Source organism: Manis pentadactyla, chromosome 16 (assembly GCF_030020395.1).
Source record: "Manis pentadactyla isolate mManPen7 chromosome 16, mManPen7.hap1, whole genome shotgun sequence".
Lineage (NCBI taxonomy): Eukaryota > Metazoa > Chordata > Mammalia > Pholidota > Manidae > Manis > Manis pentadactyla.
Genome location: NC_080034.1, coordinates 60,689,661 through 60,761,749, shown reverse-complemented (window position 1 = coordinate 60,761,749; position 72,089 = coordinate 60,689,661). Strand labels below are relative to the sequence as shown.

The 72,089-nt window shown below is 41.0% G+C and overlaps 1 protein-coding gene across 1 annotated transcript; it reads left to right on the top strand.

Moving 5' to 3' along the window:
• Nucleotides 1–41,617: 41,617 nt before the first annotated feature.
• LOC118930993 (testis expressed protein 56) lies at nucleotides 41,618–60,312 on the top strand (the record flags this gene model as incomplete). The annotated part of the gene is given in 3 exon segments (XM_057493897.1): nucleotides 41,618–41,744; nucleotides 47,250–47,445; nucleotides 60,051–60,312. Coding segments are annotated over 3 exon segments (585 nt in total), but the record flags the coding sequence as incomplete, so codon positions are not given.
• Between the last annotated feature and the right edge of the window lie 11,777 nt (nucleotides 60,313–72,089).

Sequence of the window (72,089 nt, the reverse complement as noted above, 5' to 3'; positions counted from 1 at the left end):
AGAGGATGCCCGAAAGCTGAGGGAGATGGTGCACTGCATCACTGTGTGTGCTCTGCATTTAGGGCCCGACTGCTTAACTTCAGACTTCAGTGCTACCACGTGGCGAGATTCTGAACATCAGTTTCTTCATCTGTCAAATGGGAATAGAGTCCTTATTTAAGAGTGTGTGACGATTAAATGAATTATTAGATGTATTGTGCTTAGAGGCCTGGGACAGAGTCAATACTCTCCATGTGTCCCTTATTATAATTGGGGTTAAATCATAATCACTGTAGGACATGATTCCTGAGTCAAGTTCTTGTCTGAGTTAGGCTTGGGGTGGGAGGCTTACACAATTTTGCCTGTACTTTCTACCTTCTGAGTTTTAAGAAGAGCACCTTGGGGCATTCCCACTGACGATCAACTCCTACACGTAGGCATAGCGCCTAGAACGTTGTGGCCAGTCTTCCACATGGGCTGCCACTCAGAGGTGCACCTTGCACATTTCAAAAAAGTAACTTCCTTAATGCACATATGTTGGGTTTTCCTTCCTCTCTCTCCTCTTTATTTCCTTTTTTTCATTTTACTTTAAACCTCTTGAGAATATTAACAAGATTGAGGAAATTTCCCCAGTCCTTTTTTTAACTGCACCATGATTCAGCATGCTTCTGATCATTCTCTTATTCTGGAAATATGGATTTTCTTGACCTTTTAGGGACCTAGTTCTATGTGCTTGCCTTATATGACTTACTGTGACACCAGAAATAGACTGTGATTAATTTATAGTGTTTCTGAAAGCACGGTCACATTAAGAGGCATTTGTCATTTGCTTGATATCTTTCACATACATTTTTTTGTGGTTTATTAATCTCATGCAAGGATTCAGAGAAAGTATAATTCTTCTAAGAAGATTAGTTGGATGAGGAGAATATGGGTTCAGGACCATGAAGCAATTCAGAGACAAAATTGGAATTTGATTTATAAAATTTTAATGCATTGAATTTCATGTAGGAACAAAATATCACCAAACAGAAGATGACCCAATGATTTTGTTATGGTGGAATTAAAATGCATGTATTGTCAGAGTTGCATTCTCCTGTACTTTGTAGGGCAGGTGCTTAGCAGAGGGTTTTATAGTGCAGCAGCATGTGGGATGGAGTGATAGGAAAGAGGTGTGGTGGGTGATGGCAGGTGACCAGTTGTATTATTTTCTTCTAGAAGGGTGGCAAGGATCTAAATGGGAGAGAGGAACAAGAATTAAAAGGTATTTCTTCCTAGAGCAACCGAAGTGTCCATCAATAGAAGAATGGATAAAGAAAAGGTGATACATATACACAATGGAATAAATGGAATATTATTTAGCCATAGAAAGAAACGCTGCCATTTGTGACAACATGGATGGATCTACAGGGAATTATGCTAAGTGAAATAAGCCAGGCAGAGAAAGACAAATACCATATGATTTCACTTATATGTGGAATCTAAAAACAAAACAAAACAGCACTAGACACATAGACATTGAGAAGTGACTGGTTACCATGGGGAGGGGTTGGGGTGGGTGGCTGAAATAAGTGAAGGGGATAGAGTGGCACAAAATCTCAGTCATAATATAAATTAGCCACAGGGATGGAAGTACAGCATAGAGAACATATTAAATCATTCTGTAACATCTTTCTATGTTGACAGATAGTAACTACACTAATGGGGTGATGATTTAATAATGTATATAACTGTTGAATCACTTTGCTGTATTCTTAAAACCAATATAATATTGTATATCAACTATACTTCAATAAAAAAATTTTTAAGGTAATTGTGTCCTAGAAATATCAAAGGAGCAAAGAATTAGAGGACAATAAGGAATTACTATTAATTTTATTAAGAATTATGGTGGCTTGTGATATCACTGCATAGTGAACTATAAAGAGAAAATGTCATAATGTTTGTAGATACCTAATATCTGAAATATTGTAGCAAAACTAAGTAGATGGGAAGAATAAAGATGGATGACTCACACCATTTGATTTCAAGAATTACTATAAAGCCACAGTAATTAAGCCAGTGTGGTATTTGCTAAAGATAGATAAATATAGATCAATAGATTAGAACAGAGAGTCCAAAAAAGATCTGCACTGATATGGCAAATAAAGTATTGACAAAAGTGCAGAAACAAGTTGATGGGGAAAGGAGTCTTTTCAGGAAAGTGTTGGGATAATTATCCATATGTGGAAAGATGAGCTTAACCCATGCCTCATACCCGACACCAGGTAAAACATCAGCTATGAAACTGTTAACATTTTGGTAGATGTCTTTGTAGTATTCCATTCATATGAAGTTGTATCAGACTGTATATTCTGTATTTGTAATCAGCTTTTTGTCACTTAATATTGAATAATTACATTGCTTCCTTTCACTAAAAGACTCCTCCTGGCTTTTCACTGAAAACATCCTCTGGCTCTAGAGTTATAAGGCAGGGGACTCTTGGGCCCCTTGAGAGGGAACCCAGAAACCCTTGGTGGCCCAGCTTATCTGTCCCATAGGGGTGGCTCAGAATGAAAAACATGACCACTCTCCAATGATAAACCTCAGAACTGTGCTGGAAATCAGGTACCTCCTGAAGAATCCTGAAATGAAGATACCTGCAAAGAGGGCTGTGCTTCATGGGTCACCTGACATGGCTGTGGGGGCCAGAACTCCTCTGACACTGACAGTATTTAGCCTTTTTTCCTTTGGCCCCACTGCTCGTGTTTTCCAGAACCACAATATCCTGTGAAGTCTGTGTCTGTGCCTGTCACCATCTTATTTAAGAAAACCTCAAACCACACAAACTGTAATAATCAAAGATATTTTGAATTCCACCCTTTAGTTTTATTATCACATGTAAAGGTTGTAGGTGGTTGACACTGGTGAATTCATTATAGGAAATGGTCATATGACTTCCTTCTGGAGGAGATTCCTGTGGAGGAGGGAGAGCTATGACCCATGTTCAGGGGACACTGAGATATATTTAGCTTCTCATAGCATGAGCTGTTGGGTTGAGTCACACCAGTTCTATTCCTCTGTGAGATTTTCAGGCATCAATTGATCTATTAAGTAGGTTCTATTATCTGTCTTAGTTTCATCTACTTAAATGTAAGATTCACTTCATGAGAACAAAAGCTGGACCACATCTGTTTTGTTCTCCTCTTTATTGCAAGTGTAAAGCAGAGTGCCTGACATCTGATAGGTATGAATTTTAAAACTATGTTGATGGACGGTTGGATGGATGCATGGACAGACTGAATGCATGATGGATCGGATGGATGGGATGAATTGGTGATGGATGAATGGATGGATGTTTGGTTGGATGGATGGATGGATGGATGGGATGAATGGATGATGGATTCATTGGATGGATGGAGTGGGGGATGAGTTGTTACTGACTTGGTGGTCCTGTAGTTTATTTGGGTACTCCATTGAAGTGATGAACCCAGGTTTCACTCCCACACATCCCAAACATCAGGCTTCTGTACTGACAGTGGTTTTTTTTTCAGTCATAAGAGGAACCAGATAATGAGCTGACTTTGGTTTCTCTCTATTCCTTATAAAACCCCTTCAGTTGCCAACCAAACATCACCACATCAACAAAGACATACACCCCAGTCCCTGTGGCCCCTTCCCTGCCAGGGTCTCCCAGCATGGTGGGCTCAGTCTTCCAAGCTGTCTGCATCTTCATTAGGACATGAGAGGTGTGCGTGTGCCTCAGGTTTCTGGCATGGAGAGACTACATTTCAGTGAGTCCGGCCACTGTGAAACTGCTGGCACCTGGTCCCCTCAGATGCCCAGCAGGCAGCCCTCCTCCTTTGAGTCCATAGGCCTGCGCCCTTTGGAGCTGCCAGTTTGCTTTTTCCCTTAGAATGAGGAAAGTTTATAAGGGATCCTAGCAAAAGCAAAGACAGTAAGCTTTGGGGTCATTTTATTACAGGCATAATCACATTAGGCAAGGCTCCTATGGGGCTTTTTAAAAAGTGGACATCTACATAGGACTCCCATCCCCATATTGGCACATTCCTAGGAGTCTGGACACATACCCGTTGAGGGAGCCCACATTATCAGGCCCTGTAAGGCCATACCCAAGACACACTTGATTTTAGTTCTTATCAGCAGGAGTTTATTGAGAGTTTATTTACCTAGAGTGTGCCAGGTACCATGAATTCCTGCATAACAGGAACGTACAATCAGTTGAAGAGAAAAGATGATGCATTAGAGAAGAACACGAGGCAAAATATACTCAGAAGGTGAACTCCATACCCTCTAGTCCAAAAGGGTAGGAGTGTCTTTCTCTGCCTTTAGGTAGTCATCCCGCAAATTTCCCAAAGTTAATCTGCTATAAAAAGGGAAAGTTAAAAAATATAAAATAAAATGATGTCATATAGAGAATCATGACAAATATGTGTTAGAAACTGTTAATAAAATGAACCAGAACCACCTACAAAAAATAGACACTCCAGAAACTTAGTCTCCAATTTCAACTATCTGATAATTTGGGAGTAAACAATGGAAGATCTCTAAACAGAAAAACAGATGCAGCAAAGTTTGTGCACCAGACATAAGTGAGCCCCGTCTTCATTAAAGATGTATTATTTACTCTCTGTGCCCAGTTCTCACAAGTATAATATTCCTGATTACTAGCCAAAAATCAGACAACAGAAAATATTTAAAGCAGAAAGAATGCTGCCATAAGTGGAAACTGAATTTAGAAAAAAAAAAAAGAGGCAGCTGAAAGCAAACAACTACATAAAAAGATGTTAGAATGTTAGGTGCAGGAATGCAAAGGCAGAAGAATTTGTGACAACTTCAAAGTCGACATAAATTCAAGCAACCAGTTTTACATTTTCAGGACAATACACTTCAAACATTGCCTGATTCTAAAGTGGTATTCTAAATATAACTATATGCTAGCTTGGAACCCGGAGTAATTGCTCTTAGATATAATGTGTAAATAATGGTTTTGTTTTTAGGTCAGCCCCTAAAAGTTAATGTCCCCTAAGAGTTAACCCCTAACAGTTAATGTCCTTCATAGTGCACCTGCAATATTTATCAACTGTAGTAAACATACCAGAAAAAGAATTCTAGACCCACTGTTTTCTTTCCCACTTAAGAGAGCCATATGGCAATACTAACAAAATAGGTCCACAGCCTGCAACGCTCCCTAAACCACTGATCTGGTCCAGAGCCCAGACCTACCTGGTGGAGGCTGAGGCTCCCTTTGCCAGATTTCCCACCCAGACCCCTGGAATCCAGAACAGGGAGAAGTCGGGACTGGAGCAAACGCTTGTGTGAAAGGGTGGAGGAGGCTTGCACTGGCCTCTGAAGAACAGTTTGCCACCAAGAAGGATTTAGAGCATTCTCCTTAAGTTGCCATATCCAGTCACAGGGCATCTGTTCTTTACTAGAACCCCGAGGGCAGGGCCACACCCCTGCATCCCCAGCACCTGCCAACTGGGACAGGGTAAACAACAAATGTACTGTGGGCAAATGAAGCTGTGAATGGACGATGGTATCCTTTCCTAGAAGAGGGCAGCCAAGAGAGTGGGGTGCTGGCCCTGGTTTACCGCTGGTCTCCGGCTCCCCGCAGCCTGCCCCCAGGTTGTCCCAGCTATGGGGCTGCAGGCAAGAGCCAGACACAGATCAGCAGCTGACAGCCAGCAGGGCCCCAGCAGCAGCCATGCAGCAGTAATTTCTTGGGAAGCAACAGCTGATAAAGAAGGGAAAGCAGGAGTGGGACCTCCTGCCATGAGGAGAAGTGTCCAGGATACTCGGTGTCAACTTGTGGTGGCAGAAGGCAGATGTTAACTGGCAGCCAGAGGTGAACTCATTTAGGTCAGGAAACTGCTAAGACAAACCCTCCAACTAGAAAGTCTCTCAATCCATAGAGAAAAGATTGGTCCGTGTTTCAAATGCTGTATCACTGAAGGCCATCCACAGGGGGCTCTAACTCACCCTCACACCACCTTCTCCAACTCCCAGATGGGCACCAATCCCCTGAAACAGCTCCTGTAGCTCTTCCTCTCCACGTGAACATGCCTTAATTTTTATTAAGACTCTCCCAAAGGCGCACTTTCACCAAGGCCTTTGCTGGAAGCTCCTGAGTAGCTTTGACCCAGACAAAACAACAGACTCGAGCAGTCTGAGCCCTCCACTCAGCAGCGGGGTGGTCATAAGGTAGCCGACTCCACACAGTGGGATTAAAATGACGTGATAGGTAATGATGGGGGATGATGGGAATAAACTGACCTGGGGAACAGAAAGATGGGTATTTGCATTTCAGCTCTGCTATTGCTGGCTACACAGCCATAGTCAGAGTCTCAGGACTGTGACTTGATTTTCTCATCTGCAAAAATGGGAACCATAAATAATATCTCTTTTGGAGGACTTTTGTGAGGATGCAAATGAACAAATGTGAAGTGCCTACTACGTGACCCTCAACAATGGCATTTACTATTGTGTATTTTACAGTGCTTCCCACCTTACAAAGTGTCAGACACATTTACTGTAATCCTCTCCTTCAGCCTTTTGAACCTCTCATAAAATGTTTACCTTTTTTGCCACGTTTTCTACTTACTTTAAGACTGTCCTATCCCTTGACAAAACTTCAAGCTTCCTGGCCCAGGAAGCTTTCTTATTAGCCTTTGTAGCTATTGTAGAAGCTAGCATGGTGCCTGGCACACAGACATAGCTCAGAAAATGTTGGATCAAGTTAAATTTGAGGAGAAAACAGAAGCCCCAGGCAAGCTTGGAGGGCATAGTGCAGTAGGGACCCCCAAGACACTTAATGGTTGGCCTGAGAACAGCTCACACCTGGGGGCACAGAGCAATCCAGGATAAGGGTTTTCCAAATTCAGCAACATGACAGCTTGCCTGGCTGGAGACGTGGCAGTGCAGGTGGTATGTGGGGAGCAGGACCTGCAGACACTCAGGCGGGGTTCCGATTTGGGCTCTGCCCCTAACTCCCTGAACCTCAGTTCACTCATCCATCCATAAGGCCAAATACAAATAATAGTACCAAGCCCAGAGTGTTCTTGAGATTAAATCTGTGCCAAGCGCCTGGCATAAAGACTTTCATCTTTGACAATGATGACTAAGTGACTTAAGAGAAGATGGCCAAAGGGTGGAGTCAGCCTCATCTCTAATCCCATGGAAACCCCAGCACATTACACCATCTTTTTGGTTAAAGGAACCACCATCACAGTCCCTGCCCTCCCAGGGGCTCTTAATGCAGATGCCAACTACTGAAAGTGAGGCTCTAACCATGTAAGCACCTGGGTGCTTACAGGTACCCTAGGAGGGAAGTGTCCTGGGTGCAGGGGATACGGACTGCTGTCCATGCTATTTACACCCTCCAGTGAACTGAGAAGCCCAGCAGTGGTCATTTTATCCCTGAGGTAACACTGTCAGGAGCGTCCAGTCCAGGCTGGCTGATTCCAAGCCTCAGCTCTCTCCTCGAGGTCACATCTCAAAGAGGAAAAGGACATAGTCCTTGTTTTTTGGAAGCTTGCGGTCTAATCCCAGCTTTCAGGGAAGAAATGATTTCATTTGATTGATGTGATCAGAAGAAAGGCACATCATGTATCCCTAATGACCAAATATTAAACCAAATCCCTCAGGTTCCCTACCAAGTCCTATGAGCTGGAGAAACGTGCCCCCTGCCCTTTGAATTGCCCTTCTCAGCAGAGGAACAGAGCAAAGGTCTGACTCAACTCTCTCCCTACAGCTGTTTTCCAGGTATCTGCACTTTGGAGAAAGAGGAGAAACAGGTAGAAAAGGACACAGCTCTCTCAAGGCCTGAGGTGATGTTATAAAAAGCAGAGCAACTCCAGCCAAGGAGCAGCAGGGAGACACAGAAATCTGTCCTGCCAATGGGGAGGTGATGCTTCCTGGCACGGGAAGCTGGTTTCTTGAAAGGGAAAGGCCCCTTCCAGCCTGTGTGCATACTGGGGGGTGCTGCAGCACCTCACTGCTCTGAGGGGCCTGGCAGAGCCAGAGAGGCCACGGACTTCTCAGGGGGACAGGAAGGCTGTGCCTTGGTGCTGCACTGTGGACATGAGGGAGGGCTAATGGGCTGTCAGCATTTCCATGTATGGCTTCCGAGACACGGGCTTTCAGCATCGAAAGTGCTTAGATCCCCACTGTGGTGCCCAGTTACTTCCTTATAGGGGGTAACCTGGAAGAGCACATCAGGCTAAAAGAAACAGGGACCCCTAATGCACATACAAGACTATTAGCCAAGAAGCAACCTTGAAGATTTAGTCAAGTCAGCCCAGCCCCCTCCTTTTACTGCAAAGAGACAGGCCCAGAGAATTGAAGGAACATGCCCAGGATCACACAGCCAGCGGATGGCAGAAAACACATTTTCTTAGCAGGATTTCCACACTCTCTCCACTACATCAAATTACAGAAAAATACATGACAGCACTGGGGGGAAATGAGGAGATTCATTCATGAACTCCCAAAGCAGCCATGCACATATGGCTGATCTAAGGCTACAGGAGCTCCCAGCTCTCCCCGAAATTCTGAGCCCATCCTTTCCCAGCCTGGGGAGAGATTAATGTGTTGACATCCTTGAGGAGAAGAACCATGGGTTATTCATTAAAAAACTTTTTTTTATTAAGATATTATTTATATACACTCTTATGAAGGTTTCACAGGAAAAAACAGTGTGGTTACTACATTTACCCATACTATCAAGTCCCCACCCATACCCCAATGCAGGCACTGTCCATCAGTGTAGTAAGATGTCACGGATCCACAATGTGCCTTCTCTGTGCTACACTGTTTTCCCTGTGATCCTCCGCACCATGTGTACTAAACATAATACCCCTCAATCTGCTTCTCCCTCCCTCCCCACCCGCCCTCCCACACCCCTCCATTTTGGTAACCACTAGATCCATCTTGGAGTCTCTGAGTCTGCTGCTATTTTGTTCCTTCAGTTTTGCTTCGTTGTTATACTCCACATATGAGGGAAATCATTTGGCATTTGTCTTTCTCTGCCTGGCTTATTTCACTGAGCATAATGTCCTCCAGCTCCATCCATGTTGTTGCAAATGGTAGAATTTGTTTCTTTCTTATGGCTGAATAGTACTCCATTGTGTATATGTACCACCTCTTCTTTTTTTTTTACTTTAATTTTAATTTTAATTTTATTTTGGTAACATTAATCTACAATTACATGAAGAACATTATGTTTACTAGGCTCCCCCCTTCACCAAGTCCCCCCCACATACCCCTTCACAGTCACTGTCCATCTGCATAGTAAGATGCTGTAAAATCACTATTTATCTTCTCTGTGTTGCACAGCCCTCCCTGTGCCCCCCATGTACTATACATGCTAATCATAATGCCCTCTTTCTTTTTCCCCGCACTTATCCCTCCCTTCCCACCCATCCTCTCCAGGACCTTTCCCTTTGGTAACTGTTAGTCCATTCTTGGGTTCTGTGATTCTGCTGCTGTTTTGTTCCTTCAGTTTTCCTTTGTTCTTATACTCCACAGATGAGTTAAATCATTTGGTACTTGTCTTTCTCCGCCTGGCTTTTTTCACTGAGCATAATACCCTCTAGCTCCATCCATGTTGTTGTGAATGGTAGGATCTGTTTTTTTCTTATGGCTGAGTAATATTCCATTGTGTATATGTACCACCTCTTCTTTATCCATTCATCTACTGATGGACACTTAGGTTGCTTCCATTTCTTGGCTGTTGCAAACAGTGCAGTGATAAACATAGGGGTGCATCTGTCTTTTTCAAACTGGAGTGCTGCATTCTTAGGGTAAATTCCTAGAAGTGGAATTCCTGGGTCAAATGGTATTTCTATTTTGAGCATTCTGAGGAACCTCCATACTGTTTTCCACAATGGTTGAACTAATTTACATTCCCACCAGCAGTGTAGGAGGGTTCCCCTTTCTCCACAACCTCGCCAACATTTGTTGTTCTTTGTCTTTTTGATGATGGCGATCCTTACTGGTGTGAGGTGATATCTCATTGTGGTTTTAATTTGCATTTCTCTGATGATCAGCAATGTGGAGCATCTTTTCATGCGCTTGTTGGCCATCTGAATTTCTTCTTTGGAGAAGTGTCTGTTCAGATGCTCTGCCCATTTTTTAATTGGATTATTTGCTTTTTGTTTGTTGAGGTGTGTGAGCTCTTTATACATTCTGGATGTCAATCCTTTATCAGATCTGTCATTTATGAATATATTCTCCCATACTGTAAGGTACCTTTTTGTTCTATTGATGGTGTCCTTTGCTGTACAGAGGCTTTTTAGCTTGATATAGTCCCACTTGTTCATTTTTGCCTTTGTTTCCCTTGCCCGGGGAGATATATTCATGAAGAAGTCACTCATATTTATGTCCATGAGATTTTTGCCTATGTTTTTTTCTAAGAGTTTTATGATTTCAAGACTTACATTCAGGTCTTTGATCCATTTCAAATTTACTTTTGTGTATGGGGTTCCAGTTTCATTCTCTTACATGTAGCTGTCCAGTTTTGCCAGCATCATCTGTTGAAGAGACTAGACTGTCCTTTCCCCATTGTATGTCCATGGCTCCTTTATCATATATTAATTGGCCATATATGTTTGGGTTAATGTTTGGAGGCTCTATTCTGTTCCACTGGTCTGTGGCTCTGTTCTTGTGCCAGTATCAATTTGTCTTGATTACTGTGGCTTTGTAGGAGAGCTTGAAGTTGGGGAGTGAGATCACCCCCCACTTTATTCTTCCTTCTCAGGATTGCTTTGGCTATTCGGGGTCTTTGGTGTTTCCATATGAATTTTTGAACTATTTGTTCCAGTTCATTGAAGAATGCTGTTGGTAATTTGACAGGGATTGCATCGAATCTGTATATTGCTTTGGGCAGGATGGCCATTTTGACGATATTAATTCTTCCTAGCCAGGAGCATGGAATGTGTTTCCATTTGTTAGTGACCTCTTTAAGTTCTCTTAAGAGTGTCTTGTAGTTTTCAGGATATAGATCTTTCACTCCTTTGGTTAAGTTTATTCCTAGGTATTTTATTCTTTTTTATGCTATTGTGAATGGAATTGTTTTCCTGATTTATCTTTCTATTAGTTCATTGTTACTGTATAGGAAAGCTACAGATTTCCGTGTGTTAATTTTGTATCCTGCAACTTTGCTGAATTCTGACATTAGTTCTAGTTATGCAGTGGAGTCTTTAGGGTTTTTATGTACAATATCATGTCATCTGCAAATAGTGACAGTTTGACTTCTTCTTTACCAATCTGGATTCCTTGTATTTCTTTGTTTTGTCTGATTGCTGTGGCTAGGACCTCCAGTACTATGTTGAATAACAGTGGGGACAGTGGACATCCCTGCTTTGTTCCCGATCTCAGAGGAAAAGCTTTCAGCCTCTCACTGTTCAGTATGATGTTAGGTGTGGGTTTATCATATAAGGCCTTTATTATGTTGAGGTACTTGCCTTCTATGCCCATTTTGTTGAGAGTTTTCATCATGAATGGATGTTGAATTTTGTTGAATGTTTTTTCAGCATTTATGGAGATGATCATATGGTTTTTGTCCTTCTTTTTGTTGATGTGGTGGATGATGTTGATGGATTTTCAAATGTTGTACCATCCTTGCATCCCTGGGATGAATCCCACCTGTTCATGGTGTATGATTCTCTTAATGTATGTTTGAATTCTTTTTGTTAATATTTTGTTGAGTATTTTTGCATCTACGTTCATCAGGGATATTGGCCTGTAGTTTTCTTTTTTGGTGGGGTCTTTGCCTGGTTTTGGTATTAGGGTGATGCTGGCTTCATAGAATGAGTTTGGTAGTATTCTCTCGTCTTCTATTTTTTGGAAAACTTTAAGGAGAATGGGTATTATGTCCTCCCTGTATGTCTGATAAAATCCCAAGGTTAATTCATCTGGCCCGGGGGTTTTGTTCTTGTGTAGTTTTTTGATTAGTGATTCAATTTCGTTGCTGGTAATTGGTCTGTTTAGATTTTCTGTTTCTTTCTGGTTCAGTCTTGGAAGGTTGTATTTTTGTAGGAAGTTGTCCATTTCTCCTAGGTTGTCTATCTTGTTAGCATATAGGTTTTCATAGTATTCTCTAATAATTCTTTATATTTCTGTGGGGTCCATCATGAGTTTTCCTCTCTCGTTTCTGATTCTGTTGATGTGTGTTGACTCTCTTTTTCTCTTAAGAAGTCTGGCTAGAGGCTTATCTATTTTGTTCATTCTCCCAAAGAACCAGCTCTTGGTTTCATTGATTTTTTCTATTGTTTTATTCTTCTCAATTTTATTTATTTCTTCTCTGATCTTTATTATGTCCCTCCGTCTGCTGACCTTAGGCCTCATTTGTTCTTCTTTTTCCAATTTTGATAATTGTGACATTAGACTATTCATTTGGGATTGTTCTTCCTTCTTTAAATATGCCTGGATTGCTGTGTACTTTCCTCTTAAGACTGCTTTCGCTGCATCCCACAGAAGTTGGGGCTTTGTGTTGTTGTTGTCATTTGTTTCCATATATTGCTGGATCTCCATTTTAATTTGGTCATTTATCCATTGATTATTTAGGAGCATGTGGTTAAGCCTCCATATTTTTGTGAGCCTTTTTGCTTTCTTTGTACAATTTCTTTCTAGTTTTACACCTTTGTGGTCTGAAAAGTTGGTTGGTAGGATTTCAATCTTTTGGAATTTACTGAGGCTATTTTTTTTTTTAGAGGGCATCTCTTATATTTGTTAATAAAATGGTTGTTAACAACAATAAAATTCTGTGTAGGGGACTCAATGCACAATCATTAATCAAACTGAGGCTCATTTTGTGGCCTAGTATGTGGTCTATTCTGGAGAATGTTCCATGTGCACTTGAGAAGAATGTGTATCCTGTTGCTTTTGGATATAGAGTTGTATAGATATCTATTAGGTACATCTGTTCTAGTGTGTTGTTCACTGCCCCTGTGTCCTTATTTTTTTTCTGGTGAATCTATCCTTCGGAGTGAGTGGTGTGTTGAAGTCTCCCAAAATGAATGCATTGCATTCTATTTCCTCCTTTAATTCTGTTAGTATTTGTTTCACATATATTGGTGCTCCTGTATTGGATGCATATATATTTATAATGGTTATATCCTCTTGTTGGACTGAGTCCTTTATTATTATGTAATGTCCTTCTTTATCTCTTGTTACTTTCTTTATTTTGAAATCTATTTGTCTGGTACTAGTATTGCAATACCTGCTTTTTTCTCTCTGTTGTTTGCATGAAATATCTTTTTCCATCCCTTGACTTTTAATCTGTGCATGTCTTTGGGTTTGAGCTGAGTGTCTTATAAGCAGCATATAGATGGGTCTTGGTTTTTTATCCATTCTATTCCTCTGTGTCTTTTGATTGGTGCATTCAGTCCATTTTCATTTAGGGTGATTATTGAAAGAAATGTACTTATTGCCATTGCAGGCTTTAGATTTGTGCTTACCAAAGGTCCAAGGTTAGCTTGTTTACTACCTTACTGTGTAACTTAACTCACTTATTGAGCTATAATAAACACAGTCTGATTATTATTTCTCTCCCTTCTTATTCCTCCTCCTCCATTCTTCATATGTTGGGGGTTTTGTTCTGTGCTGTTTTTAGTAGTGCTCCCATCTAGAGCTGTCCCTCTAAGACACCCTGTAGAGGTGGTTTGTGGGAGGCAAATTCCCTCAACTTTTGCTTCTCTGGGAATTGTTTAATCCCTCCTTCATATTTAAATGATATTCGTGCTGGATACAGTAGTCTTGGTTCGAGGCCCTTCTCTTTCATTGCATTAAGTATATCATGCCATTCTCTTCTGGCCTGTAAGGTTTCTGTTGAGAAGTCTGATGATAGCCTGATGGGTTTTCCTTTGTAGGTGACCTTTTTTTCTCTTTCTGGCTGCCTTTAATACTCTGTCCTTGTCCTTGATCTTTGTCATTTTAATTATTATGTGTCTTGGTGTTGTTCTCTTTGAGTCCTGTCTCTTGGGAGTTCTGTGTGCCTCCATAGTTTGAGCAACTATTTCCTCCCCCAGTTTGGGGAAGTTCTCAGCAATTATTTCTTGAAATACACTTTCTATCCCTTTTTCTCTCTCTTCTTCTTCTGGTTCCCCTATAATGCGGATATTGTTCCTTTTGGATTGGTCACACGGTTCTCTTAATATTGTTTCATTCCTGGAGATCCTTTTATCTCTCTCTGCGTCAGCTTCTATGCGTTCCTGTTCTCTGGTTTCTATTCCATCAATTGCCTCTTGCATCTCATCCATTGTGCTTATAAATCATTCCAGAGTTTGTTTCACTTCTGTAATCTCCCTCCAGAGTGTGTAATCTCCCTCCGGACTTCATCCCTTAGCTCTTGCATATTTCTCTGCAGCTCTGTCAGCATGTTTATGATTTTTATTTTGAATTCTTTTTCAGGGAGACTGGTTAGGCTGTCTCTGCAGCTCCCCTCTCAGGTGTTGTCTGAACTATCTTGGACTGAACTAAATTTTTTTGCCTTTTCATGGTGATAGCGGTGCCTGTCGGCAGGCTGCGGGTGTGTCAGCTGGGAGAAGAAAGTCCTTTCCTGATTGCTGCATGCCTTGCCCTTCTCCGCTGCCTGTGTTGGTTACCCGCACTCCTGGAGCAGCCACCGGGTTAGTCCCCTATGCTGCTGTGGGCCGGGTCTCCATCAGAGCAGCATTGAGCCCTGCGGGGAGTGGCAGGCACACCAGGTGCACTCCTTCGTGATAGCGGTGCTCCTGCCAGACAGCTGTGTGCCAGCAGTGGCCTTTGGGTCTGGCGTGGGCGGCTGTGCATTGGGCTGGGATTCCAGTTGGCTGCTGGGAGTGCACCTGCTCCCTCTGGCACCACTGCAGGTGCACACGGGGCTCTCCTGTGTAGGCCTCTACCTGGCTCCTCTGTGTCCACTGCTGCCGGTGCACGCGAGCCACACCCGGGCTGTTTGGTTGCCACTGCTGCGGGCTTGCACAAGCCTCTCCTGGTTCCCTATTGCACTGTTGGTGCACGCGATCTGCTCCTGGTCCCTTCTGCCACCCCCGTCACGCTCTGCCACTCTCCCGCTACTGGGCCAGTGTGTCGGTGTCCATGCCGGTTGGAGGAACGACTGGCAGGCTGCTTAGTGCCATGAGGGGCTTCAGAGCTGTGCTGCCTCCCTGGGGTTTAGGGCACCTAAGGTTCTCTGGGATTCCCAGCTGCTGTCTAAGTGTGCCGGGACGACTTCGTTCAGCTATGGGGTCCCTGTCTCTTTAAGACTTGCAGAAAGCACTCACTTTTCTTTTGTCTCAGGGGCGCCTGTTGCGGGGACCTGCCCACAGGTTTTGCTTTTCTGTTTCTCTAATATCCAGCACCCCATGCACCTTGTGTCTGCGCTCTGGGTGCAGATTTCTAGAGCTGGTTGTTTAGCAGTCCCGGTATTTCACTCCCTCCCCGTTCCAACTCCTTTCTTTTTGCCGGGTTCTGGGGTGGGGGAGCATTTGGTTCCTGCCTGGCCGCAGCTTGTATCTTACCCCCTTCGTGTGATGTTGAGTTCTCACAGATGCAGATGTATCTGTGTAGTGCATCCACTGGTGTCTCGTTTAGGAATAGTTGTATTTATTGTATTTTCATAAATATATATCTTTTGTAGAGGAGATTTCCTCTGAACTACTTATGCCGCCATCTTCCCGTGATCCTCTTCTAATGTGCATTTTTTAAAACAACAGTGTGAATGTACTCAATGCCAGTAAGAATTATACACTTAAACATGGTTAAAATGGTAAATTTTGTATTGTGTATATTTCACCACATTAAAAAAAACTATACCTCAATAATGTTAGTTTTATGAAAATGAAAGAGGGTATTCAAAATAGAATGTTGAAATAGAATGAAATACAATGTTTGGAAATGAATATATGGATTTGGAACTATGGAGGTTCTACTAGACGCTTGCAAGATGTTTGCTGCTACAGAGCTGTAAGAGAAGATGTATATGGCAGTAGAGCAGATGAAGAGCTGGAATTAAAATCCAGAGGTTGAGCTCATGCACAGGTTGCTGTGTGGCCTGCTTCTGACTGTTTTCTTCTTTGAAGTTGGGTTGTGTTATCAGTAACCTGTGGGAGACGGACTGGCTTGCACCCAGGGTCCTGCCCAGTGCTAACACTTTCTATATCCATTGAGGATGTACTTTTCCATGGAGAGAGAGAATGGGAAAAGGAAGGTCCATAGCTTAGGTCAGAGAGACCAAGGTGTGCTTTAAAGAAGCAAAAAATGTTCCGGTCATGATAACAATGATTTCTCTTAAGGAAGTCATGCTAGTTTTTTTCAGTTAACTTTTACCAAGCATGCCTGTTTTATGCCTAGATCTCCCTCCCTCTTTCCCTCCCTTCCTTCCTCCCTTTCTCCTCCTTGACCTCCCTCCCTGTCTGTGTTTTTCTTTCTCAAATCAGAAACCCATGTATCAAACTCCCCCAAACTTGTTCTACCAAAGGTCAGAGTGACCTGCTTCATCAGTGCCAATTCCAAAGCACTCTTAAATCTTCATCTTACCTGAGTTCTCCACCAAAATCAACAGGGTTAAGTGCTCCAGTTTCTCAGAGAACTTACAGGTCTTCACTCCTGAGCCGCTGGTCTGTCTGTCTGCTCAGTCTCAGCCTCCTCTTTTTCTCTTCACCCCTTCCAGGGACGGGCAAACGTTTTCTCTAAAGGGCCAGGTAGTCAATTATTTTATGTTTACTGGGCCACATGGTCTCCATCATATATTCTCTCTTTGTGTTTTGTTGTTGTTGTTAGTTAGTTGTTTTAAACCCTTTCGGATGTAAAAGCCATGAGACCAGTACTCCTGACCTATGTGGTTTTTCCCTCTCGTTCTGTGCGGTCTTCCGGGCTCATTCCGTCTGCAGCAGTCGCCCCGACACCCACCCATAACACACCGGCCTACAGAGTGATGGTCCCACCTTTCCTTGAGAGGGGTGTTAAGAAAGTCCCATTTTTGCATTTCAAGATAAATGGTAGCTGTGCAAAAGAAGTAGGGTTGAGGACACAACAGATGATTTACAAAATAATAAGTGTCAGTGGCTTTCAAGCATATTAAGATACTCAGCATCATAGGTGAAGAAACAAAGGCAAAGTCAAACCACAATGAGACGCGGTTTTTGATCTTGCAGAGTAACAAATAGAAGAGTGAGAAGGGAAGGTGTTGACGAGGTACTGGAGAAGGAAGCACCGTCCTTCTTGGATGGCATGTTATCAAAACGTAATATGCACCTGCCTTCGGACCCAGCAGGTCCCTTTACAGACAGTTACAGTGAAGAGGACAGAATGGAAAATACATGTGAGCATGATGCTGCTTGTATAAATAAGGCCTGCAGAGAGAATAAACATACACAATAGACTGCTAAGAGTGGTTAGGGTGGAGCGGAAACTAGTGTGCTGGGAGGAGTGAGAGGAGAAACTTACTTTTTCACTTTGGATCTTATTGTATTGTTAGATAATCTTATCTCATGCATATAGTTTTTTTTTTTTACCAAAATAAATAAATGGATAGACAGATAGATCTTATAAAGAAAACAAGAGGACTAGTTTAGGTGAAAGAGACCTTAAAGGTGATCTAATCCAGCACCATCATTTGCTGAGGAGGCAGCGGAGCCCAGAGAGCTCTGTGAGTTTCCAAGGTCTTACTGTTCCTGCTCTGCTGAGACAAGTCCAGGCCTCCCAGTTCTCAGTGGACCCAGTTCTCAGCTGACATAAGTCTGTACATCACACTACATTACATTCTCTTAGGTGACCCCTTTGATGCAGGAAGTTCATCTACATAATTTGAACTCAAGGAAGAAATAATGGCATTTATAAAACTGAGTATTTGCAATGTGTTTTCTTTTAAAAAATAAGGTCCATTCTTGTATTTTAAAATTACCAAATTAGATGCTTTGGTGTCTAGAGAATTGGGAGACAACTTAATTTGGAAGTTTATTGTAGTGTTGTTTCCAAAGCAAACATTCCACCCCTCCCCATTATGTGGCAGGCATGAGTGATTTGCATGGGACCAACTCCTCTCCCAGCTCCAGAGGACAGCCTTGTTGATCTAAGCCTGCCTTGTTGCCACAGCGACTTATTTAGAGTGTATTAGGCCCAAACCGGTTGGTACTTGCCATTCCCCAGGCCACAGAGGTTCATCCAGGGTTCACCAATGAGTATCGAACCTGAGAATTATGTGGCATAAACACGTGGAGTTGCTGATGTAAAGACAGAAACTGCTGCAGCCTTTTTGCTACCATGAGGGTATCTTGCCTAATAATGCAACTGACACAAGTGAAGGCAGAGTAGAGAGAGGGAAAGACACCAGCTCCTTGAAGACATTATTACGTTGAAAAATCACAGCAATCCTGGCATTGTCAAGCTGTCATATCACACCAGACCTCTGAACCTTCCTTATGTGAGCAAAAGATCCTCTTTAGCATTTAAGCTAATTTGAGTTGGGGTGTCTGTTCCTTCCTTGGTGAGGGGACCTAAATGATACATATTCAAGGTAGTAAAGTTCCCCCACTTCCACATCAAAGGAATAACTACTGTAAACAATTTGGTGTGAGTCCTTTTCTACATACATACAGGTGTAGTTGTTTTTAACAATTATGAATTTTACTTCTCATATTATATTACAATTTCCTTTTTTCCTACTCAAAAATATAACATGTAGTTTCCCTATCAGTACAAACAATACTGTCTACTTACTGCATATAGTAGCTCATGCTATGGTGATAACTTATCAAGCCATCCTTCTAATTTTAGAATTTTAGATTTAGTCTCTATCTCATAAGAGTGCTATTATATATATATATATATATATATCTCCTCATGCAGGAGTGTGTGAGACATGTTAAACAGAATGACTATATAAATGGGCTCTGGAATCAGACTGCCTACAGTTAAATCCTGGCCTCACTAATTACTCGCTGTGAAACCTAACTTCCCGAAGCCTCAGTCTCTCCTGGAAAATGAAGGTACTTACAGGCCTACACTCAGCACACTCTTGCCAAGGAAATGAAGTGGCCCGTGTACTAACGCACCTGGCCTGGGATCCGGCACGTGGTAAGTTGTTCTTATCATTAGAATCAGTTCCTAGAAGTGGACTTCCTGGGTACAGTATGTTTACTTTTTAAAGTTTGATAGATCTACCAGTTGCCCTCCAGAAATAAACCAAGTTGCCCTTTTCCCTGGGTGCCCTTTGACCCATATCTTTACCAACTCCGGATCTTTTTCCCTCTTACCAATCCAGTGGGCAGAGCAGTTACTCATTGCTTGGATCCCTGGCAAGTCGTCTGATTGTTTATCAGCCGTTGGCGCTGCTCATGCCTGAACTGTTCGTCCATCTCCTGTCCTGGGCCTCTTTGCCTCTTGAGTCTGAGTTTCTCCTCCCTGGTTCTTTATGTGCATTCAGGATATTAAACCTTAGTCTAATATTATGATGTAAATACCATCTTCTAGTCCATTATATGTCTCTTTAGTGTTTTAAATGTCTTTTCCTTTTTAGAAGTTTAGACTTTTTTGTGTAATCAATATTATCCAAAGTGTTTCTTGTGACTTCTGGATTGTGTCTTTTTAGGATAGTTTTTGTTCAGGATTTCTGATGCACGTTTGGTTTCTCTAGAGCAGGGTCGCTTCTGGGTTTGAGGCATACCGTGGGATTTTTTCTGGAACAGTCTGGATCCCTAGACATTATTAGAGGCTATTAACTCCTTGGTTTTAAAAAGGCTTATAGTGCCCAGCCTGGGGGTTTGATACTGTGTCCATAGCATCCCTCCTGATCATCACAGGACACCCAGGCTAGAACAGGACATCCGAGCTGAGGGAGGGGTCTCTGGCCTTCAGTTAGTTTAGTTCTATTTAGTGATGTGATATTTAGCAGTGGGATGCAGGAATGATACAGGGCATAGAGATGCTTTAGTGCCTGTAGGAGGCGCCTACAGGGTCATGAAGGGTACAGACACATAGATCATTTCCCCTTTTCTCATGATCGGCCTGATTGACAGACTACTGTCGTAAAATACTTAAATACAGGTAGTGCTGTTGACTAGATTACTTCATTCAGTATTAGAGAATTCTGTATTTTAAAAATGGACCCAAGGAATTATGGTCTAAGATTCGACAACAAACAGAATTACCTTCTAAATGAGACACATCAGAATAGCATGGTGTAGAAGGAACCCCCTTGAACAGTCAGCTCCTTGGATTCTCACCCGGGCTGTGCAGGGAGCAGGTCACGTGACCCGGAGTACTCCTGGTTCAGAGAAACCCCAGGGCACTTACCCCCGTCCTTCTTGCGGTAAGAGAAGTTCTGGTGGCAGGAGGGCAAGAGAGGGCAGAGATGCCCAAGTACTGTTCTGTTGTTTCATTCTGATTTTTAAAGATCACAGTGGAAGAACCCCGTTCTTTAGATGAAAGTCATGCTCAGTTTACAAAGTGCACTGTCGTCTGCTCTTGTAGCCACCCAGCCACATCTGGCCTCTTGATTCTATTTCTCGATAGCCCTGCGTTCTCTGACTCTGTGAGGCCTTTGCAAGGGCTTCCCTGGCCTTCCCCGCATCACCTCTTCACCCACTGTTACGTGGTGAATTGTGTCCCCCACAATTCATATGTTGAAGTCCTAACTCCAGCACCCCACAATGCCACCTTATTTGGGAACAGGACATTTAGGATATAATTAGTTAAATTAGGATGAGGTCATGCTGAAATAGGATGGCCACCTAATCCAGTAGGACTACTGTCCTTCCAGAAAAGGGGATACTGGGACACAGAGACGCAAGGAGAACACCGTATGAAGTTGGTGCTAGGTTGCCACAGCCAGACCATGCTGTGACTGTCTAACCACAGACCATGTGACACTAGGGCAGAGGCAACAGAGTGAAAAAACTTAATCTACAAATTGTTCACAGATGTAATAACTTTTTGTAAACAACTGATTTGAATGTGGTTGACATAAGTGATATACTTTGCAGACATTCAATTATATATGTATTTGATATTGCAACATTCTTTTCATATTTTGGACATGACACATTTTGTTCAGGACTCAAAACATTTTTATAGTTTTTGGGAAAGCTTGCAGACCTTCAGTTCCTGCCTGTGGTGTGGAACCCCACAGCATCTTGAGCTTATTTCTGCAGCAGAACCCCACACCTGTGTGTAACAGTCACAAGCCTGTGAATTCCTTGAGGACCAGTCTCCACCTTTCTCTTTGTATCCCACCCACCACTATGTCTCACATACATCTGGTGTCCAGTAGACTCATTTAATGAATAAACAAGCAATTTTTTACAAATTCTACCTTGAAAATTTACAGACAGTGGCAACAATTAATGTTTCTACTTTAAAGCACAGATGCAAGAAATACCCAAATAAGGAACAAAGAAAAATCAAAACATATTTTTTACATTTGAGGACATTTATATGATGAGGACCAAACCACATTTTAGATCATGGGACAAAACCATTATCATTTGGCAATTCCTGGGGGGCAGGATCAGATGCTGATTGTCGGACATAATCTAACTGGACTTCCAGTTCTCCTGGCCTTTCCCCTCAGCCTTGATTCAAGGAGATGAGTCTTGCTCTGGGTTCAAATTAAGGTCGAGAATAAATGCTAGAGAGAAAAGACCAGGTGGGAGAAGAACATTGACATAGCAGTGGTGAGTGCTCTCTGGGAGGAAGCAGGCGTGCAAGGAAGCAGGAAGAGAATCGCCTCCATAATAATGACGCTGCTGATCAGATCCTGAACAGGCAGGCAAACGAGTGCATGCTGTGAGTTTACCTGTGCCCATCGCAACGGTCAGGGCTTGCAGGCATTATCACCTTTGCCTCCTGACAGCTCTGTGATAACAGTTACCAGCCTGCCTACTGTACCATTAGCTTGAGTTAAACTGCGGGTAAGGTGAAGTTCTCACAGCTGGTGATGGCAGAGCTGGGACTTGGAGTTCATGTGGTCTCAGAGCCTGACTCCTACTTCCCAATTCCCACCACCCCTCCAGCATATTGTACTTGTGTGTTGGTCACTCCATTATGGGACCCCTGAAGGCAGAAATTGTATGTCCATCCTGTATTAGTGGGGTATTAGTGGTAGGTTTTCTAATTTTTTTTTATGAAAGTACAAAATAATTGCTTACTGAATCAGTTGATTTTGATTGAGGGAAGCACATCATCCTCTCTAAATTCACTTCTTTTGTCATTCATGCAATATTTATATAAAGGCGATATTCCTTGAATCAAGACCGATGATGTTAAAATTATCCAACACTCCCACAGCGTTGATTCTGTGCTCTGTCCAATTTCAGTTGATGCATGTATATTAATTCAAGGAAGCTTTGCAGGAAGCCTCCAAGCAGAGCAGCAGCCTACAGCCATGCATGTAATGACAGATGCCCCCTAAAACTGTGCAGTTCTCAGTCTGCACAACCGCATGTGGAACCCTGCCAGTAACTCTTAATATACCCATTTTACAGATGGAGAAACTGAGATGCAGAGATGTTTAGTGAAACATTCTTAATCCAGGATTCAATCAAACTCATGATAACTACATAATACGAGTTAAGATTACCAATAGCTTGGTGAGATGAAACCATATTAATTCATCCTAATTGCAAAGGTGGGTGTGGAAAGGTGGTAGCATTTACATCACTTGAAAAGCATATGGATTATAGAGTCACTTCTAAGAAATTATCTAGTACATTAAACTACATTTAACCAATTAAACTATACCAGAAGTCTACCAAGAAGCACAGCAATGTTCCCTTAATATATGTTGATGTTGTACTTGTAATCAGGAACAATTAATGTACTAAAGTCCTTAAAATTCAAAAAGGGGCTAACTTTATTTAGTCCATAAAACAAACCCCTTTTTTCAAGTATATTGATTAGCTTGACAATTTATAAACAATTTCTTCTTAAATTACTTATGACTTCACCATATTCCATATAAATGCATTGCAATTCAGAAATAAGTTTTAATGTAGAGTTTTGTGTCTAGTTTCTAGAGTAAACTGCTAGGTTAAGAAAACAGAGTCCACAATTTTCTTATGCATATATCAATATTTATTAGTCTTATAAAATAGGTATTAAATCTTGCATAGTGGTTTGGGCTTAGTCTTCTCAGGCTCTTATGCACACAAGAATCCCCTGGGACTCTTGTTACCCTGCAGATCCAGCAGTCTGGGGTGGGGCCAGGGAACCCACATATCTAAAATGCTCCCTAGTGAAGCTAATGCTGAAGAGTTTAGAACTCAGAGTTTGGGAGCCAGATAGTTGCAGCTGGATCAAAATTCTATCTCTACAACTTAGTTGATCTGCATCCTTGGGCAAGATTCTTAACCTCTCTGTACCTTAGTTTCCTCATCTGCAAGATGGGGTAATGATAATAGCGTATACATCATTGGGGAATCGCAAAGATGAGATGAACTAGTAAATGTAAAGCAATCCATGCAGAAAAAATAGGTGGCATTATACTACGTATGGTTGCAACTTGTTTTTTGTTCCACCAGACATCTTTCTATGTCTCTAGAATAAAATCTGCCCTGTTCTTTCTAACAGCTATATAATATTACATGATTGGATGTGTATCTTGATTTGCTTCATTCCAATATATTATTTTTCCTATTTTTAAAATTGCAGTAAAATATACATAACATTTATCATTTTAACCATTTTTAAATGTGCATTTCAGTGGCAGTAAGTACACTCACATGATTGTGCAACTATCACCACCATCCATCTCAAGAACTTTTTCCATCATCCCAAACCAAACCCTATACCCATTAAATAATAACTACTCAGCCCCTGGTCAACTGCATGCTACTTTCTATCTCTATGAATTTGCCCATTTGAGGTCCCTCATAGAAGTGGAATCAGACAATATTTGTACTTTTGTGTCTGCAGTGGATTTTTTTTTTTTTAGATAATTATTTTTTATTGAAGGGTAGTTGACACACAGTATTACATTACATTAGTTTGAAGTGTACAACACAGTGATAAAAGATTTATATACATAATTCTAGGTTCCAGCTATCACCCTACCAAGCTGTTACAATATCTTGACTATATTCCTTATGCTATACATTACATCCCGGTTACTTATTTATTTTACCATTGGAAGTCTGTCCTATTTTTTTTTTCTTTCTTTTGTGAGGGCAACTCTCATATTTATTGATGAAATGGTTGTTAACGACAATAAAATTCTGTATAGGGGAGTCAATGCTCAATGCACAATCATTAATCCAACCCAAGCCTAATTTTCGTCAGTCTCCAATCTTCTGAGGCATAACAAACAAGTTCTTACATGGAGAACAAATTCTTACATAGTGAATAAGTTCTGACATGGTGAACATTACAAGGGCAGTCATCACAGAAACTTTCGGTTTTGCTCATGCATTATGAACTATAAACAGTCAGTTCAAATATGAATACTCATTTGGTTTTTATACTTGATTTATATGTGGATACCACATTTCTCTCTTTATTATTATTATTTTTAATAAAATGCTGAAGTGGTAGGTAGATACAAGATAAAGGTAGAAAACATAGTTTAGTGTTGTGAGAGAGCAAATGTAGATGATCAGGTGTGTGCCTGTAGACTATGTGTTAATCCAAGCTAGACAAGGGCAATGGGCAATAAAACATCCACGTATGCAGAAGATTTCTCTCAGAACGGGGGGGTGAGGTACTAAGCCTCACCTCTGTTAATCCCCAATTTCTCACCCTATGACCCCCCTGCGACTGTGCCTGTCTTAGGTTGTTCCTCCCTTGAGGAATCTTACCCGTCTCTGGCTAACCAGTCATCTTCCGGGGCCATACAGGGAAATGTAAAGTTGGTAAGTGAGAGAGAAGCCTTATTGTTTGAAATGGTTAGCTTTTTATTTCTTTGCATATTTATGCCCTGTAGCTTCTAAGCCCAGCATTTGTCTTGAGGTGTCTTTACCACTTGGAAGAATTATGATACTCGGTAAATTTGATATGAGGCACGAATTCTATTTAAGGGTTGTAATTAGGAAGGAAGAAGAAAAGCTATAGAAGTAGCAGGCGGGAGAAAACATGGGAAGATTGATTATTTCTTTGACATATCTTCTTGTAGAGTAACTTCAGCATGTATAGGTTTTAAGCTACTACTTAAATTGTGCACACACATTAACATAATAGGAGTATAGTTACATAACCAAAGCATACCTGTAATTACCAGCCATCTCCAGAAACCAAGAAAACCAGTTAGGAACCTTAGGCATTTGTGAAAACTTATCTATGATATGGTGGATATTGTCCAACTGAACTTGAACAGTCTGAGAGAAATCAGACAAACTAAAACAACCCATTCCTGGGGACTGTTCACATCCCATATGTTCTTTTAACAGTAAATAGTCTGTAGTTGTAAGACTTTGGAGTGCTACAATTTGCACTTCTCCTAATTCTTGGTTGAGTTCCAACAGTATAGATCCAGTCAAATTTGTTGTTTTACTGTATGCACAGGCCAGCTTAGATATCTCCTTCTTCATTCCCATGGCAAGTCCAGGAGCTGGTGGGATGAGTGCATCTACAGCTGTAGCAGTGCGTGGATCTTTGTTGGGGTTTTTGATGATCATCTTCTGGCATGAGTCTTCCCGAGAGTGCTGATGTTGGAAGTTCTCTTTCATATCGTATCTTAGTTCATTTTCGGGGTAGCCCAATTAGGCTTTGATCTTCTGTATAAATGCAAACAGACTCTTTGCCTACACTTTTATATGCCCTTTGTACCCATGTGTAGAACTCATTGGAGGTTACCACACAGGAACTGCCCTGTTTGTTTTGTTTTGATTTTGTTTTTGGTATCACTAATCTACACTTACATGACAAATATTATGTTTACTAGGCTCTCCCCTATACCAGGTCTCCCCTATAAACCCCTTTACAGTCACTGTCCATCAGCATAGCAAAATGTTGTAGAATCACTACTTGCCTTCTCTGTGTTGTACAACCCTTCCTTTTCTCCCACCCCCCCATGCATGCTAATCTTAATACCCCCCTACTTCTCCCCCCACTTATCCTTCCCTACCCACCCATCCTCCCCAGTCCCTTTCCCTTTGGTACCTGTTAGTCCATTCTTGAGTTCTGTGATTCTGCTGCTGTTTTGTTCCTTCAGTTTTTCCTTTGTTCTTATATTCCACAGATAAGTGAAATCATTTGGTATTTCTCTTTCTCCGCTTGGCTTGTTTCACTGAGCATAATACCCTCCAGCTCCATCCATGTTGCTGCAAATGGTTGGATTTTCCCTTTTCTTAAGGCTGAGAAGTATTCCATTGTGTATATGTACCACATCTTCTTTATCCATTCATCTATCGATGGACATTTAGGTTGCTTCCAATTCTTGGCTATTGAAAATAGTGCTGCGATAAACATAGGGGTGCACTGATCTTTCTCATACTTGATTGCTGCATTCTTAGGGTAAATTCCTAGGAGTGCAATTCCTGGGTCAAATGGTAAGTCTGTTTTGAGCATTTTGATGTACCTCCATACTGTTTTCCACAATGGTTGAACTAACTTACATTCCCACCAGCAGTGTAGGAGGGTTCCCCTTTCTCCACAGCTTCACCAACATTTGTTGTTGTTTGTCTTTTGGATGGCAGCCATCCTTACTGGTGTGAGGTGATACCTCATTGTAGTTTTAATTTGCATTTCTCTGATAATTAATGATGTGGAGCATCTTTTCATGTGTCTGTTGGCCATCTGTATTTCTTTTTTGGAGAACTGTCTGTTCAGTTCCTCTGCCCATTTTTTAATTGGGTTATTTGTTTTTTGTTTGTTGAGGCGTGTGAGCTCTTTATATATTCTGGACGTCAAGCCTTTATCGGATGTGTCATTTTCAAATATATTCTCCCATACTGTAGGGATCCTTTTTGTTCTATTGATGGTGTCTTTTGCTGTACAGAAGCTTTTCAGCTTAATATAGTCCCACTTACTCATTTTTGCTGTTGTTTTCCTTTCCCGGAGAGTTATGTTCAAGAAGAGGTCACTCATGTTTATGTCTAAGAGGTTTTTGCCTATGTTTTCTTCCAAGAGTTTAATGGTTTCATGACTTACATTCAGGTCTTTGATCCATTTTGAGTTTACTTTTGTATATGGGGTTACACAGTGGTCCAGTTTCATTCTCCTACATGTAGCTGTCCAGTTTTGCCAGCACCATCTGTTGAAGAGACTGTCATTTCGCCATTGTATGTCCATGGCTCCTTTATCAAATATTAATTGACCATATATGTCTGGGTTAATGTCTGGATTCTCTAGTCTGTTCCATTGGTCTGTGGCTCTGCTCTTGTGCCAGTACCAAATTGTCTTGATTACTATGGCTTTATAGTAGAGCTTGAAGTTGGGGAGTGAGATGCCCCCTACTTTATTCTTCTTTCTCAGGATTGCTTTGGCTATTCGGGGTCTTTGGTGTCTCCATATGAATTTTTGAATTATTTGTTCCAGTTCATTGAAGAATGTTGCTGGTAGTTTCATAGAGATTGCATCAAATCTGTATATTGCTTTGGGCAGGATGGCCATTTTGATGATATTAATTCTGCCTAGCCATGAGCATGGGATGATTTTCCATCTGTTAGTGTCCCCTTTAATTTCTCTTAAGAGTGACTTGTAGTTTTCAGAGTATAAGTCTTTCACTTCTTTGGTTAGGTTTATTCCTAGGTATTTTATTTTTTTTGATGCAATTGTGAATGGAGTTGTTTTCCTGATTTCTCTTTCTGTTGGTTCATTGTTAGTATATAGGAAAGCCACAGATTTCTGTGTGTTGATTTTGTATCCTGCAACTTTGCTGTATTCCGATATCAGTTCTAGTAGTTTTGGGGTGGAGTCTTTAGGGTTTTTTATGTACAGTATCATGTCATCTGCAAATAGTGACAGTTTAACTTCTTCTTTACCAATCTGGATTCCTTCTATTTCTTTGTTTTGTCTGATTGCCGTGGCTAGGACCTCTAGTACTATGTTAAACAACAGTGGAGAGAGTGGGCATCCCTGTCTAGTTCCCGATCTCAGAGGAAATGCTTTCAGCTTCTCGTTCTTCAGTACAATGTTGGCTGTGGGTTTATCATAGATGGCCTTTATTATGTTGAGGTACTTGCCCTCTATACCCATTTTGCTGAGAGTTTTTATCATGAATGGATGTTGAACTTTGTCAAATGCTTTCTCAGCATCTATGGAGATGATCATGTGGTTTTTGTCTTTCTTTTTGTTAATGTGGTGGATGATGTTGATGGACTTTCGAATGTTGTACCATCCTTGCATCCCTGGGATGAATCCCACTTGGTCATGGTGTATGATCCTTTTGATGTATTTTTGAATTCGGTTTGCTAATATTTTGTTGAGTATTTTTGCATCTACGTTCATCAGGGATATTGGTCTGTAGTTTTCTTTTTTGGTGGGGTCTTTGCCTGGTTTTGGTATTAGGGTAATGTTAGCTTCATAGAATGAGTTTGGGAGTATCCCCTCCTCCTCTATTTTTTGGAAAACTTTAAGGAGAATGGGTATTATGTCTTCCCTGTATGTCTGATAAAATTCCGAGGTAAATCCATCTGGCCCGTGGGTTTTGTTCTTTGGTAGTTTTTTGATTACCGCTTCAAATTCGTTGCTGGTAATTGGTCTGTTTAGATTTTCTGTTTCTTTCTGGGTCAATCTTGGAAGGTTGTATTTTTGTAGGAAGTTGTCCATTTCTCCTAGGTTTCCCAGCTTGTTAGCATATAGGTTTTCATAGTAGTCTCTAATAATTCTTTGTATTTCTGTGGGGTCCGTCGTGATTTTTCCTTTCTCGTTTCTGATACTGTTGATTTGTGTTGACTCTCTTTTCTTCTTAAGAAGTCTGGCTAGAGGGTTATCTATTTTGTTTATTTTCTCGAAGAACCAGCTCTTGGTTTCATTGATTTTTGCTATTGTTTTATTCTTCTCAATTTTATTTATTTCTTCTCTGATCTTTATTATGTCCCTCCTTCTGCTGACCTTAGGCCTCATCTGTTCTTCTTTTTCCAATTTCGATAATTGTGACATTAGACCATTCAATTGGGATTGCTCTTCCTTTTAAAATATGCTTGGATTGCTATATACTTTCCTCTCAAGACTGCTTTTGCTGTGTCTCACAGAAGTTGGGGCTTAGTGTTGTTGTTGTCATTTGTTTCCATATATTGCTGGATCTCCATTTTGATTTGGTCATTGATCCATTGATTATTTAGGATTGTGTTTTTAAGCCTCCATGTGTTTGTGAGCCTCTTTGCTTTCTTTGTACAGTTTATTTCTAGTTTCATGCCTTTGTCTGAAAAGTTGGTTGGTAGGATTTCAATCTTTTGGAATTTTCTGAGGCTCTTTTTGTGGCCTAGTATGTGGTCTATTCTGGAGAATGTTCCATGTGCACTTGAAAAGAATGTATATCCTGTTGCTTTTGGCTGTAGAGTTCTATAGATGTCTATTAGGTCCATCTGCTCTACTGTGTTGTTCAGTGCTTCCGTGTCCTTACTTATTTTCTGCCCAGTGGATCTATCCTTTGGGGTGAGTGGTGTGTTGAAGTCTCCTAGAATGAATGCATTGCAGTCTATTTCCCCCTTTAGTTCTGTTAGTATTTGTTTCCCATATGCTGGTGCTCCTGTGTTGGGTGCATATATATGTAGTATGGTTATATCCTCTTGTTTGACTGAGCCCTTTATCATTATGTAGTGTCCTTCTTTATCTCTTGTTACTTTCTTTGTTTTGAAGTCTATTTTGTCTTATATTAGTACCACAACCCCTGCTTTCTTCTCACTGTTGTTTGCTTGAAATATGTTTTTTCATCCCTTGGCTTTTAGTCTGTACATGTCTTTGGGTTTGAGGTGAGTTTCTTGTAAGCAGCATATAGATGGGTCTTGCTTTTTTATCCATTCTGTTACTCTATGTCTTTTGATTGGTGCATTCAACCCATTAACATTTAGGGTGACTATTGAAAGATATGTACTTATTGCCATTGCAGGCTTTAAATTCGTGGTTACCAAAGGTTCAAGGTTAGCCTCTTTAGTATCTTACTGCCTAACTTAGCTCGCTTATTGAGCTGTTATATACACTGTCTGGAGATTCTTTTCTTCTCTCCCTTCTTGTTCCTCCTCCTCGATTCTTCATATATTGGGTGTTTTGTGCTGTGCTCTTTCTAGGAGTGCTCCCATCTAGAGCAGTCCCTGTAAGATGTTCTGTGGAGGTGGTTTGTGGAAAGCAAATTCCCTCAGCTTTTGTTTGTCTTGGAATTGTTTAATCCCACTGTCATATTTGAATGATAGTCGTACTCTATACAGTATCCTTGGTTCAAGGCCCTTCTGTTTCATTGTATTAAATATATCATGCCATTCTCTTCTGGCCTGTAGGGTTTCTGTTGAGAAATCTGACGTTAGCCTGATGGGTTTCCCTTTATAGGTGACCTTTTTCTCTCTAGCTGCCTTTAAAACTCTTTCCTTGTCCTTGATCTTTGCCATGTTAATTATTATGTGTCTTTGTGTCGTCCTTCTTGGATCCTTTCTGTTGGGGGTTCTGTGTATTTCCGTGGTCTGTTCGATTATTTCCTCCCCCAGTTTGGGGAAGTTTTCAGCAATTATTTCTTCTAAGATACTTTCCATCTCTTTTCCTCTCTCTTCTTCTTCTGGGACCCCTATAATACGGATATTGTTCCTTTTGGATTGGTCACACAGTTCTCTTAATATTGTTTCATTCCTGGAGATCCTTTTGTCTCTCTCTCTGTCAGCTTCTATGCGTTCCTGTTCTCTGATTTCAATTCCATCAATGGCCTCTTGCATTCTATCCATTCTGCTTATAAACCCTTCCAGAGTTTGTTTCATTTCTGCGATCTCCTTTCTGGCATCTGTGATCTCCTTCCGGACTTCATCCCATTTCTCTTGCGTATTTCTCTGCATCTCTGTCAGCATGTTTATGATTCTTATATTGAATTCTTTGTCAGGAAGACTGGTTAGGTCTGTCTCCTTCTCTGGTGTTGTCTCTGTGATCTTTGTCTGCCTGTAGCTTTGCCTTTTCATGGTGATAGGAATAGTCTGCAGAACTGGGACGAGTGACGGCTGGAAGGACTTCCTTTCTTGTTGGTTTGTGGCCCTCCTCTCCTGGGAGAACAGCGACCTCTAGTGGCTTGTGCTGCGCAGCTGCGCGCAGACAGGGTTTCTGCTTCCTGCCCGGCTGCTATGGAGTTAATCTCCGCTGTTGCTGTGGGCGTGGCCTGGCTCGGGCAGCTGCTCCAAAATGGTGGAGTCGCGTTGGAGCAGGAGCGGCTGGGAGGCTATTTATCTCCATAAGGGGCCTCCCTGCTCCCTGCAGCCCAGGGGTTAGGGTGCCCAGAGATCCCGGATTCCCTACCTCTGGATTAAGTGACCTGCCCTGCCCCTTTAAGACTTCCAAAAAGCACCCGCCAAAACAAAACAACGACCACCAAAAAAAAAATATATATATATATATATTTTTAAATTAAAAAAAAAAAATTTTTTTTTAATTAAAAAAAAAGGTGGTCGCTCGTTTTTCTTTATTCTCCGGTGCCAGCCTCAGGCCTCTGCTCACTGGTCTTGCTGCCCTGTTTCCCTAGTATCGGGGTCCCTATCCCTTTAAGACTTCCAAAAAGCGCTTGCCAAAACAAAACAGAAAAAAGCAAAAAAAAAAAAAAAAAATGGTCGTGCACTTTTCTTATGTCCTCCGACACCCAGCCTCCAGTGCCCAGTCACTGTTCTTGCTGCCCTGTTTCCCTAGCATCCAGGGCCCCCCGCGCACGCACTGTGTCTGCACTCTGGCCCGGATGGCGGGGGCTGGGTGTTCGGCAGTCCTGGGCTCCGTCTCCCTCCCGCTCTGCCTGCTCTTCTCCCGCCGGTAGCTGGGGGGAGGGGCGCTCGGCTCCCGCCGGGCCGGGGCTTGTATCTTACCCCCTTCATGAGGCGCTGAGTTCTCTCAGGTGTGGATGTGGTCTGGATATTGTCCTGTGTCCTCTGGTCTTTATTCTAGGAAGGGTTGTCTTTGTTATATTTTCATAGATATATGTTGTTTTGGAAGGAGATTTCCGCTGCTCTACTCACGCCGCCATCTTCTGCCCCCTGCAGTGGATTTTGAAGGACATGTTTTCTCAAGCCTCTCTTTCTGCAGTCTGTATTTTAAATCCTGAAATCTCTGAGGAGCAGGGAGTTGTCTTTCTCTGTGGCCTGCACAGGAACTGGGTCTGAGCTGTTGACCTTTTGTGATGCGCAGTATATGCCGGCTTCTGAGTCTGTAACTAACAAAACCCACTGTCACTTTCTTTCTCTGAGCCCCTACCCTGGGCCAGCCATGTGCTGAGGACTGCCCAGTGTTCTGTGAGGTCAGAAAAATGACCCTCATTTTGCAGATGCCAAAACTGAAAATCAGAGAGACAACCTGCCTGCTGTTACTTAATTACTTAAGGACAGAAGTGGGTCAAACTTAGGTTCTGGCTCCCAAGCCCATGCCCTTACCACGACCTACTAGTCTAGAAAACAGATAATCATTTCCAGTGTTTTTCAAAAACATTCTGATTAACAGAGGTGGAGTAAGTTAAGCAAACCTGGTAACTGAAGATTCTGATCTATAGCATGATAAGCCAAATAATTGGGATATTGGCTTAAAGAAAGGATTTCATCACAAAACCTTTCTTGAGCAAAAGTTTCTCAGTTTTTACTTAGTTTCCCAAATAGGGAATGTGTCCAGCTGCTTGTGTGTCTGACAGATTTATACTGTCTACTCTTATTGTCCGGCCGGCTTTTTACCTCATCACCAGAGTATGTTGATTTAGAGCAGTAGTTAAGCAAGCAAAGGGCTAGGAAAACCTCAAAAAGCAGTTTCTTGTAGAGCTAAACCTATCCTAAAACACCCCCGTGTCTCCCTTCAGTGCTTTGGAAGGAACAAGAATGCTCAGAACCACTGTGGTGCCTGACATACATAACAAAAGTCAAAATGCTGGTTTGATTTCTTGAACTATTCTCCGGCTAACTAAATGGGCAAGTGGTGTGTGTGCGTGTGTGTGTGTGTGTGTGTGTGTGTACATGTGTATCCAATTACTTCATACAACTAGATGCAAATGTTCTATTTTTTAAAAATAAAACATGCTTTTAAATGCAATGGAAAAATTCTTCTAAAAATGGCTGTAACTATCACATCTAAAAATTCTGTCTCTTTCTACTCTGAGGTATCTTTTGTCTCTTGTTTTTGTCAAGAAGAGAGAATGCTGTTTATGTTTTGCATCACCCTCTTCACGCGCTCCCAGTCCGGGATCCTCCTCACCAGGCTCATGTGTTGTTTTGCAGCCCACACACATTGTTTCCTGCTTCCACCCCTTAAAGGAGCCATGATCAGCCTTGTGGAACTGGAGCTGTCACCCTGGCAGTAGCAAGACGGGTACTGTGATTGCACAATATCATGCTGCTCTGTTTTGACTAGCTGGGTGTTAGATCGCTGTGATCCCACTAGCCTTGATACTGTCACTAGGATACAATGGCAGCCACTATGTTATCATTCACTGTGATCACCAGCAAGAAGAAACAATAACCATGATATCCACAGGGCTCTTGGAAGGTACACTGCTCAGAAGGTCAATATTTTCCAGGTCTGATGCTTTTTAGCGACTTGGGTTCAAACCAGTTAATGTTTCTGTGGTGATGAGTAATATCCATTCCCTACATAGTGATTAGGGATTTTATTGTATGACAAATTTCTGATTTGTTATTATAAATAAGTCTGAAATTCAAGTCACGTGTAGCGTGATAGGCTAGTTGATAGGTCTAGCTGATAGGCTGCAAATTTACAGAATAGCCACTTGCATTTTATACCATCCACTGAACAGCTTTGAAGGATCCACGAGAAGCACCCTCCACCCCCTTAGACAACAAGGCTGTAACACAATAAAGGGCTGAGGGTGTGGATTACACTAGGAAAGTGTTCTTATTATTTTCTTATTGCAGCCTTGCTGGTTGTCTTAACCCAGATTCTGTATTAGAAGGTAATCTTAATCTTTTATCCCTCTTTTGCTGGTTTATAAATATAATTGTGCACCCACCTTCAGTGAGGCTCCTCCAAATTATGGGCCTGTATTATTTACAAGTGTCCAGAAAAATGGGTATAAATAAAGTCATCTCTCCAGTTTTATATACGTGCCACTGACCATCCATTTGAGGCAGATAAAATACAGTGGACATGGCTTCTGGGCTCCATGTATTCTAGAGAGATTGTGGGTACTGTGTATGCTAGATTATACTTCAGTCATACTTATGGGACTTTTCAATGCTGAGCCTGCCTCAGTCAAGAGACTGAGGTAAACAAGAGAGTAAGAGATGAAATTGCCAGTGGCCATCCTTCTGAAACGGGTCCTGCCTTTCTCTTTCCACCCAGATATCATGTCCCTACAGAGGGTGGCTGGTTTCAGTCACTCAACAAGACACAGGGAAGTATATGTTTAAGGAACTTACTATCCAGTTCAGGAGAGAAGAGGTCCCTACAAAAAAGAGCTAGAGATCAATACAAGGTCACATAGAATCAAGAGCTAGAATCTAGTAACAAAGACACGAGGATGGACTGGAATTTTGAAAGGGGATAAAATGACTGGGCTCAGATTCGTGAGTGAAGGTCTTCATGAGCTGGCCCTTGAATGAACTGTGGAAGTGAATGAATGTGAAGGACAGAAAAGTGCGCATTTCAGACAAAGAGAGATGAGCTCGAGCAAAGAAGAGAGGGAGAATGAAAGGGCAAGACATGTGTGCTTCTCTTTGTCCTGCCTTTATATATGCATATTTTTTGCTGCTTCATGCAACAGAGTTCCTCCAACTCTAGCTGATAGGCTGCAAATTTACAGAATAGCCACTTGCGTTTTACACCATCTGTTCAGGGAATGTTTTGTACCTACTTTCCCAACCTTGAGGGGAGGGGAGGATAACTATATTTAATGAGGAAAAAAATGCAATCATTACAGAGAAATGTGCTCTTTTCCTTCCCTTCCCTTCCCTTTCTTCCCACATGACTCAGTCCCACTGAACTAGATGGGGCAGAGGGAGGTGGACATCTGTGAGGTGGGGAGAGAGGCTGAGCCACAGGGTGCCACCTTCCCAGGCAAGGTAAGGAGGCCTCTGTGCGAGGGGGAGGCTGGGTATGCTAGGCAGCAGTGGTGCGGGTGAGGGGGTGTCTGATGTGGGGCTGTGTGGCTGTCAGAGTCTGAGCATGAGGACAGAGGTGTCCTCAGGTGAGGGCAGCCCCAGCCAAGGGGAAAGCATCTGTAAGAGGGGTGGGGTGGCAGTGGAGGTGAGGAATTGATCAAATAGATACATGCATGAGAAGGGAGTTACAAGTATGGAAAGGAAGAAGGCGAAATGAAAAGGTGATGTGACACTTGAACTGGAAGTAGTAGGAGCCGTGCTTCTCCAGACAGAAAGATAGATGGTGATAGGCAGATGACAGAAGTATAGACACATGTATGCATGCATATATGTGCTGTGGCAGACAGCCTCTAAGACTCACTCTGGGGCCTGGGTCTCCCTTGCCTCTGTTACTGCAGGAGGTAAATGCAGTAAGAAGCTGCTAAGATGGTCCCCAGTAATCCACACCTCCTGGTATTCCTGCCCGGGTGTAATTCTCTCTCCTTGAGTGTTGCAGGACCATGAGCTGCTTCTAACCAGTAGAACACAGCAAAGATAATGCCATGTCTGTGGCTGTGTTACAGACGATTACAATGTCTGCTTCCCTGGAGGCTCTCTCCCTTGCTGGCTTTGATGAAGCTTCTCTACTGTGAGTGGCCCTGTGGAGAGGCCCACATGGCAAAGAACAGAGGGCAGCTCCAGCTAACAGCCAGTGAGAAACTGAGGTTCTCAGCCCATCGGAATCCACGAAGAACTGAATTCTGCCACCACACAAGCTTGGAAGTGGGTGCTTGCCCAGCTGAGTAGGGAGATGAGCCATAGCCCCGGCTGACCCTGACCTTGAGGCAGGGGAGCCAGCTAGGCCATGCCAGCACGCCTGACCTCAGAAACTACAAGATAGCAATGGTGTGTTATTTGAAGCTGCGAAGTTTGGGGTGATTTGTTACAGAACAATAAATAGCTGATATATGTAGTATATATACACCTTAGCTCTCCCTCAGAAGGCCTTAGAGCAACAGCACTCAGAGCAATAAGCACACCTAGTACCCAGATTTTGGCTTCAAATGCCATTTTTGATTAAGAGGAACCACAGCTCCTTGGAGAAAGGGCTAATTCCAGGGTTGTAGTATGGAAAGTACAAGATGAGTCTGGAACATTGTCTCATGTGAGAAAGTAAGAAAGTGCCCAAAGAATGATGAAAACATGTCAAACAGACAAAGAAGCCAGCTGGAAAGGGTTCCCACCAGTGAAATCAGAGGTAATTTGAGCATCAAAATAAACAAAAATAGTACTGGATTATGAGCCTGTTGAAGAAAATAGGAAGTGACCCCTGAGGAAGAATACATTACTACCTCCTCCAAGATCCCTATTTTTGGGTTATTTTATAATGACTTGCTTACAATTCTTTACTTTTGTTTACATAATAATTATTCATTTATAATATCTTACTATTTTTTCAATGCCTTGACAGCAAGACCTGGTCTTTATCTCACAGAGTGCCTGGCTTACAGTAGATGCTCATTAAATATCTGCAATTAGTTACTCTAGAAATAACATTTGCTAGAATGTATGCTGTAATTACAATATGCCAGGCATAATGCTTGAATATATTATATAGATTAAACAATTAAGTTCTCTTAACAAGATATAATCCTTTATGAACTTGTACTACTAGCTATTTCTATGTTATAAATGAATAACCTGAGCCTTAAATATATTAAGTAACTTTTCCCAACTTACAATTACTTGAAAAATAGCGAATTGGGTAAATATTGGGGCCCATGAATTCCCAGCTAACACTTTCTATGAGTATTACCTAGTTGGGAAATGTTTTTTCTGCAGGCTGGATAGGAAATATAAGTTATGTGATGTGCACATATGTGCATGTGTATGTGCATGTGTATGTGTTGTGTGCATGTGTGTATGTGTATGTGTGCATGCTTTCCATATGTCTAGCTTATATATCTCCCATCTTCCTTGCTTTCTGTTTCTCGTTCTACTCTTTTTGTTTCAGAACTTGAACTGATTCCTGATCCCTTCGAGTTCCTCTGAGATGTGTGATCCATAAATACATCCTCTAAGATTCCTTTTTTCCTTGACAGAGCATAGTCTTAAAAACCTTTCCTATTATCACCCCCACTTGACTCTTCTTCCTTTTCCTAGAGACTTTTGAGTGCTCTAACATCAACATTAAAACCATGGCCCCCTCTCTGCATCACTTGTTGAATTGATAAAGTTTTTAGTATTACAGGTTTAAAACTTTAGTGACAGCATAGTCCCCGTACAGTATTTTTGGGGAGCACCCATTGTAAGTAGTGAGGAGACAAGGCCAAGAGGAACTAAATGTGAAATAGGTGGTAGTAAAGTATAAGGGAAAGAAGTAAGAGAATGATATCCTCTCCAAACCCTTGAGTCTGGTTTGGCTCTAGCCCAGCTTCAAGAGTCAGGGCATTTTTGGACATGGGCTGTTTCTCAGAATAGCTCAGGTCCAGCCCTAACATCAATCATTGGCCCAAGAAAAGGCACTCTCCTTCTAGGCCATCCCAAGGCCACTCTTGAGCTTCAGTTTTTAGTGGTAGGCTCAGGCGTGCCTTACTTTAAACCTGTACCTCTTCAGCGAATCCTTAAAGTAAGGTAAAATAGATACCCTTTGTCTCATGGTGTTTAACCAGCTCTTACAGTAATTGCAACAGAGGTGGTCTGAATTGGTAGAAAAGAGGAAAAGCCTTGGACCAGTCACTTAGTAGGTGAGCATGCCTTGCTGCCCACCTCAGTTTCTCCTACTATGACCAAGGTGACAATATTGATCATCAGATAACCAGTTTGGAGAGCACATTCATATATACATACACTTCTTTTCATTTCCTGGGGTTATGCAAAGGGATGTCAGTAACAACATTGCTTAGTTTCTAATTATCCTGTAGGGAAAGTCTTCTGTTTTAGTCTACCTTTTTCAATACCTTCCATGTTTTTATATTAGTGGGCATTTACCTCTACTTCCCTTTATTTTTCCCTTCAGTATTGCCAACATCATGATTGGTCATGTACTACAACAGAATCTTGATCAGTGTAATTATGTAAATATTTCAGAAAGGACAATATTATCTAATTAATAATAAGAACCTCTGTTCTTAAATAAATAAGATGCTAGGTTGGTAGGAAATATTTCAATTCAATTATGGGCAATTTCTATTTAGTGTGAGGTTTAGACAGTCTTATTTCCCTCTTCCGGCTTCTACTTTGTCTTTCAGTCATGGCCTCTTATATTTATCCCTGATTTAGGACCCTGTTTCTATGAGCATATTTACCTTAAATATTCTAACTATCTTGTGTTTGTGTAATTCCTTTTTGAGAAATATATATGAAAATACTTTTAGTTTGAAGTAGTGTTTTGCTTTAAAAATTAATCTTTAACACTGCTCCCTTTTTTGGGAGGCCACCATTTCATCACAAAAACACACAAAATTTTGTTTAAATATCTGTTTAACCTTAGAATTAATGTGATAGTGATGTATATGAATATACTCCAAAACTAAGTAAAATAAACACATACGTCAGTCATTCTACATCTGCAGATGTTGCAGCCCATGTGCTTGAATAAATCCTCAGTCATATATTTCCACCTTTATCTAGAATTTTCTGAAAGATTTGGTTTCTGCGCTTTGAATTTCTTTTTAAGTCTTCCTGGCCTTCAGATGCCTAAAGCTCTGTGTTTTATTTGCCTTATATCAAGAATTTACTCTGAATTTTGGGTTAAGTTTCAGGATCAGAACTTACTTTCTCATGCCAGGAAAGCCATAGGCTTAGATCCTCTTGCAGTGAAGACCCTCCCACCTCATTTGCTTTGGACGGAACACTCTCTTCAGAACGTCTCTTTAAGAAACTTGGAGATGATCTTTTCTGTTTGAACATTACTGAATACTTTGCCTTCTGGAAACCAGCTGACCTTGTCACATCCACTGTGGCAGAGGGGAAGGGGCAGGTGTTCAGAAGACACAACAGCCCTCTTTGGAACAAAAAAAGGAATTGCCATTGTAAGTCTGGGGAGAGGAAAATCCCGGGGCAAAATACTTCTAAAAACTGAAATCAGTCAAAGGGAGAAATAAAGTTTAAAAACCGCAGTCCAGTTTGCTTACAAACTGTAGTCCGGCTCATATCTCTCTCTCCTGCTCCAGCTGCAGCAAAACCGGCCCTCCCCCTCACCTCTCAGGTTCAGACACGCCCTCCGTTGCCCAGGTAATTACCCATCGATATGGAGATGAACTTCTCTCCACCCCTGAGGAATGATGCAAATGAACTAAAGCCATACTTCTTTCCACCTCTGCATGCCTATTGATATGCAGATGTACTAAAGCCAGGCGAGATATTCTGGAAATGTTACAATTTTACACACAGCCTTTCACCTAAAAGTCATGAATAAGAGATCCTAACTAGAAAACAACCCAGAGCACTGTAGCTGCTCTGCTGTGAGGTCAATTTAGGTAATAATTCTCTGCTAGCACCTACCTGTGCTGCTGGCCCTGCAGAACAACTCACCCTCAGAGCGAGAAACAGGAGTGCTGGCTTAGAGGGATTCTTTCTAGACTGCTCTTGTAAGAAAATGATAATGTACTGTAATTGTGGTTTTGAAAAGGTAAAATATTTGATCATTGAAGAAAAGAATAAGTGGAATACAAAACAAGGTACAAAATGGTAGGATTTGTCTCATCAGAGATTGTTAGTAGTGTGGCTGAGACCTGGCTGGCTCAGGATCACACTAGTCAGTACAGGGTGTTGCCAGCCTCCATTCCTGAGTTTACACCCATCCTGAGTGGTCTTCCCACCACACCACACTTGGAGAAAATGAATGGGATTGATTCCTTGAAGAAGTTTTACCCATTGCAAAAAACACTCATCCATCAGCTAGTTTACTTAAAAAAAATAAAGTGTAATAATTGCTGCCTACTTCTGATTTCAGCCAAGGTTAATAAAGTTCACATAGAAGGTTAGTAAACTTTACATAGCTAGAAACACCCCATCAGTTGCTTTTTACAGCAACGCTTAAAAACATATGGGTCAATTTACACAGAGTGTCAAGAATCCGTTTAATTACTTCCTTGGCCCTGTTGAATGGCTTAAAAGAGGTTTTGTTCTTTATTATTGATGTAAATGAGGATTTAGAGCAATACGTTTAGTTTGCTTGGAAGAAAGGAGCCCCTGGTCATCAGAGTATTTTACCCTTTCGTCTTCACCAGTTCCCTTCTGTCTCCAAAAACACCGAGGAAATGATGGGAATCACATTATATTCAAGTGGTTCTGGTTAGTTCTATTTTCCTAGAATAGATGAAATATCACAGAATAAAATATCAAATATATTTAAGTGTATTTGAATTTAAAGTATACCTTTTTTGTTTGCTTTTTAAAGCTTTAGTTTTAAGTTTGCAAGTTGAAAATTAAGAAGTGGAATTTTATATCTCCTGTTCTGGGTGCTAATGTATTACATGATGCAATCATGATGTATTTATAGTTTTGGCCACGGGTTTAAAGTGTGGTAAAATGCTGGCCAACGCCACCAGCTTTCTCTGTGGCATGCTTGGCTCACATGTCTTTCCCTGTTTATCGCCACTTCGCAGGGTGACCCAGCCAGCACACGGACAGCAATTATGACCCACGTGGCCCAGCTGATGGAGCGCCCTGAGGCTGAGTAGCTGTGACACATTTCATTATTTGCATTACCGCCCCAAACCCGGGAGTAGTTCTTGGCAGCTTCTATCTTGTTCAGGACTGTGCTATAAAGCACGATGGTTTTAAGATTATTTACTACTTCTGCCCCTCTGCTTTTGTCCGCAATGAAGAATGGCTTCTTCCAGTAAAGCTAGAGTTGAGCATTTTTATCTGTTCACTTTGTTTCCTCAGTGTTAGTTTGGATAAGAGAAATTATCTTGAGACCTTACCTGTGTTAATGTGGACGTTTCCTCAGTTTTGGCTGATGAAGCTCCTCCCTCCGTTCTGCTGGAGGACTGTGTGATGTAACCACTCCCCCTCAGGACCTGGTAGGTCTGTGGAGCCTTAGTTATGTACACGTGGGTGCACAGCCCCTACTAAGTGCCAGATGGGAGAGTGGCCCTGGATGTCTGTGCACCAGCTTCCCCTGTTCCCTTTAGGAAAGTGCTCAGCTTTCTTCAGACATTATCTGTGTCCAGACAGGAGACTGGAGTTTCTGCCTAAAATCCCCATATGACCTGGTAGGGTATTTTTGAGAGGTTTATTTATGATTTCTTCTGGTTTGAAGATGCAGGATGAGGACTCAGGGTTCCAGTCTAAGATCTGAGCCATTGTGACTCTCAGAATGCTGAGCAATAAGAGCAGAAAATAGATTCTATGCTATCTTCCTGGATTTGGAGGGAAGCTTGGAGAAAGAACAGTTGCAAGAGACTCCACCCTTCAAATACTCTATTCATTCTTCTCTGTGACTCAATGGGTCATCATGGGAACAGCCAGAAACATCAAACTGTATGGAAACTCCTGCTCCTTGAGCAGTGTAAAACCCCCAAAACTACAACCATCCTGAAGTTCTGCGTCACACCTTTGAGACTCTATCTAACCTTCACAAACTGCTTCCAAATCATCTGATGGAGACATTTCACACCTACAAGGGTGAAGAGGACAAAAAAAATGTGCGTAGAGGGAGGGTGGGAACTTGCTTAATCCTGGTACAAAATGCCTCTTGTTCTAGCCCAAAGAGCTCTCCTTTCCATTGCAGATGTGGTCAGTCTTTGAGACGCATGGCCCCGTTGTACTGATTATGCTGTAGGGCTCATGTCCTCAGAGCTCACTGTAGAATTTACCTGTGCACTGACTTCACCATCACTTCTGAAATGCCCTTTTATTTAAGTAGTCTTTTATGAACCCAGATAGGTCTGTCACTCTTTCTTTAGGCATAGCATTATCTGCAGAAAGATGGAAAGGGAACTAAATGGGAAATACCACTAAACTTACAATTTCAGCTTTATATTTTATTTTAAGATCAGTGAGAGAGCTTCCATATTGAAGGTCAGGCTCTGAAGTTGACTCCTTTGCTCTGTTTCCTTACTACTCCTTCCTCCTATTGTGGATTTCACATTTATTGCTAGAGGCTGTCACATGACAGCATCCTGCTGCCATTTCCTTCCTCCATCCCCACCCCTTCCCCAGCTTTTGTATGATCCATTTCCATCCTATGTCAACCCAGAATGCCTCCCCTTTGACAGAGGCCCCCTTGAGGTCCTATTCAAGCAACTTGATTGTCAAGCAACCAACTACTTTCCAGAAGCTTCACATATGGCTTGTAGAAACTTTGAACCCCTGTCCTCCATATCTTGACACTGTTGGTCAAAGTACAACTGGCTTCCAACTCTGACTGTGTTTCTCTGTGGCCACAGACAGCTGTGGCTCTAGCCACTTACCATTAGTTCTCAAGGTCTTAGGAGATGAATTGTGTCCCCTTCAAAAATATGTCAAAGTCCTAACTCCCAGTACCCTAAGACATGACCTCATTTGGAGAGTCTTTACAAAGGTGCAGATGCAATTAAGTTAGGATGTGGTCATATCGGAGTGGGGTGAGTTCTTAATCCAGTGTGACTAGTCCTTAAAGGACAGACACATAGTAAGATGGTCATGTGACAACAGAGGCAGAGATTGGAGTGATGCATCTCTAAGTCAAAGAACACCAAGGAGTGCCAGAAAATACTAGAAACAAGGAAAAGGCAAGGAAGGATTCTCTTCTAGAGGTTTCAAAGTGACTATGGCCCTGATGACTCCTTGGTTTTGGATTTCTAGCCTCCAGAACTGTGAGACAATCAATGAGTCGCTTTAAGATTGTAATACTGTGTGACGGCAGCCCCAGGAAACTAACGCATCAGCATCAGGGGACACAGCCCAGCTTCAATTGCCAGGGGGAGGGGAGATGCTACAGGACAGAGCGCTTAACAACTCTGCCTAAAGACAACTTCACGTGCCTTAAAGAATTTTCAGCTTTTTAAAATACAGATAGATATGTGGCACACAGCGGGGTATCTAGCACCTACTGGATTTCTCTTGGATGGTGTGGCCTCAGGACAAAACCAAGGAAACAAAAAAAAGTTCATTTTTTCAGCATCCCATTACATAGCACATGTTCTTCAATTTAGCAATTCCACTTCTAATCAGTATCCTAGAGAAATACGTCTGTAACCACTGATGCATGAAACAGGGTGTGTGTTGAAGTATTGTTTATACCAGTGAAAAAATGTGAATAGCCTAATGCCATTCGATAGCAGGATGATTAAGTAAACTGATACATCCATACCGTGCAATATTAATAAGAGGAAAGTTGACATTAAAATATCTACAAAAAACATAGAATTTTAACCAACTAGCTTCAAACTAAGAAACCATGATTCCATTTATGCCCAAAGAAGACTGTATAATTGTATGTACAAATATGTATGTAAATATGTACAAAAGAGTTGTGGCAGGAGACGTACAAAATTGAGGTCTGGGGCTGGAGAAAGGATAGAGGTCGGAGGAAGGAACGCTTTCCCCTTGAGTACGTATGCTTCATTAAGTTGACTTGATTCCAGTGGAAATCTTCTTATGTAGTTTTGTAATTAAAATTCAGTGTTAAAATTGGAAATGTAGTATTTATGTGAAGGTAGAGAAGTGAGTTTTGGTTTTCTGGTGATATTCCAACTATATGCGGATTGAACTTTTGTTCCCTTAGCCTCCCAACATAGGCACGAATAGACAGTGATACACTGTCAGCAACTGGTAGTGTTCCTGCCTGTAAACTGCTGCCCAGTGTTAAGGGGATGTTTTGCTACAGTTGGAAGCCAATTAAAAGAAAAGCATGAGTTAGCTGAGGTGAACAGCATTCGGGAGAAGAAATATGTCCTTTGAGTCCCAAGTCTATGCTTGACGGACCTGGGCCTAAGGCAGAATCCAGTCATTGAGGAGATACTTGCCTCCATTGCCTTGAAGGCGCACCCTGAGACAATGACCCTATTTCTCACACTTTCATCCCCTGGATTATGAATTGATAATGGATACCGATGTCTCACTGCCACTGTGTCTAAAGCCTTCCTTCCTGTAGAAATTTCATCTGACCTAATCCATACCACGTCCACCTCCAAGCCACCTTTGCATCTACAGTGGAGTTTTGCCTGTATTTGACTGTATTTGCTACCCAGAGCCACTGTAAGAAGAAAAAAGGATAAAGAACTGATAATTTATAGCTAAAAACCCAGGTTTTTCTTTTGTATTTTAAATAATAGGAAGTTAAGTCAAAGAAACACCTAAAACTGAGCAATGAGGATACCTTTTACTCTAGTATTTAGAAATACTGCTTTTCAGATAATTGTCTCCAAAACATCACAGACTGTACCCTCTTCCTTCCCTCATTCCACCCCCAGGACAGCAATGTGAGGGGCGGTCCTGATAGCTCATCTGTACTGGTGTTACGATGTTTAGTACATTCTCCATAACAGTTTCCTAAACAACTGGCACCAGACCAAAAAGTAGGAATTGGGAGGAAGGTTAGAGCTTCTGTTTGCTGTTTTTATTGCCTAGGAAGATAGCTCTTTTGGATAATTCAGTTTTCCCTCCAGATGCTTTGGGAGGTTGCCTAACTGGACAGTGGGGGATGGCCCAGAGAGAGGTGGGTGGGCAGGAAGAGTGGTTTCCCCAGTGGAAGATGAGAGCGGGCCTGGGAGACCAGCTGGGTGACTCTAGAAGTGGCCTGTGTGCTAGTCACATGCTGGCAGGCCACTGATGGTCACCAAACCCATGGCTTTTGTACACACGTTAAAGAAGACAGTCATGAGATGCAGAAGTAACAAATCACCATAAAGACTGCAGTTTTAAGTTACCTGTTTGCACTGTTTCTGATGCACACACACACACACACACACACACACACACACAAAACATGAACGCATGCACGCATGCACACGTGTGCACGGTGGCTTGTATACTGGTTTACATACCTTACCTATGCTGATTTATATTGTCATTATTAACTCATCCATTTATTTGTTCCATCTGTCCATCCATCCATCAAACAAGTTTTGTACTCCACACATTAAAATAAGGAATTAAAAAAATTCAAACAGCTTACAGTCCAATATCTCCAAAATCTCACCCATAGATTTATTATCAATGTTGGTTTAACTTCCAGTAATTTCCTGAGGCCTCCCTATGCTTATTGCACTTTCTTTCACAACCAGGAACTCTGCTTTAATTTCAAATAAGGCTGGCTGTCAGACCCAATTAAATATTTAAAAAAGAGTTCTGAGTTTTTGTTTCATTTTTGGTGTGCAGTACTAAATATAATTATTCATACTGGAGAATATGATAATTGATAATTTATGTTAAATGTTATTCTCTCTATATTATCCCATTGTTTACAAAAAGGATCTGAGGCAGTTTACAGTATTAAAATATGTGTATACAATAAGACAAATATAATTTGAGGCAAAAAAGAGATTTTTAAAACTGGATGCCACCAAATACTTAAATTGGGTTAATTAATTCAGTTGAATATTAAATTTAGCTTTCAGAGTCTGACAAGCAAAGCAAACCATACGTGATGACTGGTCCTGTCCAGGTGTGCCTGGGAGAGTTTCCAGGAGCCCCAGCTTGTGATCAGTGAGCCAAGAAGCTGCTGCTAAGGGCGAAGGGGAAGCTGGGCAGGCCTCACACCTCTAGGCAGGAGCCCGGATACCCGTTCTGGCCTTGACTCACTTGAAGTGGTTTTCAGGCCTCTATGGATTGTTCTTTTCATCAAGTCATTATATATCACTTAGATTACTAAGCTTTAAGTCCCTTGAGCCAATTCTTGGTTCTTTGGGGTCTGTGCCAATTACCCTGTCTGGAAGGGACCATCAGTAATTCAACCTGAGAAATAACAGAACAGATGAGTTCTGATCAATTCCTGTGCAGGGTCACCCCGAATCTCTCTGACGCTCAGCGTCTCTTCCTGCGTTATAATAGCTCTCTTAGTTTCTAATACACCTGCATGGACTGCAGAGCTCCACACAGTGTAGACTGCAAACTGCCTTTCGGTTCATCTCATGACCCCAAAGCCAAACCATGTTCCTAAACACACTGTGTGGTTCAGCTGACTCCCTTTTCTTCCTGCCTCCTTTCTTCCTTCCCTTCCTTCCTTCCTTCTAGGGGCCAAGGGCTGGATGCTTCCAAATGTGCTGCTTTGGCATATTATTTTGAATTAAAAGTTACTTAAGAAACAGCCAGTGCAAAGAGAATACTCTTGATTCCACTTTGTCTCCAGAAAGCCGGGAATCAGTCTGTGTGAAAGGTGCCCTCCCTGTACAGGAAGTAGAGAAACATCCTTATCACCAGAGACAGGGAGTTCAGAGTTGAGGAGGCTGTAAACAAACCTTGTTTACTAATTTATTACCCCAGCCCAAATTCTGTTTAAAATTCTTTACTAACTGAAGCTCCCAACATAAGGTTTTTTGTTTTGCTTTGCTTTTTTGTCCTGTCAATTCCTCATGGGTTTATTTTCTCTGTGTCTAAAAAATATAAACACTGCCTGGCTTGGTCATTGTCTTTAGGTCTCAATTTCATTATTGGACCTCTGTGTGTACCTAATTAAACTTCCGTTTTTTTCTCCTGTTGATCTGTCTTATGTCAATTTAATTATTAGTCGAGCTATAAGAATCTTGCAGGGTAGAGGAAAATATTCTCTTCCCAGCATTTCCTTCCTTTTTTTTTAAGCAAAACTATTTTGATGCAGGTGGCAGTGTATTGAATTAGGTCCTGATACACCCCTTTCTCTCATCATGGGTGGTCAATTTGGTTAGGGGCCAGTGAGAGTGAAGTGAATTCAGAGTGTGGTTAATATCACTGAAGATAAAAATAACTGTACAGTAACTTGCCATTAGCTTGAGAATCATGCACAGTATTTGTGGTGTTACTAGCACATCTATTTGTTCATTCATTCATTCATTGGCTGTGCATCTATTAGATGTCCAGGACCAGGCTAAATGTTGCTCAGTAATATTTTTGCAATGAAGGAATGGCACAGCTATATAACAATTATTAAGTGGCATAAATATTCCTTCTCAAATGAATGCCATATTATTTGTGTTCTGCAAAGATGGAAAGGAACACTGAATTGTATTAATGCTTATTCTATTACTAGGTGAGAATTCTGAACTCTCTCTGGCTTAGAAAGGATCTTAGCAAGACATGAGTTTCCAAGAGAGGTTAATCTGACCCCAAAACCAAGTAGTATGCTCCTGGGGAAAAGAAAAGTCATCAACAATGCAAGTTATGGGTGGAAGAAATGCCACTTATGGAATAAAAACATAAAAGAGCCTCCAATGTCAACCATAGTTGTCAGGTAGGTGTCTATTTTTTGCTTTATGCAGACATATTTAGAGATATACACAAACCTTTTTATGCCTTAGCTAAAAAAATGACTTAATGTGGTCTTCGGGAAACATGGTGAACATGGAAACAAGCACTGCTCTGTACAAAAAGCATGTGAGCCCATTTTCACACCCCCCAGGTCTGGAGGAACCCTCACTGGGAAAACTCATGGAGACAGGAGCAGGTGTGTGTGCCCCCCATGGCCCACTGCAATTCCAGGTTAGCGAGCAGAGATGTAGACGGGCCGGGGTAGGATTCTGGAAGACCCAGCCATATAGCTGGATGAGTCAGGAGGCACGAGGTCACCCCTAGCATGACTAGGCGCCTAGGGTACCATATATATGAATGGTAGAACCTTGTCTTTATCCCCAGGCTGTCTGATTTTATAGTGGCAGAAATGGGAGCCTATTGCACGTTCTTAAAAAGAGACGTGATGTCATCTGACTTGAATCCTCTCTGGCTCCCATATGGACTCTTGTGCCAGGAGGTGGTGGGGATGTAGAATTGGTTGGATTCTGGCATTCAAAGTTATAAACTTTGGTTCCTTGGTAACTCATCTTTGTTGGTACACTTCCTTCTCTGATTATGCCAGGCAGGTGGTGTTCGTGTTCCTGTATTTGTTTCTTTAGTATTGCTGCATGTATTGCTATACAATATCTGATAAGTGATTCCTACATTTTGCACATAGTAGGTATTTAAAAAATGTTGCTAGGGTGATGAAGGAAGAATGTATAATTTGTTATAAAGACAGAGTCCTCTGCTTTGAAGGTAATACACACAAGAAGAGAATTGCAGCTCAGGAATGTGCCTGTCCTGGAACCTCCCCCGGGTCACTGCCTGAAGGAAATAATTTCCTTGTCCAGTTTGTTTTTAGTGTCCTCAGTAGCATAATTTGATTAAAAAATCCATATTCAAGGAAGACAGAGATGTGTTATGAAAGATTAGAGCCACGGTATTTTCTTCTTGGACAATGCAAAGCACTGAAGTTTTGTCAATTCAGGGTAGAAGTTATTTTAAGCGATGATCCCTAATTACTCAAGCTAAAATTTTTTGACCTACTTTGGAGGCCTATAAAAAAAGAAAAAAGTTACACAACCATAGGAAGTTTATACCCCTCAATTTTAGGCCATAGTGTCTTCATGTGAGCTAATATATCTTACTTTACATTCTAGTTTAGTTTCTGAAAATATAGCTAGATTGTTGGAACATAAGAAACAATACATATTTACTCACATTTCCTTCTACAAAAAAGTGTCCTGTCAATTTCTCACATTTATAGTCTCTTTGTCTAAAAAATATAAACTGCCTTCCTTCTACCAAACTGCCTGGCTCTGTACAAAAGCACATGGGCCCATTTTCACACACTCCAAGCATTGGGAAGGAGTCCTCATTGGGAGAAAACTCCTGGACACAGGAGTAGATGATGTTACTTGCTCCCAGGCCTACAGGAGTACACTGCATTTTGTTTATGCACTCATCTGTCAATGTATGTCAGGTTGTTTCCACCTTTGTTTATCATAAATAATGCAGCTCTTCAAATAGCTGTTTGAATCACTGCTTTCAACTCTTTTGGGTATATACTCTGAAGTGGTTTTCTTTTTTATCACTTGGTATGTTTTGGTGTTTGGTATGTTGTGTTTTCATTTGTCTCAAGATATATTCTTACTTTCTTGTGGTTTCTTCTTTGATCTGTTGGTTGTTTAAAACTATATTGTTTAACTTCCACTTAATTTGTGGATTTTCTAGTTTTCCTTCTGCTGATTTGTAGTTTCATTCTGTTGTGATTAAAATAGGTATTTTGTATGATTTCAATCATTTAAATTTATTAAGACTTGTTTTGTGGTCTAACATATAATCTCTCCTGGAGAATGTTCCATGTGCACTTGAGAAAAATGATGTATTCTGATGTAGTTGTGGGGAGTGTTCTGTATATTTCTGTTAGGCCCAATTGGTCTATAGTGTTGTTCAAATTCTCTATTTCCTTATTGATCCAGTCTCATTTTCTAACTACTGATCAAAGTGGGATATTCAAGTCTCCTCCTATTTACTGTAGAGCTATTTCTCCCTTCAATCTGCCAATGTTTGCTTATATATATATTGGAGCTCTAATACTTGACATGTAAACATTTATAATTGTTGTATCTTCTTGTTGTATTGGCCCTTTTATCATTATAGTATGTCCTTATCTCTTGTAACAGTTTTTGAATCTGTTTTGTCAGGTATTAGCAGAGCTGTCCCTACTCTGTTTTTGTTGCTATTTTCATGGGATATCTTTTGCATACTTTCACTTTTAATCTATGCATGTCCCTAGATCTAAAGTGAGACTCTTGTAGGCAGTATATAGTTGATCCTGGATTGATTTTTTTTTTAACCCATTCTGTCAATTCATGTTTTTTGAGTTTAATCTTTATATTTAAGTAAATTACTGATAGGGAAGCACTTTTGACATTTTGTTTTCTGTATGTCTTAGATCTTTTTTTGTCCCTTATTTCCTCCATTAAGACTCACATTTCCTTCTACAAAACAGTGTCCTGTCAATTCCTCAGATTTATTGGCTCTTTGTCTAAAAAATATAAACTGCCTGGCTCTGTACAAAAGCACACGATGGGCCCATTTTCACACACTCCAAGCATTGGGAAGGAGTCCTCACTGGGAGAAAACTCCTGGACACAGGAGTAGATGATGTTATTATTTCTTCAAATAATTGCTTGATTTCTTTTTTCTCTCCTCCTTTGGGTTGATTTTTTTTTTGTAGTGCACATTTTGATCCCCTTCTCATTTCCTTTTGTGAATTTCTATGAATATTTTCTTTGTGGTTACCATGGGGATTACATATAACATGCTAAAGTCATGACAACCTTAAATTGTTACCAACTTAACTTGTATACAAAACCTACTCCTTTAGGATCACGGGAAGATGGCGGCATGAGTAGTTCAGAGGAAATCTCCTCCCCCAAACATATATATTTATGAAAATACAATAAATACAACTATTCCTAAAAGAGACACCAGTGGATGCAGTACAACAGCCAGGATACATTTACATCTGTGAGAACTCAGCATAACACGAAGGGGGTAAGATACAAGACGTGGCCAGGCGGGACCCGAATGCTCTCCCACCCCAGAACCCAGAGGGAAGAAAGGAGTCAGAACGGGGAGGGAGTGAAAGCCCAGGACTGCTAAACAACCAGCTCTAGAAATCCGCACCCAGAACACAGACACAAGGTGCACGGGGTGCTGAATATTAGAGAAATGGAAAAGCAAAACCTGTGGGCAGGTCCCCGCAACCGGTGCCCCTGAGACAAAAGAAAAGTGAGTGCTTTCTGCAAATCTTAAAGAGACAGGGACCCCATAGCTGGATGAAGTTTGTCCCGGCAGCTGGGAATACCCGGGAAACATAGGTGCCCTAAACCCTGGGGAGGGAATGCAGCTCTGAAGCCCCTCACGGCACTAAGCAGCCTGCCAGTCGTTCCTCCATCTGGCGCAGACCCCGACACACCAGCCCAGTAGCGGGACAGTGGCAGCGCGCAACGGGGATGGCAGTGCCGGAAGGGACCGGGAGCAGATCCGTGCACCAGCGGTGCCAGATGGGACCAGGAAAGGCTTGTGCAAGCCCACAGCAGTGTGACTGAACAGCCCGGCTGTGGCTCACGCACACCGGTGGTAGTGAAGCCAGAGGAGCCCAGTAGAGGACCGTGCGGACCTGCAGGGGAGCCAGAGGGAGCAGGTGTGCTCCCAGCAGCTGACCGGAATCCCAGACCAATGCACAGCTGCCCAGGCCAGACCCAAAGGCCGCTGCTGGTACACAGCTGCCCAGCAGGGGCACCGCTATCATGGAGGAGCACACCTGGCATGCCTGCCACTCCCCGCAGGGCTCCGTGCTGCTCTGACGGAGACCCCGCCCACAGCAGCTTAGGGGACTAACCCGGTGGCTGCTCCAGGAGTGCAGGTAACCAACACAGGCAGAGGAGAAGGGCAAGGCATCCAGCAAGCAGGAAAGGACTTTCTTCTCCCAGCTGATACACACGCAGCCTGCCGACAGGCACCGCTATCACCATGAAAAGGCAAAATAATTTAGTCCAGTCCAAGATAGTTCAAACAACACCTGAGAGAGGAGCTGCAGAGACAGACCTAACCAGTCTCCCTGAAAAAGAATTCAAAATAAAAATCATAAACATTCTGACAGAGCTGCAGAGAAATATATAAGAGCTAAGGGATGATGTCTGGAGGGAGAGTACAGAAGGGAAACAAACTCTGGAACGATTTATAAGAAGACTGGATGAGGTGCAAGAGGCCAAAGATGGAATAGAAACCAGAGAACAGGAACACATAAAAGCTGATGCAGAGAGAGATAAAAGGATCTCCAGGAATGAAACAATATTAGGAGAACTGTGTGACCAATCCAAAAGGAATAATATCCGCATTATAGGGGTACCAGAGGAAGAAGAGAGAGAAAAAGGGATAGAAAGTGTCTTTGAAGAAATACTTGCTGATAACTTCCCCAAACTGGGGGGTGAAATAGTTGCTCAGACCATGGAAGCACACAGAACTCCAGAGAGATGGGACCCAAAGAGGACAACACCAAGACACATAATAATTAAAATGGCAAAAATCAAGGACAAGGACAGAGTATTAAAGGCAGCCAGAGAGAGAAAAAAGGTCACCTGCAAAGGGAAACCCATCAGGCAATCATCAGACTTCTCAATAGAAGCCTTACAGGCTAGAAGAGAATGGCATGATGTATTCAATGCAATGAAACAGAAGGGCCTTGAACCAAGGATAATGTATCCAGCACAATTATCATTTAAATATGAAGGAGGGATTAAACAATTCCCAGAGAAGCAAAAGTTGAGGGAATTTGCCTCCCACAAACCATCTCTACAGGGTATCTTAGAGGGACTGCTCTAGATGGAGCACACCTAAAAAGAGCACAGAACAAAACACCCAACATATGAAGAATGGAGGAAGAGGAAAAAGAAGGGAAAGAAATAATAATCAGACTGTGTTTATAGCAGCTCAATAAGCGAGTTAAGTCAGACAGTAAGGTAGTAAAGAAGCTAACCTTGAACCTTTGGTAACCACGAATCTAAAGCCTGCAATGGCAATATCTTACAATAATCACCCTAAATGTAAATGGACTGAATGCACCAATCAAAAGACACAGAGTAATAGAATGGATAAAAAAGAAAGACCCATCTATATGCTACTTACAAGAGACTCACCTCTAATCCAAAGATATGCACAGATTAAAAGTCAAGGGATGGAGAAAGATATTTCATGCAAACAACAGAGAGAAAAAAGCAGGTGTTGCAATACTAGTATCAGACAAAATAGACTTCAAAATAAAGAAAGTAACAAGAGACAAAGAAGGACATTACATAATGATAAAGGGCTCAGTCCAATAAGAAGATATAACCATTATAAATATATATGCACCCAATACAGGAGCACCAATATATGTGAAACAAATACTAACAGAATTAAAGGAGGAAATAGAATGCAATGCATTCATTTTGGGAGACTTTAACACACCACTCACTCCAAAGGACAGATTCACCAGACAGAAAATAAGTAAGGACACAGAGGCACTGAACAACACACTAGAAAAGATGGACCTGATAGACATCTATAGAACTCTACATCCAAAAGCAACAGGATACACATTCTTCTCAAGTGCACATGGAACATTCTCCAGAATAGACCACATACTTGGCCACAAAAAGAGCCTCAGCAAATTCAAACAGATTGAAATCCTACCAACCAACTTTTCAGACCACAAAGGTATAAAACTAGAAATAAATTGTACAAAGAAAGCAAAAAGGCTCACAAACACATGGAGGCTTAAGAACATGCTCCTAAACAATCAATGGATCAACGACCAAATTAAAATGGAGATCCAGCAATATATGGAAACAAATGACAACAACAACACAAAGCCCCAACTTCTGTGGAACCAGTGCAAGCAGTCTTAAGAGGAAAGTATATAGCAATCCAGGCATATTTAAAGAAGGAAGAACAATCCCAAAGGAATAGTCTAATGTCACAATTATCGAAATTGGATAAAGAAGAAAAATGAGGCCTAAGGTCAGCAGACGGAGGGACATAATAAAGATCAGAGAAGAAATAAATAAAATTGAAAAGAATAAAACAATAGAAAATTCAATGAAACCAAGAGCTGTATCTTTGAGAAAATAAACAAAATAGATAAGCCTCTAGCCAGACTTATTAAGAGAAAAAGAGAGTCAACACACATCAACAGAATCAGAAATGAGAGAGGAAAAATCATGATGGACCCCACAGAAATACAAAGAATTATTAGAGAATACTATGAAAACCTATATGCTAACAAGCTGGAAAACCTAGGAGAAATGGACAACTTCCTAGAAAAATACAACCTTCCAAGACTGTCCCAGAAAGAAACAGAAAATCTAAGCAGACCAATTACCAGCAATGAAAGTGAATCGGTAATCAAAAAACTACCCAAGAACAAAACCCCCAGGCCAGGTGAATTCACCTCATAATTTTATCAGACATACAGAGAAGACATAATACCCATTCTCCTTAAAGTTTTCCAAAAAATATAAGAGGAGGGAATACTCCCAAACTCATTCTATGAAGTCAACATCACCCTAATACCAAAACCAGGCAAAGACACCACCAAAAAAGAAAACTACAGACCAATATCCCTGATGAACATAGATGCAAAAATACAAAACAAAATATTAGCAAACAGAATTCAAAAATACATCAAGAGGATCATACACCATAACCAAGTGGGATTCATCCCAGGGATGCAAGGATGGTACAACATTCTAAAGTCCATCAACATCATCCACCACATTAACAAAAAGAAGGACAAAAACCACATGATCATCTCCATAGATGCTGAAAAAGCATTCGACAAAATTCAACATCCGTTCATGATAAAAACTCTCATCAAAATGGGAATAGAGGGGAAATATGTCAACATAATAAAGGCCATATATGGTAAACCCACAGCTAACATCATACTGAACAGCGAGAGGCTGAAAGCTTTTCCTCTGAGATCAGGAACAAGACAGGGATGCCCACTCTCCCCACTGTTATTCAATGTAGTACTGGAGGTCCTAGCCATGGCAACCAGACAAAACAAAGAAATACAAGGAATCCAGATTGGTAAAGAAGAAGTCAAACTGTCACTATTTGCAGATGACATGATATTGTACATAAAAAACCCTAAATACTCCACTGCAAAACTACTAGAACTAATATTGGAATTCAGCAAAGTTGCAGGATACAAAATTAACACACAGAAATCTGTAGCTTTCCTATATACTAAAAATGAACTAATAGAAAGAGAAATCAGGAAAACAATTCCATTCACAATAGCATCAAAAAGAATAAATTATCTAGGAATAAACCTAACCAAGGAAGTGAAAGACCTACACCCTGAAAACTACAAGACACTCTTAAGATAAATTAAAGAGGTCAGTAACAAATGGAAACTCATTCCATGCTCCTCTCTAGGAAGAATTAATATCATCAAAATGGCCATCCTGCCCAAAGCAATATACAGATTTGATGCAATCCCTATCAAATTACCAACAGCATTCTTCAATGAACTGGAACAAATAGTTCAAAAATTCATATGGAACCACCAAAGATCCTGAATAGCCAAAGCAATCCTGAGAAGGAAGAATAAAGTGTGTGTGGGGGTATCTCGCTCCCCAACTTCAACCTCTATTACAAAGCCACAGTAATCAAGACAATTTGGTACTGGCACAAGAACAGAGCCACAGACCAGTGGAACAGAGTAGAGACTCCAGACATTAACCCAAACATATATGGCCAATTAATATATGATAAAGGAGCCATGGACATACAATGGGGAAAGGACAGTCTCTTCAACAGATGGTGCTGGCAAAACTGGACAGCTACATGTAAGAGAATGAAATTGGATCACTATTTAACCCCATACACAAAAGTAAACTCCAAATGGATCAAAGACCTGAATGTAAGTCATGAAACCATAAAACTCTTAGAAAAAAACATAGGCAAAAATCTCATGGACATAAACATGAGTGACTTCTTCATGAACATATCTCCCTGGGCAAGGGAAACAAAAGCAAAAATGAACAAGTGGGACTATATCAAGCCAAAAAGCTTCTGTACAGCCAAGAACACCATCAATAGAACAAAAAGGTATCCTACAGTATGGGGGAATATATTCATAAATGACAGATCCAATAAAGGATTGACATCCAAAATATATAAAGAGCTCACATACCTCAACAAACAAAAAGCAAATAATCCAATTAAAAAATGGGCAGAGGAGCTGAATAGACAGTTCTCTAAAGAAGAAATTCAGATGGCCAACTGGCACATGAAAAGATGCTCCTCATTGCTAATCATCAGAGAAATGCAAATTAAAACCACAATGAGATATCACCTCACACCTGTAAGGATTGCCATCATTGAAAAGACAAACAACAACAAATGTTGGCGAGGGTGTGGACAAAGGGGAACCCTCCTACACTGCTGGTGGGAATGTAAATCAGTTCAACCATTGTGGAAAGCAGTATGGAGGTTCCTCAGAATGCTCAAAATAGAAATACCATTTGACCCAGGAATTCCACTTCTAGGAATTTACCCTAAGAATGCAGCACTCCAGTTTGAAAAAGACAGATGCACCCCTATGTTTATCACTGCACTGTTTGCAACAGCCAAGAAATGGAAGCAACCTGAGTGTCCATCAGTAGATGAATGGATAAAGAAGAGGTGGTACATATACACAATGGAATATTACTCAGCCATAAGAAAAAAACAGATCCTACCATTCGCAACAACATGGATGGAGCTAGAGGGTATTATGCTCAGTGAAATAAGCCAGGCGGAGAAAGACAAGTACCAAATGATTTAACTCATCTGTGGAGTATAAGAACAAAGGAAAACTGAAGGAACAAAACAGCAGCAGACTCACAGAACCCAAGAATGGACTAACAGTTACCAAAGGTAAAGGGACTGGGGAGGATGGGTGCAAAGGGAGGGATAAGGGTGGCGAAAAAGAAAGAGGGCATTACAATTAGCATGTATAGTGCGTGGGGGGCACGGGGAGGGCTGTGCAACACAGAGAAGACAAGTAGTGATTTTACAGCATCTTACTACGCAGATGGACAGTGACTGTGAAGGGGTATGTGGGGGGGACTTGGTGAAGGGGGGAGCCTAGTAAACATAATGTTCTTTCTGTAATTGTAGATAAATGATACCAAAAAAAAAAAAACTACTCCTTTAGAGTGATGCCCTTCCACTTGTTTTTGATGTCACAAATTACATCGCAATAGATTGCATACCTATTGACACAGATTTATAATTGTAATTTATGTATTTATTTTAAATCCTATACAAAATAAAAAGTGGAGTTACAAACCAAAATTACAATACTATTACTTTTATATTTGTGTATGTATTTACCTTTATTGGAGAACTTTATGTTTCCATGTGGCTTCGAGTTACTATCTAGTATCCTTTCAACTTGGACTCCCTTCAACATTTCTCATAGTGTTAATGAACTCCTCTACTTTTGTATAGGAATGCCTTAAATTTCTCCCTCATTCTTGAAGGACAGTTTTACCAGATATGGAATTATCAGTTGACAGTTTTTCTTTCAGCATTTTAAATATGTCATCCAACTGCCTTCTGGTCTGCAAGTTTTCAGCTGAGAAATCTGCTATTATCTTATTGGGGAATATCTCGTATTTGATGAGTAGCTTTTCTCTTGCTGCTTTCTCACTCTTTTGTCTTTGACAGGTGTGATTATAATGTGTCTCAGTATAGGTCTCTGTGTTTATCCTACTTATAGTTCATTGGACTTCTTGGATTTGTAAATCCATGTCTTTCCTCAAATTTGTAAGTTTCAGTTATTATTTCTTCAAATAATTGCTTAATCTCTTTTTTCTCTCCTCCTCTTCCTGGGACTCATATTGAGTATATATAGGTCTGCTTGATGGGGTCCCTATATAAGTCTCTTAGGCTTTATTTCATTTTTTTTTTTGTTCCTGAAACTTGATAATTTCAAATCATCTCTGTAAGTTTGCTGATTCTTTTTTCTACCCCTTCGAATCTTCTGTTGAGACCCTCTAGTGAATTTTTCCATTCAGTTATTCTAATTTTCAGCTCCAGAATGTTTAAAAAAATAATCTCTCTTTGTTGTTATTCTTATTTTGTTCATGTGATGTTTTCCTTATTTCCTTTAACTCTTTGTCCATGTTTTTCTTTAGTTCCTTTGAGCATATTTCAATTGTTTTGTCTAGTTAAGTCTGATGCCTGTGTTTCTTCAGGGACTGTTTCTGGATATTTTGTTCCTATGAATGGGACATGTTTCCCTGTTTCTTTGCATGCCTTAAAGCCTTCTGTTGAAACTGAGCATTTGAAAACAGGATTCTTTCATGTTTGCATACTGGTGTTATAAAATCTTCTCTAGTCTTGAGATCAGCCAGGCCTTCTCACATCTTCTTGGAGCATGCTTCTTCTCTGGGCCTCTGTGTATGTTTTATTTTTGTTTACTGTTTTTAAAATTTGTGCTGGCTTCTTTTAATTTCCCAAACAGTCTCAGGCCAGCTTCTTCTCAGGGCCTTAAATGTTCTACTGTATTCCTCTGCTTGCAATCTTCCTCCACATCCATGGGTCTGCAATCAGCTGTACTCTTAATGTATTTCAATGCCCGCTACTGCCTTCCATGGCTTCTAGCCTGAGATCCAAACTCTTCAATGTTCCCTGCCTAAACTGTGAGTCAGGCAAGGCAGCAACCAGTCCCTCAGGCAGCTAACAAACAGGGCAGAATGTTGCAAACAAATTCTACTCTGCTTCCCAGGGGAGAGAGCTGGGAACTAGACTAATGCCTCCTACCACACCATGCAGGGGATTGAGTGGGGTACGGGTAAATAAAAACACTACAAAATTTCCTATCTTATCTTGTTTTAATGTCATTTTTTCTTGACTGCACACTCATTTGCTGTAGATGTTTGACTGGCTTCTGTAGTTGTTCATGTTCCTATGGGGAATGGGGACCTGTAACTTCCTAGTTGCCAACCTGATGTTACTGTTTATTCATCTTTTCCCAGTATTTTCTTCTCTCCATTCTTCATATTGCTTAATTTCCACTGGCTTGTCTTCTAGGCTCACTGACCCCACTACTGTGTCATTAGGGTAGGCTAGTGAGTCCCTCCAGATTTTTAAATTTCAGATTTTCAGTTTTTTATTTGGATCTCATTTGCAGTTTGTGTTTCTCTGCTGAGAATTCATATCACTTCAAATGTGTTCTTCTCCACTGTGTGGAGCACAGTTATAAGAATTGCTTTGAAGTCTTTGTGTAAAAGTTCCAACATCTAGGTCATCTCAAGATCACTCTCATCTGAAAGTGTTCATATTTTCACAGTTTTTTGTATGTCAGGTAATTTAGGATTGTATCATAGACACTGGGAATATTATGATGCATGATCTTGGGGTCCTGTTGAAATTATCTGTGAAGAATGTTGCTGTTTTTTGTAAGTCTGGTTAGGTTCAGATTACAAACTGATATTTTGGGGTGGTGGTGAAAATCCAAGTTTAGTACTTAAAGGCTTGATTTTGTTGGTCTGAATCTTTCCCACTCATGAACCTGAGGTGTGTATGGGCTCATACACAAAATTAGAGGAACATTTCTCTCTGCGATTCCCACCCCCCCACCCCTGCACTCCTTATTTCCTGGGGGATTTCTCCTGTTTAGACTTTTTCTTTACCTCAAATTTTCTTTAGCCAGCCACATCATGGCCACCATTGCACAGGGGTCTGCCTTAAAGGTACAAGTCACAGGCTGAGGAGAGAGATCCCAGCAACTGTTTCCCTACTTTTCACAATCTGAGAAACTCATCCTTGTACAGTCACTTCTCTGTATTTTGATACCCTAGGACAATCCATCTACTTTTGTTTAATTTCAGCATCCTCAAGTAATTGTTTTTGTGTTCTGGCCAGAGATTTTATTTGCAGTTAGTGGGAAATGATAGGCAGTCACTGCTCATGGTGACAGTGGAGCTGGAACTCCCCAACACTTACTCTGGGAAAGTGGCTTAAAGCTCTAGGCCTCTGGACCCCTACTTGCAGAGCAGCAACAGGACCTTCCTCACTTTTAATTTTTGGCATTGTTTTTGGAGGATACAGTATGATTATGGGCATTAAGCACTAGTAACAAACAGTGCTCAATAAACATTAATTTTATTACTATTCACATATTTTCTATGAAACTGAACATTTTGGATTAAGATTACTGGAATAAAAAAAAAAACTAAAAAGTTAGAGGTTCAGTGGGTTGGTTACCTGAATGACGATGCTTAAAGGAAAAGTTAAATAAAAAGGAAGAAGGAAGATATTCTGTGTCAGTTTGGTAGTCATTGAAATTACACCCTCTCCTTGTTTAATTGATACATATGGAAGCAATCAAAACAGAAACTTACAAGCATTCTGACTCTCCTATCATGTCCTTTTATTACTTACAGAAAAAAAATGAAACCAAGACACCTATTTATGTTCTAGTAATGCTACTTCCATTTGCTCCCTTGCTAGATGGCTGGAAAAGAACATGCAACCTGCTGAAGATCTCCAGTGGGTAACCCAGAGGCTGTCAGTGTTTGGGCCAACTGAGTCACTCAGACTTTGCGGACGGCAGAGTGCTGTAGTGGTGTTCAAAGACACGACTTCAGCTTGCAATGCTGAGAATGCTTTTCAAAGCAGGGGCCCAGGCACAATGTTTCAGTGTTCCTGGCAACAACGATTCATGCCGAAAGATGTAAGACCCCTATTATCAAAAACCCATGTAAATTCTTAAAGCTTTTTACATAATTTGTTTTCCATTAGTGCTCCAGTGAAATATAATCATCATAAGAGATCTTTTAGCACTGAAGAAAGGCACAGTGAGGCTTATTTAGTTCAAGTACTAGAAATCAGAAAGAACTGCACATCCTTTCCTTTGACGTGCTGAGCTTCACTGTAATAGTCATCACAGTTTTGCTCTTCTGGATAAAAAGCTCACGACTGCATTCCTGCATTTGGCTGATAGCCACCTTTCCTGGAGGACACTGCTTTCTTCAGCATTAACAGCATGTAGCTTTTCTTTCTCCTTATTTCTGATGACCTGTTTTGAAATTCTCATGGCCTGCAAAACCAAAACCAACAATGAAGCTAAGAGGTATTCTGAGAGGAGTGGGATCCTTCTGTAATTCTGATTCTTGTCTCCCTGCTGTTCATTTAATTCTGTTACTCCTTGAGATACATGTATAATAAAGACAGTGCTTCTCAAATTTTAATGTATATATAAATCATCCCAGTAGATGTGGGACAGGGCCTGTCAGGACACATTCCTAAAGAGCCCCAGATACTAAAGCTTCTGGCTCCAGAACCACATTTTGAGCAGCAAGAACACAAGAACAGTCAGTCACTAGCTATCATATATAAAAACAAATGTGCTACACAGTTAAGAATCTCCTGAAAACCAACCTATCTGGTTTCTCATCTGGATTCTACAAAAAAAGTGTTTGGCAAATAACGCCTGTCATTCTCCTCAGAGTTATCTCCAGAAAGAATTGTCCCTCTGACTTCATATCATAGAAATGGAATGCCTATTTGATAAGTTTTGTAAAAATCAGTATTTCTAACATTATTATGGTTATTTTTACCCTCAAATTTAGATTGCTTCAAGCTAACCAAGATATATGTTGTTTTTTAAATTGCTTTTTCTTCCTAAGGCAGAAAAGACTAAGAACAGCAAATGTTGGTGAGGATGCCGAGGAAGGGGACCCCTCCTACACTGCTGGTAGGAATGTAAATTAGTCCAGCCATTGTGGAAAACAATATGAAGGTTCCTCAAAAAACTAAAAATGTAAATGCCATTTGACCTAGGGATTCCACTCCTTGGAAATTACCCTACAAAAACAAGAAGACGGATTCAAAAAGACATATGCACCCCTATGTTTATTGCAGCACTATTTACAAGAGCTAAGACATGGAAGCAACCTAAGTGTCCATCAGTAGATGAATGGATAAAGAAAAGGTGGTACATAAACAAATGAATATTATTCAGCCATAAGGAAACAAATACTACCATTTGCAGCAACATGGATGGAGCTAGAGAGCATTAGGCTCAGTGAAATAAACCAGGCAGAGAAAGACAAGTACCAAATGATTTTGCTCATTTGTGGAGTCTAACAACAAAGCAAAAACTGAAGGAACAAAACAGCAGCAGACTCAGAGACCCCTAGAAGGGACTAGTGGTTACCAAAGGGTGGGGGAGGGTGGTTGGAAAGGGAGGGAGAATGGGATCAAATGGTATTATGATTAGCCCACATAATATGGGGGCAGAAAGGGGAAGGCAGTATAGCACATGGAAAACAAGTAGTGACTCTATTGCATCTTGCTATCCTGATGGACAGGGACTATAATGGGGTATGTGGTGGGGACTTGATAGGACAGATTGTAGTAACCACAATGTTGGTCATGTGAAACCTTCATAAAATTGTATATCAATGAGACCTTAATAAAAAGGAAAAGGGGAGAAAAAAAAAAGAACTTAACTCTTACCGTAAACTTATTCTCACACTACACTGAAGCTTAATGCTAATCCTTACCTTCACCCTGGCCATTTACACTAATGCCTCACCCTCACCCTCATCTTCACTCACATCTAACCATAATCCTGAATCTAAACCTAACTCAAACCCTAAAAGTAAAACTAAAACTAAACTATAACCATAACCCTGACCTCACCCAACACTGAACCCTAAAACTAATCCTAACCCTAACCTTGGACACTCAACCTAACCCCTCACCCTCATCTTCACCTTCATCCACACCTAATCATAATCCTAAAACTAAACCTAACACTAACCCTAACTTTACATACAAAACTTAACTCTAACCATTACCATATCCTCACCCTGCACTTAACACTAAACATAACCCAAACCCTAACTCTGGCTACTCACCCGAAACCTTCACCCTCACCCTCACCTTCACCCACACCTAACCACAACCCTAAACCAAAACTTAAACTCAGCCCTAGCACTGAACCCTATATCTAACTCGCACCCTCACCATATCCACACCCTACACCTAAAGCTAATCCTAACCTTAAGACAAGACTAACCCCTAATCCTCACCTTCACCCTCTAAAAAAAAAAACTGAAGGAGCAAAACAGCAATGGACTCACAGAACCCAAGAGTGGACTAGCAATTACCAAAGAGAAAGGGACTGGGGAGGGTGCATGAGAAGGGAGGAAGAGGGGGATTAAGGGGTGTTATGATTAGCACACATAATAAAGGGGGGACATGGGGAAGGCATTATAGCACAGACAAGACAAGTAGTGACTCTATAGAATGTTACTATGCTGACGGACAGTGATTATAATAGGGCTGTGGTGGGGACTTGATAATAGGGCGGATTGTAGTAACCACACTGCTGCTAATGTGAAACCTTCATAAGACTGTATACCTTAAAAGAAAAAGAATGCAAGCATATTCTGATTACTTACCTTTTCATATAAGACCTCTCCTTTTTCTCTCAGGAAACTTGTGAAATCTTATGTTTGTGCCCAATGTCCTGAAACTTTGCAATAAATCATCATCATTATGCTGGGTACTTGTTAGGCCTCAATAAAAAGACTCCCATTATAGACCAACTGAATACTTTCCTCAGTCCAGATTTTCCTAAGAAGACAGTTATGGGGCCATCTAACATGAGACCCCAAAGATCAATTCCATAGAACATACATAATGCACCCTGTCCTGAAAAGGCAGTCTTCTATCACCTATGTAGAACACATACAGGGAAGTTTCTCTATACTCAGGCACTCAAAGGAAAGTGAGAACAGTGCCTTGTGTTTGTGTTGGCACAATTCAATATTTGCAAAATTAACTCCCACGAAGTAATTATGGTACTGCAGTGGTTCCCAAACTTTGCTGTGTGTTGGGATTACCTAGGGATCTTTAAAATGTCCTGATGCCTTGCTTCCACACCCTAACATTCATATTTAACGGTATGTTGTGAAATCTGGGCTTGGGGCCATTTAAAATTCCCTAGGTGATCCTAATGGACAGCTGAGTCTGGAAGCCTGTAAATAGAACGGCTTATTGGAAATCCTGGTGGATTGCAGTGTACGTGGTTGCATGGATGAACATAGATAACTCAAGGTAGAGTTGCAGGAGTCTAACTGTAAGTGCTTCAGAAGAATGCAAAAGATCAGACTGGAAGCTCAACCAATGATGTAATGAAAGTGAACCACATTACTATACTAAATGTGCCTTTTAATTTGTTTTCATTTTGGTATCATTAATCTACAATAACACGAGGAACATTATGTTTACTAGACTCTCCCCTTCACCAAGTACCACCTACAAACCCGATTACAGTCACTGTCCATCTGCGTAGTAAGATGCTGTAAAATCACTACTTGTCTTCTCTGTGTTGCACAGCCCTCCCTGTGCCCCCCCCCACATTATACATGCTAATCGTAAGGCCCCCTTTCTTCTTACCCCCTCTTCTCCCTCCCTTCCAACCCATCCTCCCTGGTCCCTTTCCCTTTGGTAACTGTTAGTCCTTTCTTAGGTTCTGTGATTCTGCTGCTGTTTTGTTCCTTCAGTTTTTCCTTTGTTCTTATATTCCACATATGAGTGAAGTCATTTGGTACTTGTCTTTCTCCTCCTGGTTTATTTCACTGAGCATAATACCCTCTAGCTCCATCCACATTGTTACAAAAGGTAGGATTTGTTTTCTTCTTATGGCTGAATAATATTCCATTGTGTATATGTACCACCTCTTCTTTATCCATTCATCTACTGATGGACACTTAGGTTGCTTCCATTTCTTGGTTATTATAAATAGTGCTGTGATAAACATAGGAGTGCATATGTCTTTTTCAAATTGGGCTGCTGCATCCTGAGGGTAAATTCCTAGAAGTGGAATTCCTGGGTCAAATGGTATTTCTATTTTGAGCATTCTGAGGAAGCTCCGTACTGCTTTCCACAATGGTTGAACTAATTTACATTTCCCCCAGCAGTGTAGGAGGGTTCCCCTTTCTCCACAGCCTCGCCAACATTTGTTGTTGTTTGTCTTTTCAATGATGGCGATCCTTCCTGGTGTGAGGTGATATCTCATTGTGGTTTTAATTTGCATTTCTCTGATGATTAACGATGTGGAGCATCTTTTCATGTGCCTGTTGGCCATCTGGATTTCTTCTTTAGAGAATTGTCTATTCAGCTCCTCTGCCCATTTTTTAATTGGATTGTTTGCTTTTTGTTTGTTGAGGTGTGTGAGTTCTATATATTTTGGATGTCAACCCTTTATCGGATCTGTCATTTATGAATATATTCTCCCATAATGTAGGATGCCTTTTTGTTCTATTGATGGTGTCTTTTGCTGTACAGAAGCTTTTCAGCTTGATATAGTCCCACTTGTTCAGTTTTGCTTTTGTTTCCCTTGCCCAGGGAGATATGTTCATGGCTTACATTGCCCAGGGAGATATGTGTCATGGCTTACATTTAGGTGTTTGATCCATTTCGAATTTACTTCTGTGTATGAGGTTACACAATGATCCAGTTTCATTCTCTTACGTGTAGCTGTCCAGTTTTGCCAGCACCAACTGTTGAAGAGGCTTTCATTTCCCCATTGTATGTCCATGGCTCCTTTATCATATATTAATTGACCATATATGTTTTGGTTAACGTCTGGAGTCTCTAATCTGTTCCACTGGTCTGTGACTGTTCTTGTGCCAGTACCAAATTGTCTCGATTACTGTGGCTTTGTAGTAGAGCTTGAAATTGAAGAGTGAAATCCCTCTCACTTTAATCTTCCTTATCAGGATTGCTTTGGCTATTTGCAGTCTTTGGTGTTTCCATATGAATTTTAGAACTATTTGTTACAGTTCGTTGAAGAATGCTGTTGGTAATTTGATAGGGATTGCATTAAATCTGTAGATTGCTTTGGGCAGGATGGCCATTTTGACAACATTAATTCTTCCTAGCCAAAAACATGGGGTGAATTTCCATTTGTTAGTGTCCTCTTTAATTTCTCTTAAGAATGTCTTGTAGTTTTCAGGGTATAGGTCTTTCACTTCCTATGGTTGGTTAGGTTTAATCCTAGGTATTTTATTTTTATTTTGATGCAATTGTGAATGGAATTATTTTCCTGGTTTCTCTTTCTATTAGTTCATTGTTAGTGTATAAGAAAGCCTGAGATTTCTGTGTATTAATTTTGTATCCTGCAACTTTGCTGTATTCCGATATCAGTTCTAGTAGTTTTGGAGTGGAGTCTTTAGGGTTTTTTATGTACAATATCATGTCATCTGCAAATAGTGACAGTTTGACTTCTTCTTTACCAATCTGGATTCCTTGTATTTCTTTGTTTTGTCTAATTGCCATGGCTGGGACCTCCAGTACTATGTTGAATAACAGTGGGGAGAGTGGGCATCCCTGTCTTGTTTCTGATCTTAGAGTCAATGCTTTCAGCTTCTTGCTGTTCGGTATGATGTTGGCTGTGGGTTTATCATAAATGGCTTTTATTATGTTGAGGTACTTGCCCTCTATACCCATTTTGCTGAGAGTTTTTATCATGAATGGGTGTTGAATTTTGTCGAATGCTCTTTCAGTGTCTATGGAGATGATCATGTGATTTTTGTCCTTTCTTTTTGTTGATGTGGTGGATGATGTTGATGGACTTTTGAATGTGGTACCATCCTTGCATCCCTTAGATCAATCCCACTTGATCATGGTGTATGATCCTCTTCATGTACTTTTGAATTCGGTTTGTTAATATTTTGTTTTGTATTTTTGCATCTATGTTCATCAGGTATATTGGTCTGTAATTTTCTTTTTTGGTGGGGTCTTTGCCTGGTTTTGGTATTAGGGTGATGCTGGCTTCATAGAATGAGTCTGGAAGTATTCCCTCCTCTTCTATTTTTTGGAAAACTTTAAGGAGAATGGGTATTATGTCTTTGTACATCTGATAAAACTGTGTGGTAAATCCATCTGGTCCGGGAGTTTTGCTCTTGCATTGTTTTTTGATTACCACTTCAATTTCATTGCTGGTAATTGGTCTGTTTCTTCCTTGGCCAGTCTTGGAAGGCTGTATTTTTCTATGAAGTTGTCCATTTCTTCTAGGTTTTCCAGCTTGTTAGCATATAATTTTTTTTAGTATTCTCTAACAATTTTTTGCATTTCTGTGGGGTCCGTCATGATTTTTCCTTTCTCATTTCTGATTCTGTGGATGTGTGTAGATTCTCTTTTTCTTTTTATAAGTCTGCATAGGAGCTTATCTATTTTGTTTATTTTCTCAAAGAACCAGCTCTTGGTTTAATTGATTTTTTTCTATTGTTTTATTCTTCTCAATTTTATTTATTTTACTCTGATCTTTATTATGTCCCTCCTTCTGCTGACTTTAGGTCTCATTTGTTCTTCTTTTTCCCATTTTAATAATTGTATCTTTAGACTATTCATTTGGTATTGTTCTTCCTTCTTTAAATATGCCTGGATTGCTATATACTTTCCTCTTATAACTGCTTTCATTGTGTCCCATGGAATTTGGGGCTTTGTGTTGTTGTCATTTGTTTCCATAAATTGCTTGATCTCTATTTTGATTTGGTCATTGATCCATTGATTATTTAGGAGCATGTTATTAAGCCTCGATGTGTTTGTGAGCCTTTTTGCTTTCTTCATACAATTCATTTCTAGTTTTATACCTTTGTGGTCTGAGAAGTTAGTTGGTAGAATTTCAATCTTTTTGAATTTACTGAGGCTCTTTTTGTGGCCTAGTATGTGGTCTATTGTGGAGAATGTTCCATGTGCATTTGAGAAGAATGTGTATCCTGTTGCTTTTGGATGTAGAGTTCTATGGATGTCTATTAGGTCCATCTGTTCTATTGTGTTGTTCAGTGCCTCTGTGTCCTTACTTATTTTCTGTCTGGTGCATCTGTCCTTTGGAGTGACTGGTATGTTGATGTCTCGTAAAGTAAATGCATTGCATTGTCTTTCCTCCTTTAATTCTGTTAGTATTTGTTTCACATATGTTGGTGCTCCTCTGTTGGGTGCATATATATTTATAATGGTTTTTATCATTTGATCTGTAAATGACTGAGCCTTTTATCATTATGTAATGTCCTTCTTTATCTCTTGTGACTTTCTTTGTTTTGAAGTCTATTTTGTTTGATACTAGTACTGCAACACCTGTTTTTTTCTCCCTGTTGTTTGCATGAAATATCTTTTTCCATCCCTTGACTTTTAGTCTTTGCATGTCTTTGGTTTTGAGGTTTAAGCAGCATATAGTTGGGTTTTGCTTTTTTATCCATTCTATTACTCTGTGCCTTTTGATTGGGGCATTCAGTCCATTTATATTTAGGGTGATTTTTGAAAGATATGTACTTATTGCCATTGCAAGCTTTAGGTTTGTGGTTACCCAAGGTTCAAGGTTAGCTTCTTTAGTGTCTTACTGTCTAACTTAACTCACTTATTGAGCTATTATAAACACAGTCTGTTGATTCTTTATTTCTCTCCCTCCTTTCTTATTCCTCCTCCTCCATTCTTTTTATGTTAGGTGGTTTTTTTGTGTGTGTGTGTGCTCTTTTGTGTTTCCTCTGACTGCTTTTGTGGGTAGTTGATTTTATTTTTTGTGTTTAGTTAGTATTTGATTGTTCCACTTCCTTTGCTGTGATTTTGTTTTCTCTGGTGACATCTGTTTAGCCTTAGGAGTGCTTCCATCTAGAGCATTCCCTCTAAAATACCCTGTAGAGGTGGTTTGTGGGAGGCAAATTCCCTCAACTTTTGCTTGTCTGGGAATTGTTTATTCCCTCCTTCATATTTAAATGATAATTGTGCTGGATACAGTATCCTTGGTTCAAGGCCCTTCTGTTTCATTGCATTAAATATATCATGCCATTCTCTTCTGGCCTGTAAGGTTTCTGTTGAGAAATCTGATGATAACCTGATGGGTTTTCCTTTGTATGTGACCTTTTTTCTCTCTCTCACTGCCTTTAATACTCTGTCCTTGTCTTTGATCTTTGCCATTTTAATTATTATGTGGCTTGGTGTTGTCCTCCTTGGGTCCCTTGTGTTGGGAGTTCTGTGTGCTTCTGTGGTCTCAGAGGCTATTTCCTCCCCCATTTTGGGGAAGTTTTCAGCAATTATTTCTTCAAAGACACTTTCTATCCCTTTTTCACCCTCTTCTTCTGGTACCGCTATAATGCAGATATTGTTCCATTTCGATTGGTCACACAGTTTTCTTAATATTGTTTCATTCCTGGAGATCTGTTTATCTCTCTCTGCGTCAGCTTCTCTGCGTTCCTGTTCTCTGATTTCTATTCCACTAATGGCCTCTTGCATCTCATCCATTCCACTTTTAAGTCCTTCCGGAGATTATTTTATTTCTGTATTCTCCCTCCTTAGCTCTTGCATATTTCTCTGCAAGTCCATCAGCATGGTTATGACCTTTATTTTGAATTATTTTCCAGGAAGATTGGTTAAATCTATGTCCCCAGATTCCCTCTCAGGGGAGGATGTCTGGGTTATTCTGGTCTGGATCACATTCTTCTGCCTTTTCATGGAGATAGAGGTAGTCATAGGCAGTTGGCGTGTGTGTCAGCTGGGAGAACCAAGTCCCTTTCCACTTGCTCCTGGCCTTCCTTTCCTGGGAGAACTGTGACCCCTAGAATCTTGTGCTGGGCAATTGCACACAGATGGGGTCTCTGATTCTTCCCTGGCTGCTGTGGAGTAAGCTCCACACAGTTGCTGTGGGTGTGGCCACTTTCAGGCTGCTGCTCTGCTATGGCGGGTCCGCGGTGGTCAAGGAACTGGCAGGAGGCTGTTTATCCCCTTACGGGGTCTCAGAGCTGCCCTGCTGTCCAGGGAATTAGTGTGCCTGGAGTTCCCTGGGATTCCCAGCAGCTGAGTGTGCTGGGACGCTTCCGTCCAGGTGTGAGGCTCCTGTCCCTTTAAGACTTTCAAAAAGCACACCACGCACTGTGTGTCTGCACTCCCAGTGCGGATGGCTAGGGCTGGGTATTCAGCAGTCCTGGGCTCCCTCTCCCTCCCCGCTCCGACTCCTCTCCTCCCCCTGGGAGCTGGGGTGAGGGGCGCACTCAGGTCCTGCAGGGCCGTGGCTTTTATCTTACCCCCTTCGTGAAGTGCTGGGTTCTCACAGGTGTAGATGTAGCCTGGCTGTTGTCCTGTATCTTCTGGTCTCTCTTTTAGGAATAGTTGTATTTGTCATATTTTCAAATATATATATGTTTTTGGGAGGAGATTTCTGCTGTCCTACTCACACCGCCATGTTGGCTCCTCCTCTAATTAGTTTTTTTTGGCATATAATTTTGTATCTGCAAATATGTATGTGATAACAATTCTGAAAATTACGACTCTCTGTGATGTCTTGCTAAAGTTTAGCAAAATACCTCTAAAGCCTCAGAAATTGTGACTTTAATAGATCTCCACAAACTATAATATATGACAGATAAGACTAATGTTCTCCCTGTCATCATGCATGTTTTGCATCTCTACATCTGGTTCCTATGGGTCACACAACTGTCCCTATAGCCAGAAGTAGTAAGGTATGGAAATGCAATAAAGACAAGGGCCACATGATTTCTGGGAGCAGAGCTATTACTGTTTACTGTGACATCTAGAAAACTTTGCAGTTAGGAAAATATTGTTAAAAAAGAACTTTTCCCAAGTCTCAATCAATAAAGTGGTTGAATCAGCCAAAGCTAGGCAGTTTTCCTTTTTAAATTTTTGATAGAATTAGTGCCCTAATAAAAAGGCTCCAAGAGAGCTCCCTCACCCCTTCTGCCATCTGAGAAGACCACTGTCTGTGAACCAGGAAAAGGGCTGTCAGCAGACACTAATCTACTAGTACCTTCATTTTGGACTTTCCAGCCTCAGCAATGCTCAACAATGCTCAGGGTCTTGCTTAGAATGACTGTTTTCTTTAAAAAATAATTCAGCAAATTATTTCTGAGAGCTTAGTCTGTACAGGAACTAGGCTAGATCTGCAAAATTCATGATCCGTAAAATAGACATAATGCCCACTCTAGTGAGTTATGATCTAGAGGGCAGAGCCAGGCATTACTTACATAAAATGATGGAATATTTCTTGCTCTTTGACGTTTCCTTCATCCCTGAATTCATTATATGTATAGACATACAGATCTATAGCATGTGTTTATTATGTGTGTATGTATGTGCATAATTTATTATTTATTTTTCCTCTTGGAAATATAGGGTAAGTGTCTATTAGATCCCAAATATCTCCCTTTGCTTTTTTCCTTCTTACCCTCCTCCTCTCCATCTTTATTTTGTCTCCCATTTTTCATCTTCCCCGTTCTCAGGAGCACTGATGTATGAGAAGAGGAACAAGTTGGTGCCCTCTAAAGAATGAAACGGCATCCCCTTGCTCAGCACTGACTGCAAGGGGGTTGTGCTCACATGCAGCCGTCAGTTGTCACCCCGCAGGGCCCCGCTCGCTGCTAAGCAGTCCGCCTCCCCTTCCTCTGCCTGCCCCCGAGGTCCCGCTTTGCTGCTCCAGCACTTCTCACATGTCTCACTAGTACCAATATGAATGCTAGAAAGCTCTTCTAGACTTTTTTTTTGGAAAGCAACCATTTATTAGAACCCATACAAGACTATAAAAAAAGAGAAAGGAGGATGGAAGGTCGGAGAGAATGAGGTCTGAATTGTATGTTTGTGGTGGAAACACATCAAGTCTACTTGTAAACATTTACATTTAAAAGTTGAATATATAAATGTATATATTTATGCATCTCATGTATATAAGTGTATATATGTGTGTATATATATACATATAAAAAAATAAGGCAGACGTTTGGCTGAAATAAAAAAACAACCAAAACCCCCACAAACCAAGAAGTCCATATAGAATTGTTTTCCATGCAGAAGTCTTTCATTAAATAAAAAACCTGCCTCCTTATCAATTCTGTTTATGGTTCTAGTTTGGCCCACATTATAGTACTTCTCCCAGTATTTGTTAACGGCTTCACTTGCCTTAAAGTTTCTTTGCCAGTCTTTCCCTCAACTGACACAATTTTTGAATATATTGAAAATCTTGGTTGCTCTCAAGTTTCCACTCTGGGATCGGACAGAACTGGATTTAAGCCCTGCTCTGTCACTTACTATATTGGTTAAGTGGTTTCCAAATTTATAAGATGGAATTAAGATAATATAAGATAAGGTGATGGAAGATAATGGTATAGGTGCTTAAGAGAGTGCCTAGCACATGGCAAACAGTAGTTGTAATCACTGCGGTGGTTATTTCGTATCTGTCAGTGTCCCTTGTTACCACACTCCAGACGTGGTCTGAAGGTTCAAGGTACAGCTAAACTATTACCTCCACTACCATGTTCTGGGCAGTGCACTTCTATGATGCAGTCAGTGTGGGTGTGCACAAAGACTCATATTTCTTAATCTTAAAATATCACCTTAAATTCAAGTTAAGTTCCATTCAAGTCTCCCATTCTGCCTAATGTATAATTCTAATGCTAGTCCTTAGAGCTTTACCGCCTCTCTAGGTTCACAGGCTTAGGTGGCGGTGAGATGGCGGTGGGTCCTCTGATC